At 44.8% G+C, this 72089-nt stretch overlaps 1 protein-coding gene across 2 annotated transcripts; it reads right to left on the bottom strand.

Moving 5' to 3' along the window:
• Positions 1 to 13994: 13994 nt before the first annotated feature.
• On the bottom strand, positions 13995 to 62016 carry PDGFRA (platelet derived growth factor receptor alpha). 2 transcript variants are annotated; one of them, XM_052641806.1, is made up of 23 exons: positions 61961 to 62016; positions 52615 to 52667; positions 50831 to 51148; positions 46965 to 47225; positions 45499 to 45629; positions 42228 to 42399; positions 41946 to 42135; positions 39344 to 39459; positions 38278 to 38404; positions 36857 to 37050; positions 36069 to 36163; positions 35725 to 35857; positions 33464 to 33568; positions 32972 to 33082; positions 32564 to 32717; positions 31381 to 31547; positions 28403 to 28518; positions 27941 to 28063; positions 26895 to 27006; positions 25158 to 25257; positions 24942 to 25047; positions 23434 to 23675; positions 13995 to 16912 (listed from the first exon to the last, which is right to left on the bottom strand). In XM_052641806.1, the coding sequence occupies exons 2-23, from the start codon at positions 52661 to 52663 to the stop codon at positions 16765 to 16767; spliced, it is 3270 nt and encodes a 1089-aa protein (XP_052497766.1). In that variant the 5' UTR covers positions 52664 to 52667; positions 61961 to 62016; the 3' UTR covers positions 13995 to 16764. The 2 variants fall into 2 exon arrangements, with proteins under 2 accessions (XP_052497766.1, XP_052497768.1); XM_052641808.1 differs by lacking the exon at positions 61961 to 62016 and adding an exon at positions 58334 to 58359.
• Positions 62017 to 72089: the final 10073 nt, after the last annotated feature.

The following is a 72089-nucleotide window of genomic DNA, read 5'->3' as shown; positions in this document are numbered from 1 at the left end:
ACTGAAGGGTGTAGCAGAGGGGTTAGGTTTCTAACTAAAGCAACCAAGTGGCTGATGAGCTAATATTGCAAACTGGGAGGTTTGAAGTGGAGCCTGATGCTGGGAAAAATTGAAGGCAGGAGAAGGGGGCAATAGAGGATGAGATGGTTGGATGGCATCACCGACTCAATGGATATGAGTTTGAGCAAATTTCAGGAGATGGTGAAGGACAGGGAAGACTAGAGTGCTGCAGTCCAGGGGGTTGCCAAGAGTCAGTCATGACTGAGCAACTGAACACCAACAAGAGATGCAGAGACTAGAAGGGGGAGAGTTTGATGAGTTTAGGTGGCTTTATGGGAAGAACTTTACATCTGGAGTCAAGCTCCTGCTTTAATGCATTTTGTTCTAATTGTATTTTCTTGGACTGTATTTGTCATTCATTCATCACAGGGCCAAACTAATGACCAAATTTGTTTACAACTCCCCTGCAATCCAGCTTTCTCAGATGCGCCAAAATTACATTACAAACTCTCCAACAAATCTCAAGCCCAGACTCCAACCACCTCCTTTATCTCATTCACAGACATCAAGTCAGTACTTCCCCTGTCATAAATCAACCCAGGGTCAGACATCTCGAGACAGCCCCTAAGCCCCACAACTTGCTGGAATTATTTAAACTAGCCAATCCCAGGGCTTCCCTGACAGCTCAGTGGTGAAGAATCTGCCTGCCAATGCAGGAGATCAGGTTTGATTCCTGGTCTGGGAAGATCCCACGTGCCGCGGAGCAACTAAGCGTGTGGGTCACAACTACTGAGCCTGTGCTCTAGAGCCCGGGAGTTGCAACTGCTGAGCCCTGAGCCTGTGTGCTCTGCAACAAATGAAGCCATCACAGTGAGAAGCCTGCGCACCACCCTAGGGAGTCACTTCCACCCATCGCAACTAGAGAAAAAGCTGTGCAGCAACGAAGACCCAGCACAACCAAAAATTAAATAAATAAACTAGCCAGTCCCAAAGTACTTACCCTGCTTGTCTTGCCCTTCCAGCAGAAACCTCAATAAGACTGTACCTATGCATTTCCCTTTTCCTCCTGCCTATTGATCAGCTCTGGTACTTCCCCATACAGTCCTACATGGCATGGTGTTTCTCTCCTCTCAGGAAAGGTAAGTAATAAAAATCTTTTTTCAAAGGCATTAACTTCTCTGTCCCTTTTATAAAGTAAGGTGGTGGTTTAGTCGCGAAGTCGTGTCCGACTCTTTGTGACTCCAGGGACTGTAGCCCACCAGGCTTCTCTGTCTCTGAGATTTTTCCAGGCAAGACTACTGGAGTGGATTGCCATTTCCTTCTCCAGGGGATCTTCCCCATCCAGGGACTGAACCTGGGTCTCACCTGGCCACCTCTTCCTTTGTTATTCTAGACGTTACTACATTTTTAAAATTTTCTTTTACTCAACTAAAATAATATTGACCCTGGAACAACACGGGTTTGAACTTCAGGTGTCCACTTATACACAGACCTTTCCCAGTAGTAAATACCACAACACAACACAATCCAAAGTTGATTGAATCTGTGGATGTGGAACTGTGAATTTAGAGGAACCTCAGGTATAGATGATCAACTCGTGTCCAACTCTTTGAGACTCCATGGACTGTAGCCTGACAGGCTCCTCTGTCCATGGAATTCTCCAGGCAAGAATACTAGAATGGGTTGCCATTTCCTTCTCCAGGGACCTTCCTTCTCCAGGGATCAAACCCAGGTCTCCAGCATTGTAGGCAGATTTTCTACTATCTGAGCCACCAGGGAAGCCTCTCTCTCTCTCTATACACACACACACACACACACACACACACACATACACACACGTATAAGTTATGTGCAGATTTTCAGCTGGGTGAAGGGTCCACACCCTAACCCTTGAATTGTTCGAAGGTCCAACTATATGAGAATAATACTAATGAGTTAGTTCATGGGATATCGTGAAGCTTATTTAAGATATGGGATAGCAGCCTTTCCACATTACATGCAAATAACTGTTATCATTAGCCTTCAAGACTCTGATCTGCTAGCAACTTTCCCCAGCAAAACTAACTTCTGAGTTTTTTCTGACAATAGAGTAGATCAATGAATCGTATTCGAAGAGCATCATCCCTGTGCAGATACAGAGTTTCTTATCATAACCTGAGTAATTTCATGTGATCTGACCAAAGCAACAGATATAGAGCTTCATGGGGCTGAATTGATTGGTCTTTCTTAATGCCATATCATATCAGAAGTCTACATTTAAAAAGACAAAATCAGTAAATGACTTCCTTAAAGTATATATTTTAAAAAACTGGATTTATCATCATTATAATTAGAACTTTTTCAGGAGTCCATCTTAACAGAACTTGACCCTTAAACCTTTGTCTAAACCCAATTGCTAGTTTATATTAAAAAAAAAAAAACTTTCCATCAGATTCTTAATTAGTGTTGTTATAAACACAATTATTTGGCAACAGAAATGGAATAAATGATGTCTTGGGGGGATAGGAAAGACAATCTGTTTGGGGGAAAAGAGGGAAATAGGAGGAAAATGCCCTTTTCTAGCAGAAAATAGTATTACTATTATTCCAAGAAACAGCAGTTTCCACAGAGAGCTCTCCATAGTTTCAAGATTCTAACAACGAAACGCTTGTCCCAGACCAGAGACAATCAAAATCTAGAATGGTGACACTATTTAAAGGAAATTTCCTCAGCTTGAGGAAATTCTAGATTTCCTAGAGCATTTGATTCTAATTTCAATAGCTTCGGAATAAGAATTGATCACAGTAGGATTCTGATGACAAGGGCAAGCAAGTGATATGCTTAGGGTGTACACTTTATGGAGGCACTTGGAATTCTCGGCTCTGGGAGAGTCCCCTGGCCCTCACCCTTCAGGAAAAAGCATTTCCATTGTAGTGGCATTCACGTAGAGGAGTTCCATCAAGCAGCTAGCCCTCATAGCATAGTCATCATGTAGGCTATTGTGCGTCATACTCCACGCTGAAGCCTGCCTCCACAGATGGTCTGGGTTCTTTGCCAAGTAGCCCCCATTGAAACCTAACCAGAGTCCTGAACTTGAAGAGGAATTGAGAGCAAACAATGTTTGCTTGTTCATACCAGAAGTGGAACAAATTCTCAATCCTCGTGAGGTAAAAGTCAGTGTTTCCGAGAAACTCAATTCAAGTTCTACAAATACATGAGTGTATTTCTTATGAAAATAGCCACCACCCAAGACCTCCCACATACTTAATTCCTATAGTGCTTGGGATCAGAAATTCTTCTGTCTCTGGCTCTTCTTGCTTTTGCTTCACTCCAGGCTTGAACAGACTGTCAGCAAAACTCTGGGTTTTATTTAAAATACAAATGTAACGCTTCCCCTTAGTCTAAATAGGATATCATGGTGGTAAATGGCTCTCAATGGAGGGTTTACATTTTCCAGAGTCAAGAGAAGCTCTATTGAAACACTTTTCCATGACCTTTCAGATACGTCCCTGCTAAAAAGCTCCCATACTTTCACTATCATGTTTGTTGTCCCTTTTTCACTAAAGAAGAACACAGTCCTTATGTCACAGGCATTTTGGAATGATGCACATGGGCAGGTCAGCAAAAGGCCATAACAAGGGTATATCACTGTTGTGTTCTTGAAACAACAATGATGCCAGTGAGGTTGGAAGGGAGTAAGCAAATGAGAGAATGGGAGAAGTTGGAGGGACAGCAGAGGCTAGATCTTAAAAGGCTTTGACAGTTATTTTAAACGCTATGATTCTTCCAGTAGTCATGTATGAATGTGAGAGTTGTACTATAAAGAAAGCTGAGCGCCGAAGAACTGATGCTTTTGAGCCGTGGTGTTGGAGAAGACTCTTGAGAGTCCCTTGGACAGCAAGGAGATCCTACCAGTCCATCTTAAAGGAAATCAGTCCTGAACATTCATTAGAAGGATTGATGCTAAAGCTGAAACTCCAATAGTTTGGCCACCTGATGTGAAGAACTGACTCACTGGAAAAGACCCTGATGCTGGGAAAGATTGATGGGGATGACAGAGGATGAGAAGTTTGGATGGCATCACCGACTGGATGGACATGAGTTTGAGTAAGCTTCAGGAATTGGTGATGGACAGGGAAGCCTGGGGTGCTGCAGTCCATGGGGTCTTAAAGAGTCAGACATGACTGAGTGACTGAACTGAACTGAACTTAAATACTTTGTGTTTTACTTCAAGTAAAACAGGAAGTCACTGCAGGATTTTGAGCAAAGGGGTGACCATGATCCTACTTCATTTCAAAGGTTCACTCCAGATGCTGTATTGAACAGTTTGGGACTTTCCAGTGGTTAAGAATCTGCCTGCCAGTCTGGTTGGTAGGGGAGTATGGGGGAGAAGGGGTACATGTATATGTATGGCTGAATCTCTTTGCTGTCCACCTGAAATTATCACAGCACTATTAATCAGCTATGAAGTAAAAAGTGAAGTTGCTCAGTTGTGTCCGAATCTTTGCGATCCCCTGGGCTGTAGCCTTCCAGGCTCCTACATCCATGGGATTTTCCAGGCAAGAATACTAGAGTGGATTGCCATTTCCTTCTCCAGGGGATCTTCCCAACCCAGGGATTGAACCCAGGTCTCCCGCACTGCAGGCAGACTCTTTACTGTCTGAGCTATCAGGGAAGCCCCATCAATCAGCTATACTCCAATATAAAATAAAAAGTTAAAAAAAAGAAAATAAAAGAATCCTCCTGTCAATGCAAGGGGACATAGGTTCAATCCCTGGTCCAGGAAGACTCCACATGCCCTGGAGCAACTAAGCCTGTACAACAGAACTACTAAGCCCAGAAAGAGCCCGTGCTCCACAAGAAGAGAAACCATCACAATGAGAAGCCTGAACACCACAAATACAGCCACCCCTGCCACCCCCCACCTCCTACTCACCACAACTAGAGAAAGCCCACACACAGCCACAAAGACCCAGAACAACCAAAAATAAATAAGCAAATTTTTTAGAAGACTTAAAAAAAAAAAAAACTTTAAAAAAATGTCTGTTGTAGAGAGAGAGCAAACCAAGGTACACATTTTAGGAAGTTACTGCAGTAGTCTGGGTGAAAAGTGATGGTGGCTTGGCCCAGGGTGGTAGCCATGAAGGTAGTAAAAAGTGGTCAGATCCTAAATATATCTTGAATATTCTTAAGGTGGAACCAAAGTCTTGACAGATTAGAGGCAGAGTGTGAGAAAGAAAAAGAATTGTCAAGAATGACTCTGAGATTTAAGGGTAAAAGCCACTGGGAGATTATCAAGTTGCCATCAATGGAAATGAGGGAGCTTGCAGGTGGATCAGCTAGAGGGAAGAAGTAGGAGTCCAGCTCTGAAGTTCAGAGGTCAACTCTGATATACAAGATGTTGAGCAGGTAATTGGACATATGAATCTGTAGTTCAGAAGAGAGGACTCGATCGGAAACATACATTTAGGAGTTGCTAGCATATAGATCGGAGAAGGCAATGGCACCCCACTCCAGTACTCTTGCCTGAAAAATCCCATGGACAGAGGAGCCTGGTGGGCTGCTGTCCATGGGGTCGTTAAGAGTCGGACACGACTGAGCGAATTCACTTTCACTTTTCACTTTCATGCACTGGAGAAGGAAATGGCAACCCACTCCAGTGTTCTTGCCCGGAGAATCCCAGGGACGGCAAAGCCTGGTGGGCTGCCGTCTATGGGGTCGCACGGAGTTGAACACGACTGAAGCGTTTTAGCAGCAGTAGCAGCAGCATATAGATCCTATTTGAAGCCATGAGGATGGATGAGACCAAAAAAAATGAACTCAAGGATTTAGCCCTAGGCCACTCCAACATAAACAGAGGCCAGGAGAAGAGAAGAGTCAGCAAAGAGACTGACAAAAAGCCACCAGTAGTACAGGAGGAAACCAAGAGACACTGATGTCTTAGAAGCTCAGTGAAGAAAGTATATCAAAGATTGGAATTACAAACATGTCTATACAATATTTTCATTTCTTGCAAAAAGGTCGCATGACTTAAGAAAGCATTTGTTGCAAGTGATGGAAAACATGAAATTGGTCATTTAAACGTGTGTTTTTCTCATGCACAAAAGGAATCTGGAAGTAAGTAGGTCAGAGTTAATGTACCTGAACAAGAATGTTATCGAGGAGCCTGGCTTTGTCTCCTGGACTGCCATTTTTTATTGTGTGGCTTTTAATTTCATGGTCCCAAAAATGGCTGCTGCAACTCCAGTCAGTGTTCTCAAGTTCCAGGCAGGAAGATATGGGAAGGACTAAGTGAGAAAGATGAAAAATTTCTTTTCTGAAGTCTTTCCTCTTTTAATGCAATATGGAAGACCTCCTGAGAAATGACACCTACGTCTTATGGGCCAGAATCATGTCATATGGCCAAATATTAGCTGCAAAAAGAATTTGAGTATTTTTGCTTTCCAATTTTGTATTAGAAAAAAGTAACAAAAACCATGTATAGAAAAAAGACTGAGTGAACCAGTTTATACCTGCTGCACAGGGTAAGAAATTGTACAGAGATAAAGATCTCATAGCTGTAGAAGTTGGAGCTTCCAAAATAATGTCTCTCTGATAAATAAATGCATCTTAATGACTCTGTATTCATATTTAAAGTGTTACAAACAGACCGCTCTATTGCTTCCCTTTGTATCTCTTTTTACCTTTATTCTCAGCACTGCCCAAGAATTTCACACATGACAGCCCTTTTCTTGACCTGTATTGGACCAATTCCATTCTCATTTAAAATGGTATCAACTAAGATGACTGCAAGAGCCAAACATTCAGTCCCTTGATAACTTTTGGTTTATGGAAATGCCAGGATCTGTCCCTCCCTTAAAGACATGTTCTATCTGTAGACTACAGTTATTAAATATTCATGAGCACACTTTATAAAGGAAAAGTCAGGACTTCCCTGGCAGTCCAGTGGTTAAGACTCCATGCTTTCAATGTAGGGGGCATAGACTTGACCCCTAATCAGGAAACTAAGATCCCTCATGTCAGTGAGGCCAAAAAAACAAAAAAAGGAAAGATCAATTCATGAATCCTGGTGGACTGTTATTTTGGCTTAGAATGCTCCTACCTTCCCTGCCTGGTGAAAAAAAAAAAATCTAGCTCAAATGCTTTTTTCTCTGCAGCATTCCCTAGTTTGATTAAAGGCTCTTTTCTCTGTACTCTGATAATACTTTGCATTATCATACTGCATTATATCAAAATTTGCAGAATGCATCTAAAATAATGATTACAGGGAAATATACAGCATTAAATTTCTTACATTAGTAAATATTAAGATCTCAAATAAATTCTACCTTAAGAAATGAGAAAAGAACAAATTCAACCTAAAGTTAGCAGAAGGAAAAAGCAATAAAGATGAGTGAAAATAAAATCAATGAAACAGAAATGTAGAAATAGGACAAACAGTAGGGAATAGACAAACAATGAAAACAAAAGCGAATTCTTTGAAAAAGTATATTACTCACTCAGTCATGTCCGACTCTTGTGACCCCCTGGATTGTAGCTCGCCAGACTCCTCTGTCCATGGAATTCTCCAGGCAAGAGTACTAGAGTGGGTAGCCATTCCCTTCTTCAGGGAACCTTCCTGACCCAGAGATTAAACCCATGTCTCCTGCATTGTAGGCAGTCTTTGCAACCTTAACCACCAGGGAAGCTTTGAAACTATCACTAAAATTGATAGACCCCTAGTCAACATCATCAGTAAAAAGAGAACACACAGATCATCAGTATCATGAATGAATGAGGAGACTTTTAACCCAGAGATGCAACATTGTTAGGCTTTTGGTAATCAGTCAATACAATTCATGATATCAACAAATGTAAAAAGGATGATAATAAAAATATGATAATCTCAAAAAATGCAGAAAAATGATCAGCTCTCACCATTTCCATTCAACTCTGTACTAAGTCTCTTAATTATGAATAGTTATTAGTTATCCAAACCAGAAAGGAAGAGGTAAAATCATCTTGACTTACAGGTAACATCATTGTCTATGTTAAAAAAAACAGTCCTTAGGACTCTACCGGGTTACATAATATGAAGTCAATTACATTTCTACATAATAGCTATAGATAGCAATAGAAAAACTTCCATTTATCATAGCATCAAAAATGAAATATTTAGAAATAACTTAATAAAATATATATAGGTACACAACACTACAAAATATAACTGAGATAAAATAAAGAAAGCCTAATTAAATGCAGAGATAGAGCATGATAACAGATTGGAAGACTAATAGTGTTGAGATATCAAGAGCAAAGTCCCTCAACACAAGCAAACTTCAGGTATCTACTGTATGATGTCTGTTAACATCCTGTTAGTCTAAGAGGGTCTCAAGGCCAACATCAATGAAGTGAGAATATCTACTCCTATGAGGATGACGGGGAGGAATATAGTTCCAAAGTATAATTTGATTTACCACAGTGTTCACTGAACATTAGTGATATTAGTATCCCTAGGACTTTACATGGAAAATGGCTTTTGAATGATCACTAAATAATGTCCTTTTAGAAAAGTATGCCAAAATATTGCTTTATGTTTCAACTTGAAAGGCTCTGCTTTTCCAGAGTCGTAACTAGAGAGTCATAGCCTCAGCAGACAGGGATGACACTACTTCATCCACATCTCTTAAACATCACTATAGTCTCACTCTGGTTCCAAAAGGAGCTACTGTAGCAGCTGAGCGACAGCACCAGAATACGACTGTTCTTGCTAGGAGTGGGAAATTGCCATTAGTTTCTTTCTGTTTTCTATAGAGTTGAGGTATGACAGTTGGGTTGAACATGTATAAGAATAGAAAATAAGCCTAATTTATTCATGTCCCATAACTCCCCCTAAATCCCTATTCTGTAGAGTCCCTTCTTTCTGTCCCTTTAGATTTAGTCAACTCACTGATACTCCTTGTCATGTTTAGATAATAAAATATTCTCTACTTCCACCAGCACAGTAACCATAAACTCTGAACTTCCTGTGCAGCTCTAATTTCTACCTCGCCAACTTCAACCTCCTGAAGAAGTAAAGGCTGTAATAGTAAAGAGATGAATATGATCACTTTCTTCTCTGTTTCCCTCAACTAGAGCTTTTATATTCCCCCTCTGCTCACTTTATTGCCTCTGGACTCTCCAGGGTTGGATGAAGGATATTATCTGGGGAAGAAATAAAGAAGATGAGAGAAATCTTAACATGACTGGTACTATGTTGAGTTGGTGTCAAGACTATAAAGGGTCTGACAGTTTATCCTATTTGCAAGCTAACAAGTCAGCCCCTCCCAGTTTCATGGATGCTGCTGAAGACACAAGACTCTTGTGTCAGAAACAAAGGACTTTGTGGGAGTTTCCTGGTGGCCCAGTGGTTAGGATCCTGGGCTTTTATTGCCATGGCCTGAGTTTAATCCCTGGACAGGGAACTGAGATCCTGCAAGCTTCATGGTGCCGCCAAAAAAAAAAAAAAAAAAAAAAAGGCTTTCCTAGTCATAATACAGTAAAAAGCATGAACCTTATATTTATGTCAGCTCTCCCTTTCCCCCAAGCCCTATGGAGGCAATGCAAAGTGACCTGGATGGGTGGTACATGGGCCACAGGTTTGTGTCACAGCTGAAGAAACCTAAGTTTAGGTAATACCAGTCGCAAGCAAATCTGACCAACTATTGTCCCCGAAAGAAACATAGTACTGGCCATCCAAAAATTTGCCCTCTTCTCTAGTGGAGTTATGGGATATTAATAAATTAGAGTTGTTTTCTATTCTTATACATGTTCAACCCAACGATTACACCTTAACTGTACAGAAAACAGTAAGAAAATAATGGCAATTTCCTACTCCTAGCAAGAATGATTGTATTTTTACTAACACAACATTGTAAATCAACTATACTCTGTCTTCCATGATACAGAGATCTCATCACTTGTATCAGTTTTTGGATCTCAGGGCTTAAAAGAGAGTCTAGTTCAACAGCATCAAAGAATAGAAGGATGGAGTTTGGAAGGATGTGTGCGAAGGTGGCCATGGTGTCTGGAATCAGGCAAAGACAAGAATGGCAGGAAGCAAGGCCCCCCGGGTCTGGCTAACCCTGCCCCAGCTCCCATTTTTAAATGTTCCAGAACACCTGTGTCCTCCGGTTGCAAAAAAGCTTTTGTTTTGTCAGAAGGCTCCATCCATATCCTACTCCTCCGGCTTTTTTTACTCCCAGGTAAGGACTGTGGCCTCCACCTACCAGTTTTCTTCTCTGTGCTTCTCTACCATCCCACAGTGTCCCCCTTGGGTAAATTAGCTGGTTGGAATCAAGTCTGCCAGCTGCCTCATTTAGGTGTAAGCATTCTAGAGATCTCTTGAACAGCAAGAAGATCAAACCAGTCAATCCTGAAGGAGATTAGTCCTGAATATTCATTGGAAGGATTGATGCTGAAGCTGAAGCTCCAATACTTTGGCCACCTGATGTGAAGAACAGATTCATTGGAAAAGACTGATGCTGGGAAAGATTGAAGGCAGGAGGAGAAGGGGATAACAGAAGATGGGATGGTTGGATGGCATTACCAACTCAATGGACATGAGTTTGAGCAAGCTCTGGGAGGTGGTGATGGACAGGGAAGCCTGGTGTTCTATACTCCATGGGGTCACAAATAGTCAGACACAACTGAGTGAATGAAATAAACTGAACTGAACTGATTCTAGAGATCAACAAAACACAGAAAACGCTGTCCTCTAATATATATTTGTTGAAAGAATTAATTAAAAAGTGACTTTCTGGAACCAGATCATTTGCATCATGTTCTCATGCATTTTCTCCACCTAGGAAACCAAACCCCAACCTTTCTGCAGAGAAAGGATGTCTAATTATCTCAGGCTAATGAAAGATGCATCCACTCTGTCACTGTCTTCATATACACCAGATATCACACACCATCCAGTAGGAGAGCAAGCTCAACAAAAGAAGAAATGTAATGCAACATTCAGGACAGAGAAGGAAAAGGTTTTGCTTTATTTCAAAGAGTTATTTAATTCCTAATCAAATCTAAAACTTTGACCATCCGAACAATTGGCAGCTTAAGCGCCACACAGAAAATGCTGGATCTGATTCTGTTTGGAGCAGTCAGCATGAAATGTAATGAAATTCAAAATAGACAAGATACACATGCTCCAGAGGGAAGTCATTAATACCCATGAATAATGATAAAGCAAAATACCATCTGCCAGGATAATGTGGCAAATCTTTTTAAAATTCCAATTAGCCTATAAACCAGAAACAGGGTACAAATATGCTCCCCTGGCCATGTGAGATCATGTGTCCTTGACGTCTCCATCGCTTTATATGTAGACAAGAATGTGAGTGATGGAAACATTACCCGTATATGAATACATTTTGAAGGATATGTGCATTATTCTTTAGGGCACGAATGCTATTTATGTAACTGGGTGGAACAAATGTTGTAATCTGCTAATTAAAGCCACATACATATTTTCACATATATTTTAATGATGAGGGCAAAAAATTGTTATAAACACAGGACATTAATTTTGCTGTAACGGTGGTTGGACTTAATCCTTATATGTATTTGGAGTCAGAGATAATGAAGCATTTCTATTGCCTTGTTATCCCAGGGAAAATTGCCTAGTTTATGATGGCTTCAGATATTCTAAGCCATTTTCCTGAGCTGTATTTTATGAAGCACATAGCTATTAAAATCATAATGTCCATTATTAGAACTGTAGTACAGCCTGAAAGAAACTTTTATATAAATGCACAGAAGAATTTTATAGGCCAGCTTAGTTTACCACTTGTCTTTTGAAACATTTCAAGAAGCAAAGCAACCTACTTCTGAATACTGACATTTCTTGGTAACTGTTTCTTTTCCACGGTTCATTGCCAACAACACTGGAATTAGTATATTTGGAATTCTTAATCCCAGTGTTCTCATTACTGAGTTGTATGATTTTTAGAAATCACATGGTTTCCTCGGCTACAAGCCTTTCCTGCCTCAAAGCACTACTGTAAGATTCAACATAAGTAGAGGTAACAAGGATCTCTGAAAAGTTTTAAAACTTCCCGACAGTAAAAGTCATTTTTATTATCATGACTGTATGAAGTAGACAGAACTGCCTGCATTAAATTGAGAGGTAGAATTATACATTGAAAAGGAGAACAAAAAGCTCTCTGGGCAGGCTTGGAGCACTGATTTGATGCTAGATTAGTCAGCTATTGTTTAATCAGCGGAATTATTGTTCCCGACGATCTGTTTCCCTCCTGGGGCTGAAACCAGAGGCTGAGCCAACACCTAACCTGCAGCCAAGCTCCGTTCAGCTTTAACTCCAAGGAGGTGGGCTTTAGTCTGCAGGCTACCTGAATGTGGGCAATAAGGACTTGTTTTGGAATAAGAAGTATATTACAATTATTAACAATATAATCAATTTCCATTATCCATGAGTTGAAAATACGGTGAGTTGTATCTTTTTTTAATCCCTAAAGTCTTTTGTTTCCATGTGGTTCAGAATACAAAACCCACATCTTCCCACACGTATCACATCACAGCGAGCCATGTGAGGCAGAGGAAACCCGAGCAAACTGCAGGTAACCAGTAAAGCAGGTGATTCACATGCAGACATTCAAGAATTTATTGTGACAATCATATGAAGCCTTGGGCTCAACGTCAATTTATTTCTGCAATCTTTAGCACAGCCATTTGTTTTCAGGAATCTATTCTACGAAACATTACTGTATGTCCACAAGGATGTATGTGCAAGGATGTCTGTGAAGTCATTTAAATAGCAAAGGATTAGAAACTATAAATCTACCTACAGAAAATGATTGCATAAATTGTGGTATATGTACACCATGGGATACTATGCAGTTGATAAAGAATGAGGGAGGCCTATCTATATATACTTCTGATAGAGCTCTCTAAAAGATGGCACTTAAAGAAAAAACACTGGGACTTCCCTGGTGGTCCAGTGGGTAAGACTCTGAGCTCCCAATGGAGGGGGGCCCAGGTTTGATCCCTGGTCAAGGAACTAGATCCCATACTTGCAACTAAGAAGTTCACATGCCACAGCTAAGATCCAGTGTAGCCAAAATAAATAAATATTTTAAAAACGAATAAACACGACGGACTCTGGTGATAAAGATGCATCAGTGTAGGTTCATCAATCGTCACAAAGGTGCCACTCTGTTGGGGAGGATAACGGTGGGGGAAGCTAAGTTAAGCATGTGTGGGGGGAGAGGGTATGAAGGAAATCTGTACTCCTGCTCAATTTTGCTGTGAATTTTAAAATACTGTTTTTAAAAATGAAATATATTTAAAAAAAAAAAAGAAAGAAAAAGAATAAAGCACATTACAAAGTATTATGTAAAGTACAAGCCCATTTAGGTAAAATATAAAGCAGATGGGCACATGTGTATGTATATAAGCAGATGCACAAAAAGGGAACTGAAAGGATAAAAGAAGACACACAAAAATATCATTCTGCCTCTGAGAAATGGGGAAGGGACAGGGAAGTAGATGTAGTCAAAAAAGACTTTAACCTTTTATTTTATGCACATCTACAGTGTTTGAATGGTGTCTAGAGTCAATGTAGTCCTGTATCCCATGTACAGGCAAAAATGCACAAAATGCTACTATAACAAACAAAAGACAAGGTCAAAGATGAGCCAGTGTCAGTCAACTTTAAGTTAAACACTGGGTCTGAGAGCTAACTCAAATAATGTTTACTTTTCCACTAATTTCACTAAAACCATAATACAGAGTCCTACTGGGACGTCACTGAGAAAGTAAATTAAATAGGATTGCTTTCATTTATACTGTTAAACTAAAGACAAAAAGGCTAAAACCTTAGCATAACTTTAAATTATATAATCTCATTTATTGAAATATAAAGATCTTCATTTACATGTTTTAAAACAAAAACAATGAACAGGGGCATCTGTAATACAATTGTATTGGTAGACCCTTCCTACCGAGTTAGTTCTTGAACATTCACCACACCACTGTTTTGGGAACGTTTAGGTATTTTTCTCTTTATTATTTCTAAAATATAAATTTTGGACATTCAAAAGTGCAACAGTTAATGTGCCTGTGGGGAATATCACAGTTAAAAAAATATAAACAAAGGCAGTGATACAGCTTGTCATAAATGTTTTGGCAGTATTCTCCAAGTCTATATAGAAATACATATATACATATTGATGTATAACATCACTTTATCTCACGTCCCTCTTCACAAAAATAGGACCATTTTGTACAGATTGGCAGACCACATTTTAAGGACATCATCAATCATTTTTTTAAAAAATCACAAATTGTGTTTCTCAGTCCAACTTTGATTGTCTTCATAAAAATAGAAAGCAGGAAGGGTTGTCAAATTTTCATCTGGGGTCTTTGCAGGAGGCCAAAAAGGAAACAAATCTGTGATACACTGAAAACATTACTTAAGAGAAAAAAATGCTGCCATATAAAAACTAAGGTGAAAGCATTCATTAGGACTAGAACCTGCTGGTCTGAGAATTTTCATCCAGCCCCATGATATCATGCAAGATTCAAAGGACATCAAAATGCAAAGCACCAATAAAAGGAGGCTGTATGAGGAAGAGGGAAAGGGAGTGATCAGCAGAGTGCTTGAGCTGTGATTCTAGAAACACAAATGTATTTCAAGTCTAAGTGGCTCTACAGAACCTCATCAGGTTTTCTTTTAATCGGCCAATCTGGCTCAGTCTTCACGCTTACCATGAAAAAGGTGGGGCTTGCGTTGAGATTACACCAGTAGGTAGTCAAGTACCTTGTTATTGCTTCTACATCTCCCAAAGCATCACCTGCCAGGAGCACACACAGTGATTGCAGTAATCACAGTCCATGTTTCATTCATAGGGTGTCAGCAATTAAGTGGTATTGCAAAGAATGCCGATGAACCCACGATGACCAGTTTGACAGTTTGGATGGATGTGACAATTTGTCCTCCCATCTAACCCCAATATATCAGTAAAACTTAAAAAAAACAATATTCACTAAAATATTGACTTGATCATACAGAGACTTGGTACACTGAATCGCATCATTTTTGTATATGCCTTTTGAGGGGAAGCTGGCGGGGAGAGAGCTCAGTTCCCCCTAAGCAGGGAGAAGATCTGCCAAACCAAGATTTGGCTTGCTCAGTCTCAGCAAGGATTGGAAAGTAAAATTAAGGGTAGCAATTACTAGATATAAGGCATTAAATGTCACTGACCCAAAGCCAAAGATTTAAATAGTAGGCTTCTTCTATGGTTGATCTCTAGCCCAGTTCCTAATTTCAGATTATTTCTTCCCATGGCAACTTCCTGTCATCTATGCTGGTGTTCCCCAGATCTGGCTGATCAGAACAGCCAGGATGTTTATAAAAACACAGGTCTCTGCTCCCCTAGAACTGATAATTCAGAATCTCTGGGATGGGGATGTAGAATCTGGTAATTCTGGTTGCCAGTTACATATGGTGACCAAGGGTCCGGGCTAAGGCACACAGCACCTTCACTGAACAATGCCTTTACTGTCTCAGACTTTCAAACTATTTCTCCTGAGGGTAAGAGACAAAGGAAGGGAGCTCCAGTTCAGGGCATCCTTCTGAATTTTTCCTGAAAAATTCACAAAATTAAAAATATATACATGTGTTGAGATGCACCAGAATTATCACAAGGCATGAACAAACCTCTGCAAATCCAGTCTTTTTGCTGATAAATACCTTTTCCACTGGGCAATAACATGAGAAGTCATGTTAGGCAAAGACTCCTGCCTTAATATTGAGGACCTTTAGGATCTAGGGGTTTTATTTATTTATTTCAAATCTCATTACTTTAAGGGGCAGTTAATTGTTTTTAGTACAATGGATTAGGAAACCTACTCAGTACAGTTAAAAACTCTGACTTCCTGGAAGACACTACTTTTGTTTTCTATGTTCAACTAAATTTCATCCACTAAAGCTATAACCATATTTTACAGAGAAAACGTTATTTAATAGAATGTCAAAAACTGTCAGACTTGTCACCTATTTAGTAAGGATTTTTTTAAAATTGTGCTTTTTCTGTAGGGAAAACATGTTACATATCACACATTTAGAATTACTGAGAACAGTAGTATTATTATAAACGTAGATTACAATATGAGTTGTTGGGCTTATAAATGACCCAAATCTAATAAACAAAGTTGGTTAATTATCCTTTATCTCCTCAACACTAAAAAAAAAAAAGCAAAATGCTATAGTACCAGTACCTTTTAAGGTTCAAAAGTGGTTTCGCATGTACTTCACAAGAAAGTTCAACAGCAGCTGATACCAGGTTTCAAGCAGGAAGTACATGGATGGACTGAGTGGTCTCTCCAGAAGTCCAGAGAAGTTAATACAAATCAAAACACATCCTTGGTTAGAGTTATTTACATAATTACAATGCTGGAGTTTTGTTGCAGTAAAAGTTGTGTCCGTTGGAATCTCACCAATGCCCTTGAAACACAAAGTCCATCTTCCCTGGCCCGTGATTTCCTTGTCCATCTACCTATAAAACTTCACACACCAATGAGATGCTACTGAAACACTGCCAGAGGCAACGCCAAAAAAGTTCATTTCAAAATATCCCAATCATTCATCTTTAGAAGGCTCCCAGAGGCCATTGGCTGGGAACTTCTCTTTATACACCATCCAAGTCCTTCTCTCAAACTTTGCATTGCAATAAAGTGGTTTTCTTAAAAGGATCCAAGGTGGGTCCAGGAGTGGAAGTCCTGCCCCCTCCCCGAATCTGCCAGTTACAGGAAGCTGTCCTCCACCAGATCCGAGGAGTCTATGCCAATGTCGTCCATCATGTCGATGTCCTCGATGGTCTCATCCTCTCTCTTGATGAAGGTAGAACTGCTGGAACCTGTCTCAATGGCACTCTCTTCAGAGGTCTGTGAGCTAGAAGAGGGAAAGAACAGGAAAAATCACGATCAGACCAACTAGAATACAGTGGTGTTTCCAAGGTGGCCTCCCAAAGGCAAAGGAGCTCTTCCTGTGACATCCTTTGGCTTTCAAATCCAGGCTGCTCAGCCAGGCATGATTCTTCCACCAAGCCAGAAGCAGCCCCGACCACTGCAGTCGGCCACATGGTCATTTCAACTTCCCTTCTCTTCTGCCAAATCTTCCAGAGTTGCTAACAAGCTGTGACCATTTCTACTCTCCCTACTCAACTCCAGTGGAAGAGAAAACAAGCAGTGCCTGATCAAAAGGCCTGGGGAAGAAAAAGCAGAGGGATGAAATCTGGGGCAAAGTTCAGCTAAGTCAGTCACTTACTAGCCCTGCAACCTCCTGAACGTCCAAACTGTGATCTCAGGATCTCACCCCATGACCCAGGAATGTCCTCCTTATACATCCAATCCCCTTGAGTCTTGGAAGTCCAGGTGAAGGCTCTTTACTTACTAGAGGAGCATCTGAGAGGGGAGTTTTAGAGTCAGAAAGCATGAGTCGGACACGACTTAGCAACTGAATGCACGCACACACACATATGCAACCCAATGGACTGCAGCCCACCAGGCTCCTCTGTCCATGGGATCTCCCAGTCAAGAACACTGGAGCGGATTGCCATTTCTTTCTCCAGGAGATCTTCCCGACTCGAGAACTGAACCCGGGGGCTTCCCTGGTGGTCCAGTGGTTGAGAAACTGCCTTGCAAGCCAGGAGACACTGGTTCGATCCCTGGTCCAGGAGGATCCCATATGCCATGGGGCAGCTGAGCCCGTGTGCCTCAACTACCAAAGCCCGAGAACCCTAGAGCCCGTGCTCCACCACAAGGAGAGGCCACTGCAGTGAGAAGCCTGTGCACCGCAACCAGAGAGTGGCCCCGCTCCCTGCAACTGGAGAAAGCCTGCACGCAGCAGTGAAGACTCAGCACAGCCATAAAAAAATATTAAAAAACTGAACCCGCATTTTTTATGTCTCCTGCATTGCAGGTGGATTCTTTACCATTGAGCCACTGAGGAAGCCCACATGTATGTATACATATCATATATATGTAAGGCAAATGTGATAAAATGTTAACAACAGCTAAATCTAAGTGATAGGTGTAATCTTTCGATTTTTCTGGATATTTAAAATTTTTCACAAACACTTTTAGAAAATATTCTTTAGGGCCTCCAGATTGTCACTGTCACCTGGCGCCTTGCCTTCTCTGAACTCTTACTATCTTATCGGTCTCCTGCCTTGTATTGCTAAATTTTTCTGTATCTCTTTTAGCTTCAAGTGGGCTTTCCTGGTGGCTCAGGAGGTAAAGAATCTGCCTGCAATTCAGGAGACCTGGGTTCAATCCCTGGGTCAGGAAGATACCTTAGAGAAAGGAATGGCAAGTCACTCCAGTATTCTTGCCTGGAAAATCCCATGAACAGAGGAACCTGGCAGGCTGCAGTCCATGGGGTCACAAAGAGTCGGACACAACTGAGCAACTAGCACGTTCACTTAGCTCTAGCAGATTTTCAGCTGCTAACAGGCAGGACTGTGGCTTCCCCTCCCCATGGTGGGGCTATAAGCACCGCACTCCACACGTTACAAAAGCCCTACCACCGGCTGGGCAGCCACACCACAGGATGGAGTCTCCCACATGCACACCAAACTGGGGCTCTCGACCCTTTCCACTGTTCCCTGGCCGACAGGCCAGGCTGGACCCTCATTCTCTCCACCCTCCTTTTCACATCAGTTTCCAACCAGAGGACTAAGACTGGCCAATAGAAGCCCGCAGGAAACGGCCTGCTGCCCTCTACCCCCGGGCCCCTGTGGCCCAGAGAGTTCTTAGAACCGACGGCGCTGCTGGACTGAGGATCCCTTCACAAACCCCCACACGGGCCCTTCCTCAAGACTGAGCTCTTGGTCAGTTCCCTGTCTGTACTTTATCCTCCCCACCCCCACTCCCACCTTGGTTCTAGAACCTCACTGTGAACCCCAGTCCACTTGGCTGGTCTTAATAACTATCCAGTCCTGGCAGGAAGCCAGACCCAGTTCCTGGGACCTCAGCCGGTGGCTGGAGTGTGGGCACAGTCTTCTTCTGAGACTGAGCACCACACCATCCTTGCTGCTCACCGGGCTTCAGGGTGGTCCTGATGCTGATGACTGTGTTTATTTCTGATTCCTGAGTCGCAGTATCCACCTTGTAGGGCCTGGCTCCTGATAGGCTCTGACCTAGCACCCCCAAGTCCTCTGAAGCAAGGCCCTGTCTTCCTCAGGCTCTCACCATCCAAGGCCAAGCCTCCTGTGCCTGGGGAAGGACTTCCACAAGACCACCATGCTCACTCCTGCCTGCCTACACAGAGAGCATCTCAGCTTTTACGGGTTGAATTGTATCCTGCCAAATTCCTATGCTGAAGTCCCAACCCTCAAATGTGACCATATGTGGAGACAAAGCCTTTATGGAGATTCTTAAGTGAAGTCATAAGGATGGGACCCTAGCTCAGTAGGATTGGTGTCTTAAGAAGAGGAAAAGATGCCAGAGATGCACACACAGGAAAAGCTCGTGTGAAGACAGTGATAAGGTGGCCATGTGCAAGCCGAGGAGAGAGGCTTCAGGAGAAACCAAACTTGCCAACACCTTCATTTTGAAATTCTAGCCTCCGCGAGTGGGAGGAATAAATTCCTGTTGTTCAAGCCCCTTCCTCTGTGGCGCTGTGTTATGGCAGCCCAAGCTAAGACATTCCCCATCTCAGCCCACTTGTCAGGACTGGTCTCACTGACCTAGTACAGTCATTCGGGACATTGTGTGATTCAAAGAAGACCAATAGGAATAGGTGCTAAATTCTGAAGTCCAGCTTTGTGCAACCCCCCAGGACAGTTCCTGGCATCTTTCTAATGTTATTTATTCCAATGCAATTTTCTAACTTTGTTTAGAAGCAGAACCCTTTTTTATAGTCGAACTATTCAGATTCCTCAAACTCAGTGTAACCAAACAGATGACAGATCTGGGGTAAAGTGCTCCAAGACCCTCCTTTCTATCCCCATGAAATTCTACAAAAACTACCCAAAGTTTGGAAAAGCACTGCTTGCTAAAGGAATACAAACACATTTAAAAATTGTTCTGCGCAGAGGATAAATAGAAAGGTAAGTCTGACAGGCGACTTCCCCCCATCTCCAAATCTCATGTGTGAAAAACAAAAATAATTTTATACTTTTAAAATTACCTGGTGCATACAAATAAACAAGGTTGTCTATATCTTACATCTAAATTGGTTAAGAAACCACAATTATAAGCTTCCAAAATAATAATGCTATGTGCTTCTGCCTAAATATTTATATGTAGTCAACTGAATGTGGAAGAGACACAAATATCCTGAATGAAGAAGGGAATAGAGAGAAAAAGAGATACTCATAAGCAACTTGGACCTTGATCCAAGGGCCACTATCACCACCTTCTCCTGCCTCTGTCCATGGGTTACGGAAACAGAGAAAGGAATCAGAGCGTGGCCCCTCCATCTGGACCATGTGAACCAATGGTTCTGGTCGTGGCTGTGCATTAGTGTCACTTGGGTAATGAATTAATAGGTCTAGGTACAATCACCAATGGCTGCTATTGTCACAAAAGAGAGACAACCATATAGTATGTACCTCCTGTACACAGCATCACCTTTGCAGGACACTTGGCAAAAATCTACTCAGTCAGATCAAGCCTCTAGACTACTACCAAATTATAACAAATATAGGAGACAAAAGCATATGATAAAACACACACAGTAAAGCAAGCAGAAAAATTCTGAATGTGGGAGTGGGAACTCTACAGGCAAATGCTCTGGTTTTTACACAAATAATATTCAAGGGGGCAAAAAGAAGCAGGATGAATGTATAGCTCTATCAATCAATGGCAATGTGTTGTGTGACTCTTATCTGGGTCTTGAATAAGGACAAAGCAAATGTAAAACAATATTTGTGAGAATCAAGGGAATTTGAACACAGACTGAATATCTGATGCTCTTCACTATTTACTGTCAATTGGGGGGCGGGGGTGAAATTATGGTACTGGAGCTGTTTCTAATAACTATGCTACTGCTACTGCTATGTCACTTCCATCGTGTCCAACTCTGTGCGACCCCATAGACGGCAGCCCACCAGGCTCCCCCGTCCCTGGGATTCTCCAGGCAAGAACACTGGAGTGGGTTGCCATTTCCTTCTCCAATGCATGAGAGTGAAAAGTGAAAGGGAAGCCGCTCAGTCGTGTCTGACTCTTAGCGACCCCATGGACTGCAGCCCACCAGGCTCCTCCATCCATGGGATTCTCCAGGCAAGAGTACTGGAGTGGGGTGCCATTGCCTTCTCCATCTAATAACTATAGTTATTTTTAAAAAACAGAGCCCTTATTTTTTTGAGATATATGCTGAAATATTACGGATGGAACGATACGACGTCTAGGATCTGCTTTAAAACAATCTAGAGGGAAGCGATGGAGTAGTTATGGCTATACAAGTTACACAAGCAGACTGGTCATGAGTTCAAAAATGTTGAAGTTGAGTGATGGGCACTTGACAGTTCACGATTTTACTTGAATCATGCATGTTAGAAATCTTCCATAATACAAAGTTAGACAGGAAAAAAACACAAATCAGCCAGAGAGTACTTGGGCCTCACTGAGATTACAATATGTTGGTCCAGGCGAGGATTGTATAGCAGTACTTTTCAAATCTCCCCAGGTGGTGCCAGTATGCAACTAGGATTAAGAACCACTGACATAGCATCAGATAGCCCAGTACAACCAGTCTCTCAACTTGTTCCTCAGTTCCAGTGACTTATTAAGAAACCAGCAAGAGAGGCTTATATGACTTCAATAATCACAACTGCTGTGTCAATTTGATCAAATTGGAAGCATGTTCCTCCCTGTCCTACACCTCCACCAGCTTAAGGGGGCAAATATAGGCAGACATTGGTCTTAACAATATTTTTTTGGATCTGTCTCCTCAGCCAAGAGCAAGAAAAACAAAAATTAAAAAATGGGACTTGATCAAACTAAAAACCTTTTGCATAGCAAGGGAAACCATCAATAACATAAAAAGGCAACCTACTGAATGAAAGGAGATATTTGCAAAAAATATGTCTGATGAGGGATTAATAACCAAAATAAATAAAGAACCATACAATTCAACATCAAAAACACAGTACAATTAAAAAATAGACACAGGACCTGAATAGGGATCTTTTCAAAGGCATACAGATGACCAACAAGCACACGAAAAGATGGTCCACGTCACTAATCATCAGAGAAACGCACATCCAAACCACGAGCTCTCGCCTCATGCCTGTCAGAATGGCTATCATCAAAAAGACAAAAAATAATAAGTGTGGCAAGGATATGGGAAAAAGAGAACCCTAGTACATTGTTGGTAGGAACGTAAATTAATGCAGCCACTATGGAAAACATCATGGAGGTTCCTCAAAAAATTAAAAACAGAACTATCATGTGTGTGCTAAGTCACTCCAGTCGTGTCTGACTCCGCAACCCTATGGACTGTAGCCCCCCCAGGCTCCTCTGTCCATGGGACTCTCCAGGCAAGAATACTGGAGTGGGTTGCCATGCCCTCCTCCAGGGGATCTTCCTGACCCAGGGATCGAACCCATGTCTCTTATGTCTCCTGCATTGGCAGGTGGACTCTTTACCACTAGCGCCACCAGGGAAGCCCCCCATAACTACTATATAGTCCAGCAATTCCACTTCTGGGTATTTATCCAAAGAAAATGAAAACACTAATTCAGAAAGACATGCACGTCAATGTTCCTAAGAGCTTTACTTATGATAGCCATGATATGAAAGTAAGCTAAGTGCCCATCAACAGATGAACGGATAAAGAAGATACAGTACATTTATATACACACAATGAAACATGACTCAGCCATAAGAGTGAAATCTTGCCATATGCAGCAAAACAAATAGACCTGGGAGGTACTTTGCTTAGTGAAATAAATCAGACAGAGACAAATACCATATATTTTCACTTGTATACAGAATCTAAAAAACAGAACAAATTTAACAGAAGTAGACTCACCGATACAGGGAACAAACTGGAGGTTACCAGAGGGGAGAGGGGTGGAGGGAGGGGACAAAGTAGGTGAAAAGGATTAGGAGGTACAAACTACCAGTTATAAAATAAATAAGTCACAGGGATAAAATGTACAGCACAGGGAATATAGTCAATATTTATAGTAACTGCATATAGCATATAATCTATTAAAATATTGAATCACTATGTTGTACACCTGGCACGAATAAATATTATAAGTCAACTACACTTGAGTAAATTTAAAAGAACAAAAAAATTTTCAAGAATCATCTGGGAAGCATTTTCAAAACTCACAGACCCCTTGGGGTTCTGCCACTGGCTCCCCCAAAATAGACTGACCAGACCACTGGGAGGGCCTCACGGGGGCAACGGCTCCTTCCCTTCGGGTGTCGGTGGAAGCTGGCATTGGGAGCTCCTACCTGTGTCTGTTCCTCTTGCCCAGGTCCTCCTCCTCAGGAACAGGATCGATGTCGGGCAGAGGGATGATGTAGCCGCTATCTGCACTCAGCCTCTGCTCGTCGAGGCCACCCTCCCAGTCCTTCAGCTTGTCTTCTTCATTTTTGTAGGTGACGCCAATGTAGGCGTTGTCGGAGTCCACGCGCATGCGTGCCACAGCAGGGTGGTCACTCTTCAGAAAGTCCAGGTGGATCTTTTCATAGCTCTGCAAACATTGATTTCACACAGTTACTCAAAGGTTATTGACAGAACTGCCAAAAAGAATGCAGACGCTCAGAACTTACTATTGTTTAACTGTCTGTGTTTCCAAACAACCTCACAGATGTGGGGTTTGGACCACTGAAGGAGAATCAGATGTCAACTGTCCCCAGAGATGTGGAACGTGAAGAAAGGGCCACCACTGGCAGAGATCTCCTGCTGGTAGGTCTTGAGATACCAAGAACCCATTCTGCAAGTCAGTAGCTACTACTGTGTCCCCATACACATTCCCTTCTCTGGAATTAGCATCGAGCCTTCTGGTCCCCATCAGATAGTCTCTCTGGGGCTTTGATGGGTTCCTATAAGAGGTGACTAGGGCTTCCCCTGGGAGCAACATACCTGAAACTTTCTTGATCCCTATACACTGGAGAAATCTAATTAAAAACCTAGGGACCATTGGTCTAAAAAGGCTCCATAAACAAGAGCTCCAGTCTGTTCCCATCAACGCATCTTCACCAACCAGAGGTCTTTGACTTTCCTATGGTTAATCTCCTTCCTTCCTTCTGCCTTCCTGCTGCCTCACTTATGGCAATTGTAATGGGCAGTGAGATAATCAATAAACAAAAGTATTTAACTTCCCGTTCAGCTAACACTGCTCTTCCTTGAGAAGAAGGAAGAGAAGCAGTAAGTATGGAAAATCTACATGGCAACTAATCTGAATCTAAGAAATTGTGCCTGGGTTTCCTTCTCAGCATCTCAGAAGAAAGTTGCTTCATTCATTACCATATCCTGCTTGGTTCCATGAAAATTACATTTGTTCCTTTGAACAATGCTTCCTATCCCACAAAAAACCAGCTGGAACCACAGATAACAGCTGAGATTGTTCCTTCCAGTCAGCTGGCAAAAGCCAATTTTGCATGGATTTAAGTGCATTCAAATTAGCGATTTAATGGCTGTGGATGCCCTGAGACTTCTAACTGCACAGTAGCTTCAGATACTCAAACATCTGGAGAATAAAGTGCTTACAGGTGTTGCACACTTAGGATGAATGGGAGCCGTGCAGGAAGGGGAGGGTTTTCATTCATCACTGCTACCAAGGGCCTGGGGAGCACTGTATGAGGCCCCAGCCACTGCATCACACAATCTTTTTCCTCCTTTGAAAGTGTTCCATTAAAATAGTGTTGAACAGCACTGCTCGCTCACACAACCAGCTGCTGTCTCCTCCCCTTGCCCATCCCTTGCCACCCACCCATCTTAAGAGGCCCAGACAAACCTTTTTATATTGTCCAGGCAGCAGATTCTCCACAATTTCACTCAGGTGGTAAAAGGAGGGTCTCTTCTCCGGCTCACTGTTCCAGCACTTCACCATGATCTCATAGCTGGAGAAGTACAGGACGCAGAGTGGGCATGGAGAGGATGATCAGGGCACCCCCACCCCCACAGACCCATCAGGCATGAACACAGGCCCACAGGATGGGGAGGGGCTCACACTTCACTGGTGGCATGGTCAGGCTTGGCCATCCGGTATCCACTCTTGATCTTATTGTAGAATGTAGAATCCACCATCATGCCAGGGTAGGGTGTGCCACCTGAGAGGCCAAGAAGAAAACAACCAGGGTTGACAAGTATGTGGTACACTGTTGAAACACCTGGGGTGATACAGCACCTTTAGAAAATGTTTGGGGATCCCCACTTTGAAGTATCGGTTCTTCCAAGGAAATCAAGTGTTACCATCTGCTTGATTTCACAACCCTACCCAAATCTTAAATTTAACCAAAAGGGAAAGTCCAAAGAAACATAGAGGGACACACCAAAGCCTTGCTTGCATCACACCACTTAATAGTCCACCCTCCAAAACAAACCACAGGGTTGAGCTGCTTTAAGGAAACGTTGTAAGCAATTCAGGTCTATCTAGTGGAGCCAAAATGAACTGCTATGACTCAAAGGAATTCTATGCAAAATGTTTTTAAAAGTTAGCAGGAACTGAAAGAGAATGCCTACTTTCATCTTTGCTGTGATTAGAGATAAGCATTCATGTATTCATGGATTCATTTAACAACTCTTTTAAGTTACTGCTTATGTATTTCATTTATAACCCTATTTCTAAATTAAATGTAACCTATAATTCATTAAAAAAAAATCTAACCAAGACTTCTAGGTTGATCAAGTCCAGAACCCTAGCAAAAATTCTACACATCTAGAAAAAGCACAGAAGTGTTCTTCAATGTTTCTGAGTACTGGATCTATGAATACAAAGCAAAATAGAAAATCCAGAGAAATTCTGAATCACTGAGGGCAAAAAAGTCATTTTCATCAGAAATGTCCAAATAATTAAGGCAGAAGTCTTGGAATGTCTAGCTAATTCTCTGCTTTAACAGAATATGAGACTCTCCGTTAAGCCACACACTGGGATGATCCACAGTGACATCCATGGAAGGATGAACCAAAAGAGAAAAAGGCAACAAGCAGGAAAAGTCCTTTCCTATCACATCAGGACAACAGTGGGTTCATGAAACAATTTCACACCTCACCGGCCAAGACCAGGTCAAGTTTAATCTCCTTCTAAAACTACTCCAGGACTCATTTCTCTTTTCCCTGGGCTTCTATTTCAACTTAAAATCAGGACCACATAGATTATCACTAAATGTGTAAGTTTTATCTCCCCAGCTGAACTGTCCAAGGTCAGGGTCATCAGTCATCCCCTTAGAAGGCCCTTAACTGGTAGCACGGGACACCTGTGTTGTTCAGTACCTGGTGCCTGACTGACTGGGAGGTTTCTCCCCTCCAGAATGATGACCAGGAAGGGAGTCCCCATCCCATTTCCTTCACTGCACTACTTTTCTGCCTACCCATCACCAAGAATGATGGGAGTCAGGGAGGGGATCTCCCCTGGTGAACCCACTTAACCCGAAGTCCAAGGTGAAGAAGTGGCTGGTGAGTGGCCGTCATCAGGTACCTCTCCAGTAGGAGAAAGTGCCTCTGATCTAGCCCAAAGGAGAGAGGGAGGCAAAGGCCAGGGGCAAGGGCTCAGCCCCCCCAAGACCCCTTCTCAGACCGCTTGGACACACACTAGCCATTGTAAGTACACGTGTTAATCAGCTACATTCCACTTGACTAACACCAGGTATTTTAACATTATTTACATCCCAACGCTTGAAAAACACAGCGTCTTCCTTCCAGTGTTGTTCCAGAACAACCCAAACAAGCGGAGCTATTAGGCCCATACCAAGGGAAAAGATCTCCCAGAGCAGGATGCCATAGGACCAGACGTCACTCAGCGTGGTGTAGAGGTTATCAAAGATGCTCTCAGGAGCCATCCACTTCACAGGGAGAAAGGTCTGCAGGGAAGGGGAAGGACATTAAATCCAGCATGTGCAGCAATAATCTACAGCAGCAAAATAGAAAGGGCTTCTCATGGAGCTAATAATAACTTGCGCCAGGAACTTCACTCTTCATGAGCATCTGTACTCCCAGCACTGGAAGAGTGCCTGGCACCTTCTAGAGCACTGGGTGCTCTATGTACATATCTTATGGATGATGGGTGCTCACTCTTGTCTCTTGTGCCCACCCAAGGAGTAACATCCAAAGATATTTAATCCTGAATTTTCATCCCAAAGGTATGAGCCTTAAGTGGACCTGTCCCCTATTTTCAGGTGTTCGTAGGAACAAAATTAAGAACAGACCCAGTGAACTGAGAGCCAATACATTTTTGAACTGTAAGAAACAATGGGAAGAAGGTTCAAATGTGGAACAGGAGGACTATCTTTAAGGAAATTGTGCCTCTAAGACGTATTAACTCAAATGGCTTTAACATTTCAGGGTCACAGACACTATCTGAAAATCTGATAATCTCCAAGGGTGCGCTCCTTGGAAATGAATGCACAATTTACATATTAATAGCTAACACTTTGCTGCTTTGTAAGTGCCAGGCACTGTCCTCAGCCTTTTACACAAATCCACTGATCTAATGCCCCACGGCAACTCAGAAGATAGGTACTGATAACACTTCCCCAATACAGTTAGGGAAACCAAGGTACAGAATGGCCAAGTCACTTGCCCCAAGTCCCTACACTAGTAGGTGCTGAGCCGGTGCTCACACCAAGGCAGTCTGTCTGTAGAGCTTGTGGTTTGCCTACTGACCCCTGGAGCCCATTCTTGAATGTCATGGACTCCATGTTAAAAGTCCGGGCTGTGAATGGCTAGAAGCAACATCTGCTTTCAGAGATTCAAGTAAGGGAGGGCAAGCATGCCAAATGAGGTAGGGGCACGTACACTGCCTTTGGACACGTAGTTCGAGTCATGCATGATGTCTCTGGCCAGGCCAAAGTCACAGATCTTCACGATTTTCCCTTGCGCCAGGAGGACGTTGCGAGCCGCCAGGTCCCGATGGACACACTGCACAGAAAGGGAAGAAGGGATGGGGGTCAATCCATCTGCCACTGGATAGCATGTCCCCTGCAAGACTGGCCACTTAACAGGGACCCTTGGAGGTGCCTGAACACCTCAGGAAGACTGTCCTGGCCCACAGAGCTCACCTCGCCCAGGCTTTCAACCCAGTGCCTCCCAAGAGGGAGAAAGCTCTGGAGAAAAGTGGACACCTGATCCTGCCGGAGGGCCCACTCACCTTCCAGGAAGGGGTATCGAGAAACAAAGTAGCAACTGGCTCCTCCACAAGCTCACCTCCCCCAGAACAAGGCCTGGGTCTAAAGAGGTCTCTGATGTCTGAACACTTACATTTTTTGAAGCCAAAAACTCCATTCCTCGGGCAACTTGATAGGTAAAGCTCAACAAATCCAACAAAGTCAGGCCTTCTGAGTTATCATCTGAAAGGAGGTTTTTGACTTCTGAGTCTGCAGGAAAAAAATGAAATGTGTTGGCGCTGGTGGACAGCATGAAACATCAGCCACCGTGACACTCTCTCAAGGCTGGGCCACTCATTAGGCTGCAGAGGCTTGTCCAGAGAACATTACCTATGATCATGTTCTCATAGTGTCTAGACCTCACAGGTGAGTGTAAACTAGGCAGAAATGTCCTCTTTAAAAAGAAATACGGACTTCCCTGGTGGCTCAGTGGTAAAGAATCCACCTGCCAACACAGGAGACACAGGTTCCATCTCTGGTCCAGAAAGATTCCACGTGCCATGGAACACTAAGCCCGTGAGCCCCAGGCACTGAATTCTTGCTCTAGAACCCTAGATCCACAACCACTGAAGCTCATGTGCTCTACAGCCCCTGTCCCACAGCAAGAGAGAAGCCACCGCAGTGGGAAGCCCGAGCACCACGAAGAAGAGCAGCCCCACTCACTGCAAGCTGAGAAAGCCAGTGCAGCCACAGATGAACAATTTAATTTCAAAAGAAAATGAATGAAAAGAAATACATCCATAAATACATACACTCGGTTTAAATAGATATCTCCATAATGACTAGTCTAATAGGTTCTCACACATATTTTTGTTCTTGTTTGGCTCCCAAATTTTCCTTTAGCCAATCACCTCAGCCACCTTTAAAACCCACACCCACCATACCCACACCCACCCACACCCACAACCACACCCACACATCTTCTATGATGAATGTACATGAAGCCTCTAGGAAAAAGCAGCTTCTACGAATTGCTTTTTTTTTTTTTCTTTTTAAAGCCACCTTCATAGTACTTGGCTTACTTTATGAATGAAATTAGCCACCAATCAGGCTAGAGTAGCAATCTTTAAGCTCAGTGCCAAAGACTTTGGGTGTAGTTCCTTTCTCTATAACTTGCCCACTTTCCCCAGTTGGTCCCGCCTGGAAGGGTCCCAGGGTTTTCGAGGAAGGAGGCAATCTAGGCCAGCAGCTCTCAGCAGTTTTTGAAAAAGCTCAGGCAAGTATAGAGTAGCTGCAGCCATTCACATTTTTCCAGCCAGAAAGCAATGGTCTGCCTGCCAACCGGGCTCGGGCTGAGCATGAATCAGGTTCTCCTGACATCTGGAGCCAGGTCCGGCCTGGGAAGCAATGGAAACTATTTTTAACAATACAGGAGGGGAGCGGAAGTATTGGTTCCGACAAGTCTTGTTGGCCAACCTTTTAAAAGGGCTTGGAAGTTTACCCAGTTGGCACTGAAAGGTGAATGGAACTTGGAGCTGCAGCAGTGGAAAATATTATTATGTACTACACTTTGCAAAACAAGCACATTCTTTTTTTTTTTTTTAATGATTGTACCTTTCATTCAAGAACCCTGAAAGCACCAGAGTGCATCAGTGATTTTCAAAACAATTTCCATGGCAGCATAACACCTTTTAGGCAGGACCTAGGGGAGGTCTCAGACCCAGTAATACAAAATTATGCAACAAAGCATGGTCAGATCTCTCCCGAAGCCTCCTCCCAGCTCCAAGCCTGTGATTAGACTAGAACCCTGCAGGGGCCTCCCCCCACCAGATGTGGGGTGGTCCATCTGGTATGGGCATCAGCTAGGCTCCCCGGAGTTTATAAATCAATCAACCCTGCCACATGCTCATCTCCTTTGAAAACAAACGGATCTTCCTTCAAACAACATTCAGTAGAAACACCCAACACCCTTGTCAGATAATATAACCTCAAACTGTCCACTTCACAGTTTCTATCACAAATTGGGCATTAGCAAAGCTAACAGCTAGGGCTATTAAACACAGATATCAGAGATTTATATAATAGAATTTTAAAAAATAATACTAGGAATCAATAAAAGATTGCCAGATTTTAATGTTATCAAGTAAGGGCACTGAGAAAAAATAATTACCACCATACCTTCATTTAAAGCAAAAAAGGTATGTTAAACCAAAAAATGAATACTATTATGTCAGAATAAATAATTCTTCAAAATGATTATGTTTTAAAATGTACAATTCAAGGATGCAATGTACAACATTATTAATATAATTAATCCTGCTACATTTTATATATGAAATTTAAGAGGCTAAATCCTAAAAGTTCTCATCACAAGGGAAAAAATTTTTCTTTTTTTTTTATTTTGTATCTGTGTGAGAAAATGGATGTTCACTAAATTTATTGTGGTAATCATTCACGATGTTTGTAAGTCGAATCATTACACTGTACACCTCAAATGTATACAGCCCTATATGTCAATCATATCTCAATAGCTCAATAAAGTCAGACAAAATAAAATTAATAAAATAAAATCACACTTAAAATCTGAAAAATTCATTATATTAGTTCTGTCTCTACGCTTTTCCTTTTTTCAATTCACACACCAGGATTTCCCCGGTATTACAGTGATTAAGAATCTGCCTGCAAATGCAGAGGACATGGATCTGGGAAAATTCCACATGCCTCTGAGCAACTAAGCCCGGGTGCCGCAACTACAGAACCCTGTGCATCTTGAGACTGCACTCTGTAACAAGAGAAGCCACCACAATGAGAAACCCACACACCACAGCAGAGTAGCCCTCGGTCGCCATAACTAGAGAAAGCCCACACACAGCAACGAAGACCCAGCACAGCCAGACACAGATAAATAAATAAATAAAAAGAGTTTAAATAGTATGCGTTCTAGTTAAAAAAATTACAGGCCAGACCTGCAAAAACGTGTCACAGACCCAGTTGTGCAGATCTGCAGTTAGGGACCATGTGGCCTGACAGTCCTGCTCATCAGGCCTGCTCACCACCTTCTGAGTATTCTAAGTATCATATTAAACCAATGGGAGATCTCAGCACCCCAAGCACAAGCAAAGACACCTTTACCTAACATGGATTTCTTCTTATACGAGGCTGGGCGATCATACAGCGCTCTCTGGATGTCCGAGTATTTAGAAACCTCTTTTCTCTCCAGCATGGGGACATACTGTGTAGTGTCAGCTTGCTTCATGTCCATGTAGTCACCATTGTTTTCAAAAGATAAGATAACATAACTGTAAAAACAGAAAAAGAAACCTTATCCAGGGTGTCCCTCTGGAGTGATCACCCATAGCTCAGTAGATGAGGACCAGGTACCCACCATGTGCGAGACAGTGGTGGGCACAGGGGTGGCAGGGGAAGGTCATGATGGAGGTCATGTCCACCAGGGCATCCTTCACGTGGGTGGTCTAGTCAGGCAGATGAGCATTAATCAAGGATCATACAAACACACAGACCACCTCAGCTCAACTCTGTCTTTATTCTCTTTTTCAGTTCACAGGCCAGAAAGCTTCACCACGTGGCCAAGTGGCTTGGACAGACGATGCCTTCTACTCAATAAATTTAACACAAATTTGGTATCTATCAAGTAATTTAATATGAAGTGAATTCACATACATTCTGATTTTGCAGAACGTCATATCTTCAGCGATCTTTTCAGTCACTTTAGATATAGTGGCAATCATCACTTCATTGGCCTGACTGGTATGCCCGGGTTCAGCAAGGACCAGTGTCTCAAACTTGTAAATCCTCAGTTTCTCACAAGATATGAGCACTGAGGCTTCCCTGGCCAGAGATACATCTGGAAGTCTGAAGTGGACCACACATAAAGAGCAACTGGCTCCCAGGATGATTTCGACTCTTCCTCTCATTCAAACCTATCAGCAAGGCTTTCCCCAACATGACATCCTGTCTGAAACACCTACAGACATGGGGTATCTCTCAGCACCATGTCACGGGGTGACGGAGCAGGGTAGTTGACTTGAAGTCTTGCTACCTCCTGGCTGACTCTGCAGACATGACCTCCATCAGGACATGGGTTGTCTCCGTTGGTGAGGCTCATAAGACATTTCCTCCCTGGAGGAGGAAATGGCAACCCACTCCAGTATCTTTGCCTGGAAAATCCCATGAACAGAGGAGCCTGGTGGACTACAGTCCGTGGGGTCCACAAGAGTCGGACACGGCTGAAGCGACTGAGCATGCCCGCATGCCTAAGACAGTGACTCACAGCAGCATCTGTCTCTGCACCTACCTTCTTGTGCTTTCGTCAGCTGGGTTCAATCCAAAAATGTCCAGCTCTTTCTTTGGCTTCTCTGGATGGTGGCTCAGGAAGCTGTCTCTATTTTTATGCAAATAGTTGACCAAATCCCCATAGAAGCAGTACTCAGTGATGATGTAAATGGGGCCTGTGGGGTCCAAAACCAGTTGGAGATGAGCATGAAGAACAGAGAAGCTATGAACTTACTGTATCTAGAGTGGTCAAAGACACTGCTCAAGAACAGGGTGCTTCCCTCAGTGGAACTCAGTCCACAACCCCACTCAACAGACTGACATTTGCTGGCATGTCTGGAGGTACAGAGTGGGGGATTAAAAAGCCTGGACAGTCTTCGCAATGGTAGGTATTCTAGGAAAGTTCTCACTCTCAAGTGAGCAAGCCTACCTGACTTGGTGCAGGCACCCAGCAAGTTCACGATGTTTAAATGCGGCCCCAGGTGGGTCATTATCTTCAGTTCAGACATGAGAGCTTGTTTTTCACTGGATCTGGCTGTGGCTGTTGAAGAAATAAATCATACATCAGTTCAACTGAATTATTTATTTCCCAGAAAAAGCCAAAAGCACGGCTAACCCTACAACTAGCTATCATTTTATTTACCAACAGTCTCAAAGGGAAATGCTAGTAACTCAGTCTACACATTAATAACTTATCCCAAGTCTGCAGGGTAAAAAGAAGCTACTAAAAATAACTCTTGATTTTCCAACATATAAGTGACAAGAATGCTCTAAATAAACCTCACTGACAAGAGTCTAAATACACAAAAAACCTCAAGTTGAAAGAACTAAGATCTAGTCCTAAATTTGACATTTACTGGCTGTGTGATTTTTGAGTTTAATATCTCCACGTTCAAGAAATCTCCAGAAAAGGAGCACTCACGTTTTAGCATCTTCACTGCTACTTTCATGACAGGTTGAGACCGACTTAATCCATAGGCAGTTCCTTCAACCACTTTCCCAAACGCACCAGACCCCAGGATCCGACCTGTGGGCAACCAGAACCATCAACACACACAGAATCAGGCATCTCATCCGATTCATATACCACGGCCAGCGATCATGGGTGCACAGTTGGGAGGTGTTTTTCCCATATGGAGAAAGCGTAATAACTCCTCCAAGTCATCATGTCAAAACCAGAATTGAGCCCACAGGGAAGGAAATTAGTATAATTGCTTTTGTCACATAACATTTGCAAAGGAAAGGAAAAACACAGACGGGAAGAAAGGAGGTGCAGCCCTCCCTAGTGTGAGCACTCATCTACCGGCCGGAGAGCTGAGCCAAAGCCTGGGCTCAATGGCACGTGTTCTCTGTGGCTCTGGCCCAAGCCTCCTGGCTCTCTACCCTTCTGTTTTCCCCATGTAAACAGGGGCATCTTTTGCATCAAAAAGACTTTCTCTACTGGAAGTGAAAGTGAAAGTGAACGTGAAGTTGCTCAGTCTTGTCTGACCCTTTGTGGCCCCATGGACTACAGCCTACCAGGCTCCTCTGTCCATGGGATTTTCCAGGCAAGGGTACTGGAGTGGGTTGCCATTTCCTTCTCCAAGGGATTTTCCCGACCCAGGAATCGAACCCGTGTCTCCCACATTGCAGGCAGATGCTTTACCATCTGAGCCACCAGGGAAGCTTCTCCACTGGAAATACTTCTCTATTCAGGACATTATTGATTCCAAGCAGTGACAAAGTAAACTTCAGGCTGGCCCTCTTGTTGTCTGTCTGTTAGGAAGACCAGGAAGGAAGAAGGCTAAACATGCCCAGGAGCACAACACGTTGCCATGTGTTGGGAGATACAAAAGAAAATGGAGGCTCTCATGCCCACTATTTTTTTTTTTTAACTTTTTATTTTGTATTGGGGTATAGCCAATTAACAATGTTGTGAAAGTTTCAGGAGAACAGAGAAGGGACTGACTCGGGCATACCTATACACGTATCCGTTTTCCTGCAAACTCTCCTCCCACCCAGGCTGCCACATAACACTGAGCAGGGCTTCCTGTGCCCTACAGTAGGTCCTGTCGGTTATCCATTTTAAAATATCAGTGTGCACATGTCCATCCCAAACTCCCTAAGTATTCCTTCCCGTGCTGTGCCCACTCTTTTTAAAGAGTCTGCAGTCTAAAACAGACGTTTCCATCAAACCAGGGGAAGACCTGGCTCCTAACGGGTACTGAGAGCCCATAGTGCCGCTGACTGCATGTCTGCCTGACTGGAACTTATTCCTGCAAAGGTACCACTTCCCCAGCAGCTCGACAATACACAGAAGCAGAGAGACACAGGAACTCCTCTTAGCAACGAATGTTGCCCCTTTTTCTCCGTATTTTATTACTTTTTAACTTCCCTAAGCTCCTCACCTTTTGTAAAACAAGGGAGAAAATATAATAAAGCAAGCTTAGTTCTCAGACATAGGTATTTGAATGAGAGAAGCTAGGGTGTCTTGTTTGATCTCAGTTTAAGTAACTTTCTAGTAAGACCTAATTTGGCTGCTTTCTGGAATGAGACAAGTAGATAATTTAAAAATGCCTTCGGCATCCTCCAAAGTGCTGTTAGAATATTCATGATGACACAACCTCAGGCTCTCACCTTCATTTGTCTTTGTCCTGTTTTCATTCATTTAGAATTTAATTTTTTAAAAAAATCTCTTGACTAAAGTTTCCTGTACTTGGTCTCAACCCAAGACTGAAATATTTGAGAAGTTTTGCTTTAAAATGTAAAAACTTGTACTTTTACATTCTATTTTTAAAGAAGTATCTACTACATCCTCAGAAGGCACTGGGTCAAAACATATTTTTGGATTGTCTTCATCTATTTTTCATCTGTTCCTTTTTCATCACAGAAATTCATCTCATTTCCAATGGGTATCATTTCCAAAACAAAGCCATTCTGATGGGTGTCTCCCTATAGTCGCTTCTTCCTTTGTAAAATTTTCTTAACCTGTAATTTGCTATGGAAGGAGGTTTAAAAAAAAAAAATCATCACATCACTCACTTTCAAAGGCAGAAAAATATTTCCAAAAAAGCCAATTTCTAACGCCTCACTCTTACTAAGCACAGGTTCAGATCCTTTCTTCCTCCACAGGCCTGTAAAGAGTAAAGTTGTGGACGAAGCAAAAGGAATCCTGGGAGATCACCCAGCAGGGCAGGAGCTTACCAAGCACGAGTCCATCTCTCGGAAACTCCCATCTCGAGTCATAAGGCAGCTGCATCGGGTCCACATAAATGTATTCATGTCCATCAGGGCTGATTGATTCAATGACCCTCCAACGGATTTCATACCTTGGTTTCTATAAATGACGAGGACAGGTCACTGGTGAATTACCAATGTCCGAAGATACCAAAGCTTAACCACAACAGTAAAGTGACTGACACGGAAGGATTCAACAACATTCACTCATCATCTAGTTACTGAGCTCCTTCTCTGTGCCAAGCACTGAGCTAGGTTGCTCTTCTGGTTCGTATCAGTAAGGATTTTCAGTTCTTTAAAAAAATATCTACCTGTTTCCAAATGACGACCAGGACAATGAGCGAGATGATTACAATCACCAACAACACCAGGACTGCAGCTGCCACAGTGAGCTCAGAGCGCAGAGCTAAAGGACAAGAGATGGGGCATGGTGGAGAATTCGCACAAATTCACAGGAGGGCAGGAAGGCAGGGTGGCCATTTCTGGGCTGGAAATCTCTCTCTACTGGTGGAGAAGCGTAAGGGCTGCCTGGCTCATTTGGGGAATGGACAAGATCATCTCTCAATTATCTACATGCATGAAACTACTCCAACTCTTCCCTTGGACGGGCAAGGGACAAAATTCGGTTGGGCACACAATTCTTTCTCCAAAGGTGTGAACTGGAATATGAAGACTGATAAATGAGGCTGAGCGATGCCATTAGTTCAGAAGCAACTGCAGTGTATTTTGAAAGGTTACCGTATACTTATATTGCTTTTGGCTTCACTAATTTTCTTCTTTTTTAAGAAGTCAACCTGTCTCAATGGTTACAAGGAGCAACAAGGCAGAAAATCCTCCTTTCCCATCCTCCAACACCACGCCAGACCAAAGAGACTAGCTCTAGCTATACACTTATAGACAAACAAAATACCAAGGGGCCTCAGAAAGATGCAGTTTGAGATCTGAAACCAAAAAGGCTCCTACACAGATGCCCAGAGAAGGCCCTTTAAGAGCATCTGGACCTTCAGTCCTATAGGATCCCATCTGGGATTCAAAGTCCCACCGAAGGAAGGAAGGGCTCAGCTGAAGACTTAGTTGTCCTGACCCATGAGCTACTCACTGGGAGCCACCAGCTTCAGCTCTCGGCTTTCCACCCCGAGGAGGTTCTTGGCCAGACACCGGACTGCAATGGTCTCCTCCACTTTGGCAAACGTCACCTGGCCTTCCACTGTGCTCCTGTCTCGGGGGTGGACCTCTGTGATGATGTTTGAAACATTGCTGGCCAAAACCGTCCATGAAGTTTCGTTGTTACATCTGGAGAGAGTAAAAGGCATAGATATATAGCCCATTGTCGGGAGTCATGGGGGTGGAGCAGTGAGAATCATTTAAGATGGCAAGCAGGGCTGCCCTGTCTGCATTGGCAAGGCTACAGATTGATATTTTAGGTGCAGATTAACCTTAAAACTTGTTCTCCTTGAGAGAATAACCTACAAGTGGGTAATTAAAAGTTAACTGTTGGGACTTGCCTGCGGGTCCAGTGGCTAAGACTCTGAGTTCCCAATGCAGGAGGCCTGGGTTTGATCCCTGGTTAGGGAACTAGATCCCACATGCCCCAGCTAAGAGTTGGCATCTAAAGATCCTGCATGCCGCATGCACATGACCCAGCACAGCCAAATAAGTTTTAAAAAAGTGTTTTAAGTTAACTGTTTATGAAGGCAAGGCAGAGATAAACACGTTCAATCCAACAGAACTACCTGTCACAAGCCTTGAACCCCTGAGCAAACTGGACTTCAAGAATGTTTTAAGTATCCCAACGTCCCACCCCTCCAAAAAAGGCCTGGTGCCCTCCCTTTTCTCCACCCACACTGTGGGGACTCCCTCAAGTGTAACTAGGATTGGACCTAGAATCCAGCCTCAGTCTAGATCCAAGTCCAGTGCCTTCTGGCCTGGGGTGCTGGTGGGGAGGAGTCTCAGCCTCCAAGAAAAGCTCAGAGGCTTCGGAGCACAGCAGGCACCCTGGGAAGGAGTGTGAGCACACTGCACCCTGGAGATGCCCACTGGAGAAGGTCGAGGAATGAGCAGTGAAGGAGGAACTGGCCAGTTACCTCCCACCACACAGCAGGTAGAGAGAAGCCCCCGGGGCAGTATCTTCATGCATGTTCACATTCCAGTCTAGCCACCAAATAAAGTTCATCAAAGACAAAATGTGAGATGAAAATGTGGGCCAGGGTAGGAAAGATCCTCTTAGAGCAGGTCTTTAAATTCATGCTCTTTTCAGATTAGAGACCCTTTGAGAATATGCTGAAGGCTGTAGACCTTCTTCTTACAGCTATTCATGAACACAAAAGCACATGCATATACCTACACACGCACACACACACACAAGGTCCACGTTTAGAACCCTATTTTATGAGACCTAGGCCAAATAAGAATCCCAAATTCCAGAAACAGAGCCAGCCAAAGAAATAAAATGCATTTGAGGGTCTTTGCACTAAGGCAGAAACATCCTGACCACAAAAGAGAAAGGAATGTGTTCCATACTTCTTAATATCCTTGCAAACCATCCACTCGATATCAGGAAGAGGGGTCCCTTCGGCTGTGCATCTCACAGTCTGGCCCCCATTAGAGCCATGGTGGTCGTCAACCAAGTCCAGTACGGAGGACGGAACTGCAGGAGGTGAAAAGAAATCAGAACTGCATGGCTGGCATACCAGAATTTTGGGGAACTACCAAGTGGAATACGAGTTCAAAACTTGTCCACATAACATTTGAACCTATAAATCAACCAACCGCCCAGCAGGGAGCTGAGACCAGTCATGTGCATAATAACACTCCAGTTTGCACAGATCCAACTGGTTAAGAGCATGCTTAAGGCATTTGTGCCCTGTGGTGTTTTAAATCTGGTGTAAAGAAAGCAAAAAGCCCCTGTGTTGATTTGACTTGAAAGACAAAGAGGCTCTTAGAATTATATTATAGCTTGGAAATCAGCTTATAGATTCATCTAAATGGTAGGGCTTAAAGCAGTATTTACCAAAGTGCCATATTATTACATTTTAAAGATTCTTTTTTGTAACCAGTGATCAAATGTTAGAAATATACTAATACTTGTATCACAGATTGACTGTGAGGGTCAAATGAGCCTACCTAGGACAGTACATGGCCCATGGTAGGTACTCAGTGAATAGGTGCTTAATTGGAATATAAACAGACTTGGGCACTCCGTTCTGGGAGGGGCGTCTATAGAGGTCTATGAAGAAAGCTAGGCACAAAAAGCCAAAACAACCTGGAACAACCTAATGTCATCTGGGCCAAAATATATCATTTCACTCTTTCCAGAACTGGAGGTACCTAACTGAGAAACAGGTGGTAAGGAAGCGACTGAAGCCTAGGAATTCCAAGTCAGACAGTTCCAGACTAGCCTGGAACCTTCCAGAATTATGTAAATTCATAAGTCCAACAGAGCTACACCTGACACCCACACCCCCTGCTTCTCCCTGAAAGGGTTGCTTTTCCCTCCATGACCTGTGGGGACAGGGCTAGGCTCTCCTTGGGAGACTCAGTCACCCACCCACCAAGCTGGAGTTATCTTTATCTGGCTCTTACAAACCTTGAGTCAAGAGTTCAAAAGTATAGCTCTTCACATCATCTTCATTTTGAACTACAACAGTATAATGGCCACTGTCTTCTTCCTTTGCTCGGATCAGCTTTAATTTGCTTCGATAACTTAAAAGAAAAGGACTGTGTTTCAGCAAGGAGTAGTCCAATAAATTCCAATCATTAAGCAATTACCATTTTCAATTCAAATGTTGTTAAAAAACATCTCGTCCATATGATCACTTTCCTGGGATTTTCCTTATACTGTCTATGCACTGAAGGTCTGAGTTGTAGACATTTCATTCTTAAACAGAAGACCAGAGATGAGCAATGGCTTATGTGGCTACAAGAGCAGTCAGCTCTGCTAAGGCCTGACTTCTAAATGGGAAAGAACAAATCCTACCAGCTTTCCTTTCATTTGAATCCTGGATTTTTATGTGTAAGAAAAAAATACTTGCCAACACTGTTAAACAACTATACTCCAATACAAAATAAAATTAAATACTTGATTCCTCTTAACATCCATCTAATACTGAAACAACCTTGGAAGAAATAATAAAGACACTGTCTCTGTATTAATACAGAGAGGTCACTGGGGTATAAAACTCCTGCTTGCTTATATTTGCTTAAAAAGCTCTGGAAGGTTTCATAAGAAACCTTCCTAACAAAACTAATAAAAGTACTCCTTGTGGGTGGGGAGGCGGGGGTAGCAATGCATACGAGGACAGGAAAGGAGTGAGGCTTCTTACAATGCACTGTCTTTAGGTGTGAATGTTTTTAAAGTGCAAGATGCATCTTAAAAAAAAATAGAGAAACATATGCTCTCATACCTCATTAAAGAGAAGTTTCTCCAAAAGATTGCTTACATGTATAATAAATGACATTTCGTCGTGTGTGTGTGTGTGTGTGTGCATCAATAAAGTATTTGCCCATCTGACTGTCCTTTACAACAATGTGGAAGAGCAAGCGGAGTGAGAGCAAGAGCGCCGTCATGGAAGGAGACCTGGGGCATTACTGAAACTCTCCAAGTCTCAGGTCCCTTATGCTTACACCATGGGATAACTGTATGCAAGGCGTAGTGTCATTTTGAGAATTAATTACGTGAAATAATCTATATGAAAGCACTTCAGAGGCTCCAAAATAGCCTGCAAACGTCGAGTCTTCTAGCCAAGACGCCGGACGCTGGGAGATGTGATGAGCACACTGGGCTGGCCTTCCCTCTGCCGCACCAAACCGCACACCTCTGGAATGGATTTCTTTAGAGCCCCCTGAGCACCCCTGCCAGTGACCAGACAGTCTGCCGTCATTCACTTTTTGCACTTGTCCAGCCAAGGAAGCTGTGAATCCATGAGTCTTAGGGAAACCAGACCCCCCTCTACCGTGTGCATCCTTACATTCCCTGGCTTGTCATGGGGACCAGAAGAAGATGTGCTGGAGGAAATCAAAAAACACCTTAAGAGACAGCTCTCCTGGACTGCTCTGCGGACAACCACCATCGCTACTGATGGTAGCTTGCAGACAACCCTGGGTGTCTCAAGTGTTGGCTACGCTGGGATCACCCTATTTCTCTCTGGCCTCACAGCCTGGTAGAAAGTTAGACACTGTCCGCTTTGTGTTCCTACATTTTGTGTCTTTAGAAAGCCTTCCAGATTCAGTATCCCACTTCTATCTCTATCACTATTCCACAGAGGTAGTCACATTCCATTTTCCCAGATGTTGCTTCTCAGTTACACATGGAATTCAGTTCAGAAAGAAGGAAGCAAATCCTGAAATTAAGTGAACTAATGGCAGAGGTTCTATCTTCTCCTCTTTCCTGAAGGCTTGAAATAGAGGATTTTGTCTCCTGCGGAAGGTTTCTGACAAAGAAGCAGGGGTGGATTAGCTGGGCCCTTCAAGAGGGATCTTCTGCTCTTGGATTCTAATCAGGTCTTAAGGCTGCAAGAGACCTCAAAATATCATCCAGTTCCTCATCTTGAAGGACATACGGTATTATTAACCCTACATTATAGATGAGGAAACTGAGGCTGAAGGGTGACTTACACAAAACTCCACCACTAGTTAAGAGATGCCAACAGTCTACAGCTCCTCAGAGAGCAAGGATCCAAACTATCAATTGTACGTTCTCTCCTAACCAAATGTACTCAGACACTACTGTTATTTCCCATCAAAGCCTCACTGCGGCAAATGTGTTTCAAATTAAGCCAATGATGTTGTGTTTCATGTAGGTGTATGTGATAACTGCCCTGGAAATGGAATCACCATACATGTCTACTTGCCATATGGGTGATGGATATCAAGGAATATATATGAAACCCACATGGGTCCAATTTTACTTTCTTTCCTCCACCCCTTTCTGAATCCAGGAACATGTCTTTCATTGGGAGCAGAGATTTTTCAGTTCTTTCTTCTCATTTCATTGTTACATACTTACCAACATACTATCACTGCATTGCAACATTATCATGAAATGTACCTAATTTCCAGTATCTCTTATTTCTGATTGCTAAATTTTCTATATTGACTCTTATTAGGGGTCATAAGACACACACAAACCTCAGTCTATCTAAGAATATACAATACAAAGAAAGGCGAACTTGAGAAGGGTGTTTCTTTACCTTATTTCCTGAATCTTCTCTATGTCAGTGGTGATCTCCGTGAGATTCTCAATCAGAGTCAGGTTGTCCTTTAGCCAGGTTATCTTGGGAGGGGGATAGGCCTGCACATCCACCACAAAATGCTTGACTTCATGCAGGTTGACAGCTTCCAACAGGTTAAAGTTGGGTTTGATTTCAATAAATCCTTTCTCTGCACAGGGAAGAGTTTCCATTAAACAATGATCACCTCATGGTGGATCCCGAGCAGCATGGCCGATGGGCATTTTAGGAAGCAGAGTGTACCGTGAACAGAAATGGTGACGTTCCTCATCTTTTTGACCTCCTTGGTGGCCTGGTGGGCAGCACATTGGTAATCGCCACTGTCTTTCACTGTGGCCTCGGGAACCCTCAGAGTGTACACCAACTTGATGGACGGGAACTTGGTTTCCTCCAGCCTCGTGATGCCTTTGCCTTTCTACAGCAGAAGGGGAGGAAAACTGACTTTAACAAGCTGTTTCCTAAGAGGGAACCCCTGCGTAAGTTATGGACCCAGTGATAAGGATGCACCAATGTGGGTTCCTGGATTGTAACAAGTGTACTGCATTGTGGGGATATAGATGGGGGAGGCTGCTCCTGTGTTGAGCCCAAGGGGCAATACAGGAAATCTTTGTACTTTTTACTCAGTTTTGCTATGAATTTAAAGCTGCTCTAAAGGGACTTCCCAGGGGGTCCAGTGGCTAAGACTCCATGCTTCCAATGTAGGGGCCTGGGTTCAATCCTTGGTCAGGGAACTAGATCCCACATGCTGCAACTTAAAATTCCACATGCCGCAACAAAGATCAAAAATCCCATGTGCCGCAACTAAGACCCAGCGCAGCCAAATGAATATTTTTTTAAACTGGTCTGAAAAATAAAGTCTAGTAAAAAATATTTTTAGACGTGTTCCTTTGAAAATCTGGTTTTGAAAGGATACTTAATAACATAGTAAGGTGTTTGTGCTATACTGCCACAAGAAAAAATATGTATCAAAGCACTATTTAAAGTATATCTATTAATTATTACATTTATAAAGTATTTAAAGGACTTATCTCCTTTAAATTAAAATGGGGATGGTTCTGGGAAGTGGCTTTTCATCTGTTTTTCTAAATTTTAAAGTTATAATAAGCCTGCATTTTTAAAAAAAATATCAAACAAAAACTATGATTTATAAACCAATACGTTGATTATATATTTGGGGGCCAAACAGCACATAGTTTGGTTTTGAGGGGAAAAATTATCTCCAATAAATGAAAGGAAGCATTTATGTTTTATGGATTAAAGGCATCAGATATGGGCTTCCTTGGTGGCCCAGCGGTTAGGAATCCACCTGCCAGACTTGCCTGGTGATACAGTTGATGAGAGTCCGCCTGGCAAATCAGGGGACACAGGTTTGGTCCCTGGTCCAGGAAGATTCCACATGCCATGGAGCAACTAAGCCCACGTGCCACACCACTGAGCCCAGGCTCTACAGCCCAGGCGCTGCAGCTACTGAAGCCCTCGAGCCTTAGAGCCTGTGCTCAGAAACAAAAGCCACCACAATGAAAGGCCCGTACACTGCAACAAAGAGTAGCCCCTACTTGCAGCAACTAGAGAAAGCCTGCGCAAAGTAATGAGGACCCAGTATGGGCATAAATATAAACATAATTAGAAAAAAAAAAAAAAAAGAATCCACCTGCAATGCAGGGGACATAGGTTTGATCCCTGGTCTGGGAAGATCCCACATGCCACAGGGCAACTAAGACCACAAGCTGCAACTACTGCAGCCCTTGAGCCTGGAGCCCATGCTCTGAAACAGGAGAAGCCACTGCAATGAGAAGCTCTCACAATGCAACTAAGAGAAGCCCCTGCTCTCCCCACTTAGAGAAAGGTGGAGTGCAGCAACAAAGACTCAAAGCAGCCATAAAGAAACAAATAAATGAAACTTTAAAAAAAGTTTCTATAAAAAATAAAAATAAAGGCAATCAAGTATGAACAGAAATATCAGATAGCTTCACATTTTGGGGAAGATGTATACCTATTGGTCTACGAATGTCTCTTCAGTACATGAGGTTATAGGGCAATATGTGAAAATGTTCAAGTTTCAGTCAGACGCCCCAGGGAGAAAGGAAAGGGGCAGCAAAGCATGGGGGAGAGAAATGGAAAAAAGGAGAGATACTATCAGATGCCAAAAAAAGAGCAAGGAGCAGAAATTTGCAAACTAGGAGTGAAGGGGAAAAGACCATATATATATACACATATATGTTTATATGTGTGTGTGCGTGTGTATATATATATATATTTATACACAGATGGTTTTTGCGCACTGTTTCTACGTGGGACCATCACAGCTTTTTACACACAGTTCATACACACTTACCATATGTTAGAATGAATGAGAACTGGACTTAACATACACACACCAATACACATAAAATAGGAAAACAAGAAGGACCTACTTACTATATAGCACAGGGAACTATACTCAATATTTTGTGATAATCTATAATAAAAAAGAATCTGAAAAAGAATATATATATTTATATAACTGAATTACTTTGCTGTACACCTGAAACTAACACAACTTTGTAAATTAAACATACATCAATAAAATAAAAAAAAAGAATGAATGATACCCTATGTGAAAATTCCCAGGGACCAGAGATGACACAGTGGCTCCCCTTCCCCATCTCCACTCCTCCCTTCTTCTTTCTGTGGATGCGCCAGCTTCCACCAGAGTGCTTGGGATTCAGCAAACATCACTAAATCTTTACTGAATGATTCAAGTTATGCCTGTTCACTGAAGGAAAGTTATGCATAGAAAAACCAGGCAGGAATTCCCAGGCAGTCCAGTGGTTAGGAATCTGTGCTTCCTCTGCTAGGGGCCTGGGTTCGATCCTTAGTGCAGCTGCGAGGTACAGTCAAAATAAACAAACAAATGGACTTTTTATAGAGGAATTTCCCTGGTGGTCCAGTGGCTAAGACTCTGTGCTCCCAATGCAGGGGGCCCAGGCTGGATCCTGGTCAGGGAACTAGATCCCACATGCTACAACTAAGAGTTTGCATGCCACAACTAAAAGATTAAGACCTGGCTCATATTAAAACAAAGGCAAGACCAGGCAGGCAAGAAGCGGAGTATCGTGGGCGTCCCGAGGCAGGGAAGCAGGCAAACAACATTATCCAATACCTCAAAACTCAAAGGCATGGGAGCCAAGAAAAGGAGAATTCATGACTTTCATCAATCAGAAAGTTTTAAAATTCATTTGCGTTTTGTTTTGCTAATTCTTTGGTCATTATCTTGTAGCCATATAACCTGCCTATCTGATGAAAAAAGAGCACTCAGTGCGAAATCTCTATGCATTCTGAAGGACCTGGTTCAGCTATCATCATCTCAGACTCCCCCATTGCTCTAAGAGCCACAGCATCCTCTTGTCAGAGTGTGTATCAGAGATGGAAAGCTAAGGTCAAGAGGAGGTCAGTGTCTTGCCCCATGAGCGATAGGTCTTTGAAGCCCTACTGTGATCCACTCCCTGCTGCCAGGGGCCTTAAGGGTACTTACCATTTGTCCAGGGTAAGTCCATTGAAAGTCAACCACCTCGTTGTTAAAGACGGTACAGGTGACCACAATCGATTCGCCTGCCTTATATACAGTCTTAGGAGATTCCATTTCCAGATCAAGTTTTGATGTTGCTATTTAAAAAAAGAACAAACACAAGAACCTAAATATCCAAAGTATAGTCAGGATCTTACAAGGTTTGAATTTTTAAAGAAGATTCTGAAAAATAATTTGCAAACAACATTGATCAAGACAAAATTTTGAAAATCTCAGAAGCCTTGATCTGCGTTAACATACATAATTTGGTATAAAGTACTCCATCCTAAAGGAGATCACTCCTGGCTGTTTATTGGAAGGACTGATGTTGAAGCTGAAACTCCAGTACTTTGGCCACCTCATGCGAAGAGTTGACTCACTGGAAAAAACCCTGATGCTGGGAAGGATTGGGGGCGGGAGGAGAAGGGGACGACAGAGGATGAGATGGCTGGATGGCATCACCGACTTGATGGACATGAGTTTGGGTAAACTCCAGGAGTTGGTGATGGACAGGGAGGCCTGGTGTGCTGCGGTTCATGGGTTGGCAAAGAGTCGGACACGACTGAGCGAATGAACTGAAGTGAAAACACATACACGTATATACATATAGACACATGCAAAACAGTAACAATAGTAATAATAAATTCCATTCACCAGAAGACCACATTCGCATCCTCAAGCATTTGGGTGCATTACGACTGCAATCACTTTTATTGACAGATCAAGGCTTTACTGACTTCCCTGTCCTAGCCACTAGCTCCTATCCCATCATTTATTTATTCTCCTCTTCTCTCCCATTCTGCTTCCCAGTTATTCTCAGCATTTCTAGAACCTAGCATGGAGTCTGGCATAAAATAAGCCCTTCACAAGAGTTAAATGGCATACTCTCGCTAACACCATACCTGCATGTAAGTGCTCTACAAATGTGTTGGCCCAAGCGTGGTTTATACATTCCCATTTGCATTAACCACTCACATCACAGGGATGAAGTCGACAGCTACCAGCTTTTCTCAAAATCGCTTTTCTGAAGTTATTAAAATTAACCTAGAAGTCCAACCCCCACAGGTGTGTGTTTGTAGTTACGGCCTTTGTAGTCAGGAATGTGACTAAAACAGTAAGAGGCTTATGCAAGAAAAAAAAAAATTCCTTACAGTATACTGAAGTTAACTGATGAAACACAAGATCGTACATGGATAGGAAAGATTTTGCCTTGGGTAATGCCAAGCTTCATATTATCACAGCCACAGAGATCAGCTTAACATTGTAGGTTCAAGGTGGGGTTAACCTACCTTGAGGAGGCTAATGCCAAGTCCCCATATCAGAATTCGGGGGCTCCATCACTAGGGACTAGAATTTAAAAAGAAAATTCTACATGCATCTGATGACTTTGCCTGTACCTCTTATTTACAGAAGGTAAGAGAGGGCACAAGTACCTGTGTAAGCATAAACATTGAATGGAATGGTCTGGAACTTCTTCCCTCTGACCGTGGCCTCACAGATATAGAGCCCGACACTGAAGGTTCCTTTAAAGCCTTGTCTGCTGTCGTAGGAGGCATGCACTACCCCCTCACTGCTGAGTAAGGTCACCGGAGTCTCAGGATCAGTTGTGCGGCATGGGATGATGACTGAATCTTCGTCCTCCACAATGACCAAGGAATCTGTCATTCCTAGAGGTACGAAGGCTACATCTGGGTCTGACATTTGGGGGAAAAAAAATGAAAAACACATTAAGGATTAATTTCACCTTCACACATATTTGCAGAAAAATTACTTCTTTGGCGTCTGTCATATTAGGTATGAGTTCTACTTTTCCTCATAAATCCAGAAGTGTCACCCCACTGACATCTGCCATCCTAACAGCTAGAAGGTGACTTTTTAAAGTATGCACAATACCAAATTGCCCATGCCTTCTCAAAAAATACTGAAAACAAATATAAATATTGTCAGAAATGGAGGTCAAAATTTAAACTACAAAACACAAAACAAAATGGATATTAAAATAATCAAGTCTGAAAACAATCATCAAGTCTGCTCAAAACATGAGAAAATACTCATAATTTTTGAATTATGAAATGCTTTTTTACAACGCCTATCACTATAGCTGTATTACTTGAAAAGTAGTACAGAAATCTACTAAAAAAATAACCTCTCAAATAATAAATAAAATGTATAATTCCACAGCCTGAGAATTTTCTTTTCAAAAGAAAACCAGCTATTGAAACTACTTGGTAATAAGTACTGAGAGTTTCCAACATCAGTTTCACAAAGGATACACAACTCTAGATAATTACAAACAAAATCTCTAGCAATGCAGAGCCTGGCCAGATGATGTTTGTGCTAGGGCAAGGGAAGAATAGGAAAAAATCTCTGGACAGTCTTAGACAGATCAAGACTCAGTTTAACAAACCCGCCTTCCTACCACTGTCTTCAAAGCAGGGGGGCATTTATGTGAGAATGACAATGGGTAACATACTAAATATCTACCCCTTTTGAAACAACTTTTTTTCAAGTGTTAAGAAAGAAAGTTGATACAGATGGGAAAGGCAGAATAGACAGATGAGAATGGCAGAATAGAAGTGAAGAGGGTTTGATCCATAGTTACAGAAGACAGAGAAAGGTGCCAATTTTAAACATTTTTTTTGGCTGTTCCATGCAGATAAGGGATGTAGTTCCCTGACCAAGGATCAAACCCAGGCCCCCAGAAGTGGAAGCTCTCAGTATTAACCAATAGACCTCCAGGAAAGTCCCAAGGAGCCAATTTTAAAAACTTGAAAAAGCAGAAAGTTAGGAAGATATACTTCTGAAACTCCCTTACTCAATGTCTGCTAAAACAACACAGATGGCAAGAGCTACAAATGGTTTATATGCTTGTTTATTGAAGCCAAGTACTCTAGTTTGGGGGCTTCCCATGCGACTCAGGGGTAAAGAATCCGCCTGCCAATGCAGGAGATGCGGGTTCAGTCCCTGGGTCAGGAAGATCCCCTGGAGAAGAAAATGGCAATGCACTCCAGTATTCTTTCCTGGAAAATCCCATGGACAGAGCCTGGCGGGTTACCGTCCATAGAGCCGCAAAAGAGACACAACTTAGCGATTAAATAAGACAAGACCAAAATTCTAATTGTATTCCCCTTTAATTCAACCATCTATATACTAAAATTGCCATGACTTGAATTTGTTTTTAGAGTTCCAAATTCCTGAACTCTATTAGCAAAGATTCCAAGAAACAAAGCCACAAAATAACTTCAAGTTAAAATATACAGTTTGATCTATAACACATCAGCCAGAGTTTCCTTTAAAGTTCAAGTCTTCCCTACCATCAAGTACTACTTATGCAATGCAAGATCCAGGTTCTATCCCTGGGTTGGGAAGATCCTGTGGAGAAGGGAAGGGCAACCCACTCCAGTATTCTTGCCTGGAGAATTCCATGGACAGAGGAGCCTGGCGGGCTACAGTCCATGGGGTCACAAAGAGTCGGACATAACTGAGCAACTTTCACTTTTCACAGATATAGACACAGGTACACAGATAAACATAGATCATTACAAAGGAATGTCCAGAGAATGCTAGGTGGGTGGTAAAGCAAATGAGATGCATGAGCTTGCATCTCAAGCTCATGGCTAAGTCTAGCTGCTTAGGGTGGCTGCTGCCAGAAAGTACCACATACTCTGCCTGACTCTGAAATCCATCCCAACCTTAAGCCGTGCCCTCCAGAGATGTTTCCAGACAAAGACTGTGTAGAACTGGGTCTCCCTAGACTGGAGGACTCCCAGACCTTCTTTATACAGAGGTCTAGGACTCATCTACCCCACCTTCCTTCCCTCTCTCCTTCATTCAGGGTCACACTTGCACTTCAGGCAGACAACTCTCCCAGCCTCTGCGGGATCCCTCCACATTTTCTCTCATAACCAGTGAACCAGTGAAGTTGTTCAGTCGTGTCCAGCTCTTTGCAACCCCATGGACTGTAGCCTACCAGGCTCCTCCATCCATGGAATTTTCCAGGCCAGAGTACTAAAGTGGGTTGCCATTTCCTTCTCCAGGGGATCTTCCCGACTCAGGGATCAAACCTAGGTCTCCCACGCTTTACCATTTGAGCCACCAGGGAAGACTTTCTCTTATAAGCCTCCTCTTTAATATAACCCTTGCATATTTAACCCCACCTTACTCCTATGCTGGCATTTGCTTCTTGGAGGAAAAAACACAACATCGACCAAAATTTTTATTAGAAAGAAAAACATCCATTCCAACTCATCAAGGTTAAATACAGGCACACCTTGGTTTACCGCACTCTGCTATATTGGGCTTCACAGATAACTGGATTTTTCACAAATTGAAATTTTGTGAACGTTTCATCAAGAAAATCTATTGGTGCCATTTTCCCAACAGCATTTGCTCACTCTGTGTCAAATATGGGTAAATCTTGTAATACTGCAAATGTTTTCATTATCATTACATTTGTTTCAGTGATCTGTGATTGGTGATCTCTGATGCTACTACTGTAAAAAGATTACAACTCACTGAAGGCTCAGATGACGGTTAGTATTTCAAGCAATAAAATATTTTAAAATTAAGGTATGTACATTGCTTTTTAAGACATAATGCTATTGCACACTTAACAGGCTACAATGTGAGACTTCTCTGGTGGCCCAGTGGTAAAGTCTCTATGCTCCCAATCCAAGAGGCATAGGTTTGATCCCTTGGTCAGGGAACTAAGATCCTGCATGCCACATGACATGGCCAAAAAAAAACCTACAGAAGTGTAAACATCCAATGCATGAGAAAACCAAAAATAAAAATTTGTATGACTCAATTTATTGCAATATTCACTTTATGTTGGGAGTCAGGAACCAAACCCACAATCTCTCCGAGGCATGCCTGTATACGTTTTCTTGAATTTGAAAAATATCATGGTTATTTGGAAGCCATTATAATGAACTATAAGCTACTCCAAGATAAGGCCTATCTAACTAATTTTTGTGTCCCCAACACTTAGCAGTGCCTGATACCCAGTACATACAAGTATTTGCTGAACTTGATCAAAATGAATAGAAATGAGTACATTTCAGATTTTCCTCACAATACCAATAAAAGATGCCACAATGAAATGGTTTTCAAAACTTTCTAAAATGTTAACAATGAATACTTCTGGATGATGACAGGACAAATGATCTCGATTTAAGCTTGTATGTTTATAGTTTTCAAATTTTCTCTGATAAATATTTACTACTTTTATACTTCTAAAAACTTTATGCAATTAACAGGCAAGACAGGACAAGCCTGTGGGGGGACCCAGGCAACTCACCTGGCACATAGATGTAAATATGTCTGCCCTCGATCTCGTTCTCGTCCATCTGCGTGTGGTTGTAATAGCAAGTGTACAGCCCAGTGTGGGCCGCCGAGGCGCTGACCACTTCCAGCACCGTCACAAAAAGGCCACTGTTGTTCTCCTCGTTTCTGATTTCCACGTCAGGGTACTCTTCTTCAGACATGGGGTACTGCCAGCTCACTTCACTCTCCCCAAAGCATCTCAGAGAAAAGGATGAATTCAGCTGCACAACCCTCTCATTTTCATTGGGCAGGATGGAGGGTAATGAAAGCTGGCAGAGGATTAGGCTCGGCCCTGTAAAAGGAAACACGCTCTGAACAGGATGCAGCCCGAAAGGACGGTCTCACCCAGAGCAGCTTCTGTGAACAATGACCATTTCTACGCAAAAATTCATTAGCCTGGATGCCCATGAAAGGCCCCCCATTATGAGCAGCACCGCATCTGCTGAGAGCAGCAAATGCTCCAAAGGCCTCAATGGCCCTGTCCAGCCCCTGCTGGGCTCACCCCTCCAAACACTCCAATGGACAGAGGACTTCTCACTCCAGTTCCATATCTTAGACTCACATGTGTGACCACGAAATAGCGCAAGATGGCATAAGCTCAAGCTCATATGGGCTCTTTACTGTCTGCGTTCCCTATGGACAGAGAAACGGGCTGATCAAAGCACAAGGCAGATTTGTGCTCAAGAAGCACGCATCTTCCGTTTCTCACAATACTCTGGCGTGCCTCCTCTCTAATGACTTCCAGAGACCAAAGTAGGAGGATGTGGATTTCAATTCAAAAAGAATAAGTCAAGCCCAAGAGTGAAAACTCTTAAGTTCATCTTAGAACCTAAATGTCAGTTCAGCTTCCCCTGTCTATAAAACTGGAAGAGATATTATGACTAAATTATGCACCCAAGATCATTAATCCCCTTCTAAGCCTGGTGTGGGAATTCACCCAACTTCAGTATGTGTCCACTCTGACTGGTCAGCTTGTTAAGAGGGATGTGGAAAGTGCACCTGAATCCCTATTGTCTTGCAGGTGAGGAATACAGAGTGGACTTCAGAACTCCTAAATCACTGATCATGCTCAATGTTGCCATATCCACCCAGGTGAGACCTAAAGAGACTAATAGGCTTAAGTTAACTCCTCAGACTAGAAAAACACTGGTGTCATGGTGAACATCTGCAATTCATGATTATCTGGATGAAAACTAAGAAAGTCCAATAAATATTTCAACACATGGCCCCGCTGGCATCCTCCTGGTGGAAAAGTTAGAAAGCTTCCCCAAGCGTGAGATAGTCAGTAATTCAGTTTCAAGGCCAAAGGTGACTCAAAGATTTTGCAGCAATTAAAGCATCTTCCATTTAAGACAGGTATAACTTAAGACAGGTATAATTTCCTGGATGAAAATTTCCTCTATTTGTTTCCTTTGAGCATTCTTGAATTTATTTCTCTGACCCACCTCTCCTGGAAACCCATGACCCAGGAAATGGAAGAGAGTGGCAGGCAAGTTTAAACTATGATTCCTAACAGCATGTCAATGCCATGGTGACAGACTAAAACTGCCACCAGAGAGCATTCTTTTTGGCATTAGCGCAGTACAGCAAGGAGAACTGAATGTGTGTAGTCATTCGAGATAACATCTTGTTTCTCTTTACTCTTTTGGACTGTTTGCAGGAATATAGGCAATACACCCCCAGAGCACAGAACTTAGGGAAAAAAAAAAAACAGATTTCCCCTACGACAACAAACTCAGAGAGGCTTGAGATCCATACCTGTGAAGAGACAGCCTAGGACCAGGAGTGCCCAATGGGAAGTCCCCATAGTTCTGGAAAATTGAAAAAGTCAAACAGAAACAATGTTAGTCAATAAAACAACTAGTCATGAGCCTAGTTCTCTTTGTCCTTTGAACTATGGAAAATGTTAACGACATCATTTCAGTCAACAACATCCTGGGTTAAGTAAGATTCAGAGTTAAAACAGTAAAACGCCCAAGAAGCAGGAATTAGATAGCCTTGTGTGGCCCCAAGACCATGATAGGAGCCAACTGAAGTCGAAACCCTTTTTGATTGCCTGCAGCTTTCAAATTCCAAAACGTCTCACTTTATTGTCTTGGAATATGTCCAAAAGTACAGAAGAACGGTTCCTCGTAAACCATTTAAATTGATTGCAAAAAACAAATAAACATGTGTATTCACTCAACTTCTAAACTTGAGCTGTTTTCACTCAAAATGGGTTGTCATTTGCTTTGTGCTTTGCTAACAGAAAGTACGCGATCACATCCTCAGCAACCTTTAGAAAAGATGCTTGGACTGCCAACGAATGTCTTAATACTTGAGAACCATTCTGTATGGAGGGTACCAGAAGCTGCACTCACCCAGTGTCACTCAGAGGATATCATACACAGATCTGTAGGCTCAGGCCTGGGGCCCCAGTCCAAGCTCTCCCAGGACCTGCTACACTTAGAGTCAGGCTAAACGAGGCAGAGAAAGCCCAGGGCACAGGCATGGAAGGCGAAACAGTAAAGGAAGTGAAGAAGTGAGAGGAAATGAGAGAGAAAATGTGGCTAAATTCCTGTTTCAGGGATACAGTGAAGCATAGGATAAAATTCGATGGACAATTCATCTTCACACAGGTCCCTGTACCTTCAGAAAGCAAGTTCTCCACTCTGATCTCCTGCAGCGAATTCTGGGGAACAGAAGAACAGTGGAGAGAGAGATTGAAACCGAATGTCCCTAAGACACTAACAGGGAAAAGCAGTGGGCAAGAAAGAGAGGATAAGGAAAAATAAGGGAGGGAAAAATGAAGAGGCACTCGTGCTGCCCTGAAGTAAAACCATGAAGAGTCTATTCTGGTCCACCTTCTGAAAAGGCCCCTTTATCCTTTTCTTTCCATGTACACCTCACACATTTTATCATCTCCCCCTTCACTTCCCACACAAAGTAACTCAGAAAATGATCTTCCTGAGGTCGACCCAAAGGAGCTTGCAGGGGTTGGGGCCATTGAGCACCCAAGTTTCAAATAAAGAAGCTCCACTAAGAGTCGTGGGCAGCAGCACAAGCTACAAGATGATCCTTAAAAAATCACCCAAGCCTGGGCTTGGGATACACTGGGTCCCTGAGTTGCTCAAAACCCCAGTTCACACAACGGAACGAGTTCACGGCACTTAATTTGTTCCATAATTTGACTTTGGAAACTAAGATGTGTATGCATGGTTTCTGAGTAAACTGTCTAAAAAACAGAAGAATACAGTCAATGTATGCCTGTGTTTAGCCCTTGTTTCCTCCTCCTTTTTTTTGGTTGCAGAGGATGCAGTAGATAACAGCCTAGTAGTTTTTGGTAGAGCCTGATCATTGATTTTCACTTGAAACTGGAAACTGGCCTACCTGCAGACATCAGATTTCTGCCTCATTAAAGTCTACCAGATAAATGGAGGAGGAAGAAAGATGGAATGCTGATAATGGGGAGGGAGGAGTTAGACAGGGAAAAAAAATGATAATTCTGATTTCTCCCAAGCAGAACAAGAAACCAGTATTTGCTCAAAGTGGCCATGTGTATGCCATGCTTGTTAACAATAACCCTTTGAAATATCTGATGTTTTAAAGTGCCACTTGAGGCTCAGAGAGGCTTAGCAAATGACCCAATATCACACAGCTGGTAGTAAAGCCAGGATTCTAACACCAAGTCTGTGTAATGCAAAAACCACCCTCTCTCCAAGCCACCATATGGTCTCTCTCAAGGGAAGGTCTGTGTTTTAGCCTTGTAGGCTTCCCCCACCCTCAACTATTTCCTCATGCAAATTGGGGCCCTGCTTTCCTCCTCCGCTCACTGCCAAAGCGAGAGAAGCACAAGGCGCTCTGAACCCGAGAGCAATATGCACAGTGCTGGCTGGATGACGGCCTCCAAGGATCCTGGCATGTGCCAGGGGTTCAGGGTTTCCTCACTGCTGCAATGACGGGCACAGGGTCCCCAGAGCCAGGCTGGCCAACCTGATTTACCACATGGCCTGTGTGTTTGTACATATAAATATCAGCCTCCCACTGATAATCCACTTAGCGAACTTCAAAGGAGCCCTCCACAGCCAGCTTGATGTCTTGGGTTTTATCACATTTATATCCTGCATTTCTCTAGTGGGGCTTGCCAATGATGCACTTTTAAAGCATTCTGAAGCTTGACAGAGGGGCTCACTGCTTTTACAGGGCAGGCTCTGAAGGGCATTTTGCCCTGGCCAGGCCCCACCAGACTTCCTTCTGTGCATCCAGATACGGGGGACCCAATGCCAGAGAGGATTACTTACTGACATACAAAGTGGGCAATGAAAACAGGACCTCCGAGCAAGCGATAATGGTGCAAATACTGAAAATCAACATGTGTTTGCTCACCATTTCAAACTCCCATCTCTGATAAGAGTGGTTCCCTGGCTAGAAACCCAGGCGTAGTTGTGAAGTTTCATGTCATTACTCATCTGTGACTCAGACAATTTACTCGTGAATAATTGCAGACGGTTAGCCCTACAGGGAGGTGATGGAAAACAACTGGAGAGAACAGAGCTTTCCCTGCCTCTTGGCCCTGGAGTAAGAATCTCTAGGAGTGGTATTGCTATTTCCACTGTTTTTCTACTCTGGGAATAAATGCTCCTTCTGAATCAATACTCCCTATCCCAGCGCTCATCCAAAAGTCAGACGTGCAAATATAATTGAGGTTGCAGATTCAGAGAAACATGGCATGCTATGAGTCAGCAAGAATACATCACTTTGCAAGATGGAATGATGGATTTCATCCAAAAAAAATTTAATCATAATCATTTCTCTCATGCCAACTGTATGTTGGACTTCTGTCACAATCCTCTATAATCACAGCTCATTGCCACTGGTTAGAGAAACAATCAGAGAAAAAAAGACCTCTGCTGTGTTCACTCTCAGGCAAGTAAGTGTGGCCTCCCCTTCCCCCGTCATTCTCATTTGTTTCTTCTCTCAATAGACGCTGATATGAATGAAATGGCACTGGACTAGGCTCTGATCCCACATCTGACACCCAGTCCACCTCTCTGAACCTCAGTCTCTCTCTGTAAATCAGCACTAAGAATACCTGACTTGCTGGCTTGCTTTAATGCATTATTATAAAGACTAAATTCCACACAGTTTAATTAAAAGGGCTTCAGAAACTGCAGCTGTTGGTTTTCATGCTGCCTTTTTCTGTGCGCTCCAAAGATGTCTTAGCCAAGCGGGACATCAGAGTGGCTACTTCAACGTCTATTTACTGAGAGAGTCAGGCCCCAGAGGCCACTGGACTGGCCCTGCACCACCAGTGTTAGTGGAGAATTGGGTCTGAACTCTGATACGGGGAAGCCTGATGTAGCTCTCAAGACTGTTCCTAGCTGAACTAATATATATACAGTCATGTAAACAAAGAAAAAAATCTGTTTGCAGCCACTATTCTTTCTCTTTAACACACTGCCATGCCCATCCCTGCAAACAGAAGTGAAGAGCCACTAACTATGACTCTACAGTCAAAACCAGCATGCTAAGCCAGAGAGTAAAGAGACGGCAAGCAATGCAAGGGCACTATTTCCAGAAGGCAGAGCATGGCATTCTTCTCACAAAGCCAGAGAGCTGGCTTCCGGATCACCAACTGCTCAACGCAGCCTGCTCCAGAGCCGCTGAATATTGAATTTCACCCCACCCTGGCATGATTAGAGGCCACTGAAGACTCTCTCACAGTCCCAAAAGCCACTGACGACTTCAAGATCCAGATTTCCGAGGTTCAGTTAATTTCAGCTCTCCTTACTTAATTCTAACTGTCAAAATTACATGTGCTGTTTTTCTTCCCTGTGACAAACATTCCTGTGACATTCAGTCCAGGCGGTCCAAATGCTGGTTCACCCTGGTGGCAACTTGAGCGAGGGAGTGTTTACTGGGCTCTGCACCTCACCAGAACCTGTTTTGTTGTTTTTATCTTCTTGAGTTCCATTAGACATTCCAGTGCTGGGTGGGAGCTGCAGTATTTTTACATGGGAACATTTTATGGGACAATCTGAGCTCATAAACTTTTCTGCTCCCCTGTACCAGATATTTAACCAGGGGAGACTAAAATGTCAACGTCCTGTTGACTGTCACCAAATTGGTGTGACACCCAATGGGACAACCTTAGGTGCAGCAGCTTGTAGTCCACTTGAGGCTCACCAAATCCCCGACACTAGGGCTGCACTGTAAAGGGAAACGCAAAAACTGGCCTATCTTCTTCGCAGGTCTGCTATGATAACCCAATGTGGTGGGCCAACACTTGGCTCATTAGGTAAATACAAAGGATTAACCACTATGGCAAAAGACTACCCCCAAAGTCCATAAAGTAAGAGTTGTCAGTCCAGTGATTCTTGTAGCTTCACAGAAAAAGAAAACTTGGTCCTACCGGACCGAAAAATGCGTCTTGCTGATGCCACGACTTGCTTAAAATCTCCGCGAAGCCGATGCCAGCAAAGGATCGTTGAGGTTCTCATATAAAACCAGCAGGTGGCAGTATTGGTCCAAGAGACAGGCAGTCCTCGGGTTTCGCGGGGACGTAGATGCTGCTAACAAGCTCTGTGTTAACATGTCTCAAATCTTCCAATCTCCTACTTTATTAGGTTGCACGTTTAGGTTTCGTGCTGCCCTCTGTTCAAAGCCCGTAGAATAGAAGCACGGCAATTGCCGGTGAAAAGGCTTAACGTTCCGCTGGGCCCCAAGAGAATTCGCCAGACATCATCACCAGCACCGTTAGCATCATCCCTGCCCCGCGGGTCGGCTGGGGCGACTGAGCTTCGGGAGCCAGGAAAATGGCGCTGCCATTCCAGGTCTCAAAAGTTTGGAAGGTTCAGCAGGAAAAGCCACTCGGGAGTAGCTCGAGTGGTTCAGGGTTTTGTTTAGGCAATCTTCTCCCCATCTTGCAGTCTCCACCCGTTGAGGGGAGACAGACCACCTGGGCCGCGCTAGGTGGGGTCCCCGACGCCGCGGCTGGGCGCGAGCTGGGAATTGCGGGCTGATTGGAAACCCCGCAGGCGGGGGCCGCGACGGCCACGCAGCCTGGAAATTGCGGGCTGATTGGAAACGACTGTTCCCGTTGCACAATAACGCGGGGTCATAAAACAACAGCAACAGGCCGCCTGCGCGGCAGGACTTTCGAAGGGCCAGAAAACAAAAGTCGCCCCATCCCTCCAAAGGAGTGCCCAGGACCCTATATCCTCCTCTTCGCCCATATTTCACTATTATGACACCCCGACCCTTATCACCAAACCCAGGAACCTCCGCCCCTCTCGCACACCCAGAGTCTCCAGGGCAAAGTGCCTGCAAGGCGCCACTTTGAGGCTCCAGCAGGGGGCAGGGTGACCGAGGTTAGTCGAGTCCTGGGTCCCAGCGCTGCTCTCCGACCCCGCAGCGGCGCCGACCTCCCGAGGCTGGCGGGGAGCCGGACGGCGCGCCGGACACCCGCTAGAGGGCGCGGCAGCAGCGCGAATCTTACCCGGCTCGCTCCTCGCTCCCGCCGGTCGCTCCGGCTCCGGGTCCGGGTCCCCGACAGCGCAGCGGGGACCGCGGCTCGCCCACCTTCGCAGGGGAGGATCTGCGCTGGCACGGTATGGCCCCGCCACGCCCCCACAAACCCGGAGCTGGCTGCGGACCACGCCCTCGGCCGCTCAGTCACCCTGTGGCTGGGGACAACGACCGCCAGCTCCCGGGTTTAGCGTCCGCATCCGCCGCACTCCTAGCTTAGAGCTGCGGCGGCCGCTGCGCCCTAGACTCGATGCTCGGCGTTTGCATTGTTTTCGACTGAGACCTGAGACGGGGGCCGGACGGGGTGGAGGGAGAAGGATCGAGGGGTTTAGGGTTACAGTCGCACGCCAGCGCCTCCTATGGGCCTGAAAGCGCCACGGCCGCGGACAGCTGCGCGGAGAAGGCTGCTTGGAGCTGAGGCTGCGCTCCCTCCGCTTTAGAGAACCCAGCCACCCCCACTGCGTCCCCCTCGCCCGACTCTCGCTTTGCCCAGGTTGCCCTGTACACACACGCTCCGCCTGCGCCTCTCGCTCCCCTTTCGCAAGGAAGGGGTAGACTGCAATAGGTGGGAAATTCCGAGGTCCTCTATCCCTTGCAATCTATATTTCCAACGGATCCCTGGTTCACTGTTCAGCTGAAAACAAAAGGAAAATGCCATCGATCCATTTCAGCAAAATACAAGCACCAGCAGAGCCCTAGAGCACTGTGGGGAAAAGCAATCTGCCCCAGCTCTGCATCCCGCGCAGAAGGCAAGATCGCAAGACCTTTCCCCTCTCCCCTCGTACCCCGACGGCTAATGCTGCGCGCGCGGACCCCATTAGATTAGAGGCCAGAGAGATTGAGAGCCGCACCTTTCGGCCACTAAGCAGGCTTTCAGCTTTCCTCCTAGAACTGCCACTTCTCCACCAACAACATGTAACAGTCGCAGCTCCCTGGAGGCCAGAGGGAGTCCCACCCACCGGGGTCTGCAGGAAGGCGCCGGCCACCACGTCCCCAGGACGCGTCCCGGCACTGCGCGCCGCCCACGGCCGGTCCCCAGGAGGCACAAAACCGGCCCGCCTCGGCGCCAGACGCGTTTGCAGCTGGAAAGCCTGGCCCCGATGCCCCTCCCCCTACACCCCTCCCCAGTCCGCGCCCCGGGAGGAAAGCGGACCTGGGGCCGGCAGCCGGGGCTCTGCTTCGAGCCCCTCTCTGTCTAAAGACTGGCGCTTCCGGGTGCCTTCTCCCACCTCGTCTTTCTGTCTCCCACCCGCCACCACCCGTCGCTTTGGAGTCCAGCTACACTTGGGTCAAACCCAAAGCAAGCCTGTCCAAGAGCCCGCAGTAGGGACTCACAAGGGTGTCAGTGAGCCTGTTGGGGAGTGGAGTAAGGGCCCCCTTGACTGAGAGGATTGCGAAGAGGAGAAAACCAAGAGAGAAGGAAAAGAGGGAAGGAAAAAAGACGAGAGAGAAGGAAAAGAGCAAAGCAGCAGCACCAGGGCCCGGGTGGGTCAGATGGAGGTGGGGCTTGAGGGTGGGAGGGAATGTTAGAACCAGAGCCAGCGCGTCACCGAATGAGGTGCGCACGTCTGGGGAGCCCCTTCCTCCCCTCCACGGGTCCCCAGGCTCGCCGGTCTCTGGGGTGTTAGTCCGGTGAGCTGGGCGTCTGATTGTCGCGCCCCGTTTGCCCCGGATGATCTCCCCGCTCTAAAAAGCTGCCTAGTTATGTTCGAGAGCGACAGTGCGGAGGCGAGTCGGTCCAAAACGTTGAGCAATTCGATTGAAGAGCCAAAAAGCCATTTCCCACACAGCGCAGCCCGGGGCTTTTCTAGGCGGCCGGGCCGGGCGCGGGGCAGTCCGGACCTGGTAAGGGTCATCCGCGCTCCCTCTCCAGCCTCCGTTTGTCTCTCACCCTTGGAGATGGAGTAAGTGGCAAGTTCTTCTAAGCACTCTTTCTGCACGTCCTGGGGTCCTAGCAGGGCTGGGGGGAACAAAGTGTGGAGAGGGCACTCTGGCTGCGGGAGAGACAAGGCTGAGACGCTTGGCCAGGCTACTTCACACCTGGCCAGGAGGCCGAGATACCTGGTCCCTTTAAGCAGCGGTCGAGCCACACTCCCTCTCGCTCTGAACTGACAGAGACCCTTTCCGAACTGAACCGCTGATCCCAGTTGTTTCCGAGCCAAGGGGAAGCTGCCTGCTCCCTTTGCGCTGTCTGGAGAAGTTCATCTCATGTATAAAAGCCTATTTCTATGGGGATAGACGATGGAAGAAGGTGGGGCGCAAGGAGACCGCTCCGGAGCGAACAGAGGCTGGCACAGGGAGTGAAATAGATACAGGGACACTGGAGAGGGTGAAGCAGCGCTGGGCCAGTGCAGGGGCGAGTGCCCCGCACCCCCGTGCGGAAAGGGGCACGGGTACCCCGAGGCAAGCAGTGAGGGCGGTTCGCCTCCCATATATCTGTCTTACCTGGGAACCAAGTTTCTCCGTTCCGAGTTGTCCCTAACTTCCCCCACAAGTTCTCCACTTTTTTTTTTTTTGGCGACCTTCTTTCTTTCCTTCCTGCGGTTGGGACTGGGTAGCAGCAGAGCTCCGGGCTTGGCAAAAACGGTTCCACCGAGGAATGGGGTGCGCAGAGATTGCTGGGGGTGGAGACCACCGCGCACAATGAGGGCCCCTAGGAGCGCAGTTTGAAATTCCTCAAATCCCAGTTGCTGGAATGCGAGGCGACGACGACTTCTTCACTCGGGGCCAAATGTGTTTGTCATTACTCCATAGACCGCCTGCCTGCCCGCCAGCCCGCGCCGCCGTCGCCCCCGCGCTACAGCGCGCGACCCGAGCGCGCTGCGGGGCTGGCGCCCTCTCTCCCTCGCAGTTCACTGATTGCCGCAAACCACTGATCCCCAAACCCTCGCCCAAATCGGCGCCCCCTCCGCTCGTCTCGCAGCCGCCACGGTTGTACTGAGTCTGGCCCTTACCGGGCGCAGCACCCTCCAGTAACTATGCGCCCTGGGTCGGCGCCATGTGCACCCGGTGGGCACCCCAGGTCCAACCCTCTCCAGCCGAGCCCTTCACGCCTCCCCTCCCCTCAACCCTTTCCGCTCCCCACTCGGCGTTCGTCTCTCCCCACCTCCCTCGGTCCACCAGTCGCGCTCCACACCGCCGGCTACAGTGCTGTCCCGCCAAACCGCGGGCGAGGAATGAAAATACTCATTAAAAACCTGTAGCCTTCCAGGACTCCATGCCAAGAAGAGGGCAAACACCTCTGCCCCCACTTCTCGTCCCAGTATACAGGAATATCACCCCCAACCCCCAAAAGAAACCTCAAAAATGTAAGCCTCAACAATTTCTTTGGGAGGCCATAGAGTTGTTAGAAAAATACTGCTTTTAAAAATAGGTCTGGAAAATGTGTTTTTTTAAACCCCTAGACTTTCGAACTCTATGGTTATCTTCCCTCCAAGTGAAGTTTATTCAGAATAAATTACTCTCTGGACATACAACTAGAATTCGACTCCAATTTTTTTTTTTCATCGCCCAAAGTTTGAAGTTACTTTACTTCTAACCCAAAGAGCCTGATTAGGGATTTCTTTTAGAAACAAAAATACTTTTTCTCCTCCCTTACCTTCTCCTCCAATGTCAATTCGCAATGAAAATCCTACATGAGGAGGAAAAAGTGTGTCCACGGCCTGCAGCCCTTTCCTGCAGTCCCCTCCTGTTTCTCTCCCTCTAGCTCCAACTGTAATGGGCTCAAAAACCGCGTTTTGTAATTGATTCAATGTTATAGTCCATCCTTCTAAAACTAATCATTTGCTCTAAGTAAATAGCTGTCAGGAAATGAAGCCCCCCCTCCCCTTGGCCTCTTCAAAATAAGAGTTTCCCTCGAACTCCGTGCGCTCTGAATCTTCCAGCCTCCAGATTGCGCCTTCGCTTTTTGCTCTTACGCAATCAGGGGGTCCAGCCCCAACCCCCAGACTTCGACAACAACTGGGGGGCGGAGAGAAGCCGACCAGATGGGGTGGGGGGGAGGGGGAGGTGTTGATGCTCTGCCGGGAAAGAGGTTCGTGAAAATACAAACTGCCCATCATTTCCAAAATGAGTTTGCCTCTTGATTTCGGGGGACAATTTCCTACACTGCTATGTTGCTTTGTATTTTCTTTGAAAGGAAGAAAAGGAACACGTAAAATTGCAGTTAATGCCCAGAGAGAATATAAATCTGGAGTCGAGAAGTGTCCCTTCTGTAGAAACCCCTAACCCACCCAGAATCCCGGCCGTCGGGAGAGGTCTCCGAGCCGTTGCGTCGACTTGAACCTGGGGTCTTTTAGGGAAAGTGCCGTATAGTTGCTAATCCTTTAATGGGATTAGGCAAGCTGTTGAGTCTAATATGAAGATGATGGGTGTTTTTTTTTTTTTTTTTCTTGGGCGGGCAGGGGTTTGCTTTGGTTTGATTTTGTCCAAAGACAGATTTGAAGTAGGGTACAAAGAGTCGAGGGTCTGCCGTAGGTTTGGAACTTTCTCCGACAGAACGACCTTTACTCTCTTAAAGCACTTATCTTGTCTTGTCTTTGTTTTCATGGTTATCTGGGCGAGGTTGTCCTGGCTTCTATCACGCACACAAAAAGGCTCAGGCTTGATCGTCTGGGGAATCTTCTACAACCAGCCCGCTACCTCCGCGTTCAGGGGGAGGGTACAATTTGACTCTCCCCACACCCTCTCCCGCCGCGTGGATCGGGCCGTACGGGTACACTAGGGATAAGAAGGGAGCCCCCAACCCTAGCCCTGGGGCGCCAGGCAGGAGACTAAGCCGGGAGAGGGCGATCCTGCTCGCGAAGGAAAGGGGGCGCTGACGCTCCAGGAACCAGACCTGGGCCGAGTGGGGCTTCCCAGCGAGGGCGGGGGAGGGGAGCGCGTTTGCCTTCCCCACCTTCTCTAATTTCGAATTCTCTTGTTGGGTGGAGGGCTCAACCTTTACCACCACCCCCGACTCTGCCCCCACTCCCACCCCCCACACACACACTTGACAGTGGCCAGGGCGGCCTGGTTTAGGGTGGAATGTGGGACAGCCATCACCTTCTCCCTTACTTAGAGAGTGGACACGGAGCAGCCTGCAGGGGATGTTCACAGAGAAGTACTCGAAGGGGTGCTGTATGGAACTGCGACCGGCTCCTGGGGTGTCAGGTTCGTGAAGACGCCTGAGGCTGGCCTAGGCGCCTCATTCCTCCAGTCCTTCTGCGCAACCGCCTCCCGTGCATCTTCAGTTCGGATGACTGCACTGCTCACTATTACTTCCACATGTTCCTTCAGGAAATCATTGAAGGCAAATATATGAACAGCCCCTTGTTCGGAATGCTAACAGGATACCGTAATGTTTGTAGATAACGAACGGGGACTAAAGAACCCCCCAAAATCCGAGTGCGGAATAATAGGGGGAAAGCGGGTGCTGGCTTTCATGCTAATAATAAAATCCAGCTGAGATGTAAGTTTTTATACCAAGGACTCGAGAGGGTAGGAGGCGAGGCAGGGCGCAGGGCCTACCCAGTAAGGCCTGCTTTGCTGCTACGACATTGCCAGCCTGGTCAAGCCGGGATCTCCGGGACGCAGGCCTCTGCTCTCCCCGCCCACAAATGGTAACTTCACAGTTCCTTTCAGAGACGCTTAAAGGGACCCGAAAAGTGGACTGGGCGGGGGTGTCTTCGGGCCATAACTCCTCGAGAGTTTAAAACAGAGAGAACGGATGAGCAAGGAAGCACTCAGTTGTCCTTCTGGTAGTAATTACCTGCCTAATTTGAATGATGCCTTTGTTATGATCGTTAACAAACATTTGCTAAAGGTTTCCATGTGTGACATTCCAGAAGGTTTAAAGGCCTGGGGAGCTGACTCCGGGGATGGAACACCGGTGGGGGGGTGGCGCAAGGGAAGCAAATGGTTGGGAGATTTCCCCGAGCCTGGGCCGAGCAGATAGAGGGAAGTCAACATCTGCCTCCCCAGCAAAAGCAAAATAAACCCACTAGTCGGGAGCAACCTCGGGGCTGGAGGCCCACGAAAAGAGGCGGTTAGCTCCTTAAAATGAGTTCTGCCCATCCGCCCCTCCCACTCCTCATAGGCGGGTTTGAATCTTGCCGTCCGCCCTCCGCCGAGGTTCAGCTGATTGACTGCGCGCGTCTGTCAACAGGGGCGTCGCGGAGAGGTGGGGCGAGCCGAGTTTCCCTCTCCCAGCGTTGTTCTAAGATCCTTTCAGATTGCCCCCTCGATGCCCGAGGTCCTGGGTGGTCCAGGAGCCGCAGCGGGCAAGAAATGCCTGCTGGCCGAGGCGAACTGAGAGGTCTCTTCTCTGTCTGCTTCTGCCCGGGGCGTTGCGGGGGACCCACCACCCTGAGCTCCGGGAGGAGTGACCCTCGCCGGCTTGGGTACTTGAGCGAATGTCCCAGCCTCAACCCGGATTTTGATTTTCACCTCTTGTGTTTTTCCCTTGAGAGATCATCATGGAATTACGAATGAGGGTTTTTCCCTCAAGCCCGCAGTCGGGGCGGCTGCGACCCTCTGGGAAGGAGGCCCAACTCGAGAGGCGAGCCACGTGGGGAAGTCAGGGGAGCGTGGTGTTCTGGCGTGGCCTTGCGCATCTAGGCCCTCAAGCGACAATGAAATTGGAAGCAAGAGATGGAGCAGAGCCAGCCATCAAAAAGAGCCCCCCACCCGAAGTTTTTAAAACCAAATCCAAATGATCCCTGAAAACAAAACCAAAATCTCTCCCTGCTCTGCCTCCCCGGCTCGCCTACCCAACTCCCGGGCGACCGCAGCCCCGGGTCACACCTTTGAGTTTCGTGGGCGTTTCCCCGCTGAGTTGGCTTTCTGTTTCTCTTCTCCTCCTTCCCGGCGCTCCAGCTCCACCCCCCAGTTCTACTTTCCTCGGAGAATTCAGAAGGTACTTGGGCTTTGGAAGACCTCTGATTACAGCAGTTATCAAAGACGATAGTAGCGAAAATCACCTTTAAGCCAAGTCGCAGTTGGTCCTTTCAAATGAAGTTGGGGGTTTGTGGTGAGGGAGGGACGCACTTCTAGCTTTTTTTTTTTTTTTTTTTTTTCCTAGCTTTCTGAATTGAAAATAAAGGGCCATTTGGTGGCTGGGGGGCGGAGGGAGGCGCTAACTGTCCCATTTCCCACCCTCTTTCAATTCTTGTCTGAGCCTGCAAGAGACACCTCGCTGGGCCGGCAAGGGACCTTAGTGAGGAAGGCTCCGAGGAGGCTTGCGGATGGTGGGGTCCCCGCCCTTGCCTCGGGCCTGCCCCAGCTGAGGTTTGGAAGCTTGCTCTAGTCTCTGCAGCTCAGAATACAGAGGCCCAAGTCTTATTAAAAGAGGAGAAAGAGCGTCCAGACAGGCTCGTGTAACTCGGGGCGACAGTTCTCTCTGGGACCCCTACACACCTCGTCTTCTTGCTGGTGGCTAAGGGCGCAGCGTCTCTTCTGGGTCCTTAGAGGCTTTCTCTTCAAAGCTTTGTCTCCAAAGAGAAGTCCAAAGCCATCCCCCGTGGCTGGAGACCAGCCGCGCCTCTGCTAGGGCTAGGGTTCCAAACACTTGAGCCTGCTTGGTGACCCGAGAACCATAGACTGTGAGCTCTGTTTCCCACCCTGACGAGCCCAGGGAAGGACTAAGCTCCCCAGAGCTGAGAAAGACATGGTGGGACTAGACCCACCCTGGGTCTGGATTCTTGGATACCCTCTTCCTAGGGAGAGACCACGGCTTTCTCAATATGGAGAGGGTTTTGCACCACCTACTCCCCTCTCCTTCTGTTAGACCTTTAGCTTTTAGTTACTTTTAATTTGAAAGCCATGTGAGGGGAGAGGGAGGGATCGAGGAGATTGGGAGGTCTGCTCTTTATTAGGGGCCTCAGCATCCAGCTTTCCAACTCACAGCTGTGGCTTGGGAGGGGCAGGAGGGCTGGCTCTGTTTAGGTCAGCTTGACTGAAGAAAGGGCCTTGTCCTCAGGAAGTCCCAGGAGTAAGGCAAGGGCTAATGATGTTTAAAAAAAAAAAAAAGGCGAAAGGCTTCCAGCAGAAACTGTGCGGTGCAAAGCCAGTGGAACCTGGGATCTGCAACTACATTAATTATAGTACAGAAGTTTGAGTGTGAGCCACATTATTTAATCAGGGTATTATTTTATTTAATCCCCCGAACAACCCTGTGGGTTGTGCATGATTACCCCCAATTAACAGATGAGCAAACAAAGTCAGAGGGGTTAAGCAGTTAGTGCACAGCAGTGCCAGTTTCTGCCTAACCATGTCCTGGGTTCCAGTTCCAGTGTGATCTAGTCAAGACAGGTCACATCTCTGAGCCTCAGTCTCCTCACCTGTATGAATTGGCATGTCTGCACTTTGTCCCCAGATTGTTGAGATGGTTAAACAATATGAGGCAGGAGAAGCCCAGGAAGGCACTGGATAAAGTTTCTCTTTCTCAGGCACAGTCACTGACATACTCCTCTCCAGGTCCCTGCTTCCCCTGGATTGGCCTCAAGAATTGGGTGAATGCCAGTCTAGTTTTCTAGTTCATGGTCTCAATTAAAGGTGGGGCAGGGGCATCTTGATTCCTAGCTATTACCCATCAATGTCTCAGGCCCTCTCAAAAACTGGGTCCTAGGCCAGAAGGCAGCAGGGAGCCAGGAAGGACCAGAACAAGCAGCCAGAATGAGAAGACAGGCCTGACACCTCCAAGAGAGGATCTGTAAGAAAGTCAGGAAGAAGGGATGCTGAGGCCTCAGTTTCGGGGAACCTGCGGTGAGGATCCGTGGGGGAGCTTCTGGGGTGTCTTGTAAGCTTGTGCACCAGGCACCCGGACTTTGAGAGGATGCACTTGGTAGGTCAACGTGTGCCATGCCTGCATCTAACACACAGTCACCTTCCTCCACCAGACATCCTCCAACCTTGATTTTGGAAGTTTCTCTTCCAGTTTTTCAATTCATTAAAGCTTATGGCACATCTAAAACTAACACAACATTGTAAATAAACTATAATGTATATATTTTTAATTTAAGTAAGTTAAAAAAACGATGGCATGTGCCAGTCAGAGTTTGCTCTCCACTTTAGAGAATTGATTCATGGAATTCCCTGGTTTGCCTTCCTGGGTGGCACTGGTGGTAAAGAACCCACCTGCCATTGCAGGAGACATAAGAGACACAGGTTTGATCCCTGGATCGGGACAATCCCCTGGAGGAGGGCAGGGGAACCACTCCAGTATTCTTGCCTGGAGAATCCCCATGGACAGATAAGCCTGGCTGGCTGCAGTCCATAGGGTCACAAAGAGTCAGAAACGACTGAGCAACTTGACAGGCATGCTGGTGGTCCAGTGGTTAGGACTCAGCACTTCCACTTCTGTGGGACCAGTTTCAATTCTTGGTCAGGGAACTAAGATCCAAGCCATGTGAACGCCCCCTCCCCGACCGCCCCTGCAAAAAAAAAAAAAAGTGAGAGAGAAACAATTGATTCATTGAAAAAACATTTAATGAGCATATGCTTTGTGTCTGGCTCTCTGTTAGGCATTAGGGTTACGGTAGCAAACAGAATGGGTATGGTCTTTGCCATGAAGGAATTTGCTACAGTACTCTTGTCTAGCTACCAGTGCTCCCCACCCCAACCGCTGCAGCCTCACTGCTGGGTATTGAGAGGGGCCCCATTAGAATAACACTCATTATTTTCATGAGACTATTATGAAGAAGGTTAAAGAAGGCAGACCTCTTGAGTCGTGGGTCACAGAACCCCACCCCACCCCACCCCCGAACTCTCCAGAATGTGTACAACTGGGATCTCCAGCCTGGCCTGAGAGGAGCTTGTGTGTGTGTGATAGTCACTTAGTTGTCGTGTCCCACTCTTTGAGACCCCATGGACTGTAGCCCACCAGGCTCCTCTGTCCGTGGGATTCTCCAGGCAAGAATACTGGAGTGCGGTGGTTGTTTCCTTCTCCAGGGGATCTTCCTGACCCGGGGCTGGAACACAGGTCTCCTGCATTGCAGGCAGATTCTTTATCATTACACCTACCAGGGAAGAGAGGAACTTATCTTTATCCAATTCAAGACAATAAATATGTACTGAGCCAAAAATGCCCAAGACTCTGTATCAAGGGTTGAGGATACAGCCCTGCCTACACAGAGTTTATAGAATAGTTGAACAAGCAATTAAACAAAGTTGGAATATAGTGCTGTCAGTGAATGTTAGGGTGCACAGTGATGTCAAAACACATAGGAGGAGCCTAACCCCAGCTCAGAGTTCAGAGAAGACTTCTTAGAGGGAAGAAACATCTCCTTTGTGAACCTAAGAATAATCTAGTTCTGGAAGACTCATGGACATGAGCTTAGAGATGAGAGACAGCATGAAGTCATCAGCAGTAAAAAAAGTTTGGAATGACTAGAACTATGGCTAGGAGCAAAAAGGAGCCAGATCCTGGAGACCTTCCAGGCTGTGCTGTTCAGTTGCTCAGTTGTGTCTGACTCTTTGTGACCCTGTGAACTGCAGCACGCCAGTCTTCCCTGTCCTTCACCAACTTCTGGAGCTTGTTCAAACTCATATCCATTGAGTTGGTGATGCCATCCAACCATCTCATCCTCTGTCATCCCCTTCTCCTGCCTTCAATCTTTCCCAGCATCAGGGTCTTTTCTAATGAGTAGGCTCTTCATATTAGGTGGCCAAAGTTTATTGGAGCTTCAGCTTCAGCATCAGTCCTTCCAATGAATATTCAGGACTGATTTCCTTTAGGATGGACTGGTTGGATCTCCTTGCAATCCAAGGGACTCTCAAGGGTCTTCTCCAGCACCACAATTCAAAAACATCAATTCTTCAGTGCTCAGCCTTCTTTATGGTCCAACTCTCACATTCATACATAACTACTGGAAAAACCATAGCTTTGACTATACAGGCCTTTGTCAGCAAACTGATGTCTCTACTTTTTAATACAATGTCTATGTTTGTCATAGCTTTCCTTCCAAGGAGCAAATGTCTTTGAATTTCATGAAATAAATGAAATTAAAAGGCCCTGTTTGAGTCTGAACTTAATGCTACAGCGGTTTTAGAATTGATTTAAGGACAAATGGGACAGGAATGTAGTTGAATTTTAAGCAAGATTAGTCTGCAGGATGCCTGGAGGCAGGGAGGCTACCACGGTAATCTAGCAAGTGAGGATGCTTCCTTGGCCTGAGGGCAAGGAGTTTGGGGAAGTCAATCAGAGAGAAAGGAAAGTGAAGTCGGTCAGTCGTGTCCGACTCTTTGCGACCCCATGGACTGTGGCCCACCAGGCTCCTCTGTCCATGGGATTCTCCAGGCAAGAGTACTGGAGTAGGTGTCAGAATGTGAGCCGTGAGGGAGAGTGGAGTCCTTGGCTTGGGCTCTTGCTATTGATTCAGTTGGGGGACAAAAGGAATACAAATTTTGGAAGGCGAATTATGAGCTCACTCCTCAACGTGACACACTTGAAAAAAATCAGGCAGGGAAGTATTAAAATGAGGAGAAAATCCAGGATAGAACCTTGATAACTCTGGTGTGCAGAGAAGATGCTGAGAAACGTTAGGAATCTTAAAGAGCTATCTATGCTTACCGTCTAAGTTCATCATTATAAATTGTGGTCATACATATCAGGTTATTTTATAGTTATGAGTGATTATAAGTATTCTCCTATTTCAAATCCTAAAAGATGATGCTGTGGAAGTGCGGCACTCAATATGCCAGCAAATTTGGAAAACTCAGCTGTGGCCGCAGAATTAGAAAAGGTCAGCTTTCATTCCAATCCTAAAGAAGGACAATGTCAAAGAATGTTCAAACTACCACACAATTGCACTCATTTCATGTGCTAGCAAAGCAATGCTCAAAATTCTCCAAGTTAGGTTTTAGCAGTATAAGAACCTAGAACTTCCAGATGTACAAGCTGGATTTAGAAAAGGCAGAAAAACAAGAGATCAAATTGTGAACATCTGTTGGATCATAGAAAAAGCAAGAGAATTCCAGAAAAACATCTACTTCTGCTTTATTGAATACGCTAAAGCCTTTCATTGTATAGATCACAACACACTGTGGGAAATTCTGAGAGAGATGGGAATACAAGACCGTCTTGTCTGCCTCCTAAGAAACCGAATGCAGGTTAAGAAGCAACAGTTAGAACAAGACATGGAACAACAGACTGGTTCCAAATGGGAAAGGAGTACGTCAAGGCTGTATATTGTCACCCTGTTTATTTAACTTATATGCAGAGTACATCATGCAAAATGCTGGGCTGGATGAAGCACATGGAATCAAGATTGCCGGGAGAAATATCAATAACATCAGATGTGCAGATGACACCACCCTTATGGCAGAAAGTGAAGAAGAACTAAAGAGCCTCTTGATGAAAGTGAAAGAGAAGAGTGAAAAAGTTGGCTTAAAACTCAACATTCAGAAAACTAAGATCATGGCATCTGGTGCCATCACTTCATGGCAAATAGATGGGGAAACAATGGAAACAGTGTCAGACTTTATTTTCTTGGGCTCCAAAATCACTGCAGATGGTGATTGCAGCCATGAAATTAAAAGACACTTACTCCTTGGAAGAAAAGCTATGACAAACTTAGACAGTGTATTAAAAAACAGACATTACTTTCCCAACAAAGGTCCATCTAGTCAAAGCTATGGTTTTTCCAGTGGTCATGTATGGATGTGAGAGTTGGACCATTAGGAAGGCTGAGCACTGAAGAACTGATGCTTTTGAACTGCAGTGTTGAAGAAGACCCTTGAGAGTCCCTTGGATTGCAAGGAGATCCAACCAGTCCATCCTAAAGGAAATCAGTCCTGAATATTCATTGGAAAGACTGATGCTGAAGCTGAAGCTCCAATAAACTTTGGCCACCTAATATGAAGAGCCTACTCATTAGAAAAGACCCTGATGCTGGGAAAGATTGAAGGCAAGAAGAGAAGGGGATGACAGAGGATGAGATGGTTGGATGGCATCACCGACCCAATGGACATGAGTTTGAGCAAGCTCTGGGAGATGGTGAAGGACAGGGAAGCCTGGAGTGCTGCAGTTCATGGAGTCACAAAGAGTTGGACACAACCGAGTGACTGAACAATGACAACATAAATATTCTCCAATACTTTGGCCACGTGATGCAAAGAGCCAACACATTGGAAAAGACCCTGATTCTGAGAAAGATTGAGGGCAGGAGAAGGGAGCAACAGAGGGTGAGATAGTTGAATGACATCAGTGATTTAACTGATATAAATCTGAATCAACTCCAGAAGCTAGGACAGGGAAGCCTGGCATGCTGCAGTCTATGGGGTCATAAAGAATCTGACACAACTTAGCAACTACACGAAAATAACATAAAGATTCTGGGCTTCCAAGGTGGTGCAGAGATAAAGAATCTGCCTGCCAGAGCAGAAGACTCCAGAGACACGGATTTGTTCTCTGTGTTGGGAAGATACCCTAAAGTAGGAAATGGCAACCCACTCCAGCATTCTTGCCTAGAAAATTCTATGGACAGAGGAGCCTGCAAAGAGTTGGACATAACTGAACAACTAAACACACACACACATAAACATTCTATGAAAGCAGGAGAGCTTAATGCCAGATAAACTGTTCTCTCATTCATACTCTTAAATGTATATTTGTATGCAGATTTGGCTTTCAGATCACCCAAAGACCTGAGGAAGGTTGAAGCCAGATCCTTTTTCTAAGGATCTCCTCACCCCAACTTGTAGTCCTTGGCAGGCACTGGAGAAATTAAGGCAGGGTTCACTTTCAGAGA

The sequence above is a fragment of the Budorcas taxicolor genome, chromosome 6 (genome assembly GCF_023091745.1).
Source record: "Budorcas taxicolor isolate Tak-1 chromosome 6, Takin1.1, whole genome shotgun sequence".
Classification (NCBI taxonomy): domain Eukaryota; kingdom Metazoa; phylum Chordata; class Mammalia; order Artiodactyla; family Bovidae; genus Budorcas; species Budorcas taxicolor.
Note: the sequence above shows the minus strand (reverse complement) of the source record. Positions and strands in the feature narration are given on the sequence as shown.

Coding starts and splice junctions, on each gene's coding strand:
- PDGFRA (XM_052641806.1), bottom strand. CDS start 52,663: ATGGGGACTTCCCATTGGGCACTCCTGGTCCTAGGCTGTCTCTTCACA. Junction 23,676..24,941: donor TGCCTGGACAATATAAAAAG/GTTTGTCTGGGC, acceptor CAATGTTTGCAG/AGCTATGAAAAGATCCACCT. Junction 16,913..23,433: donor GGCAAGAGGAACAGACACAG/GTAGGAGCTCCC, acceptor TCCCTCTTCTAG/CTCACAGACCTCTGAAGAGA.